The following is a 72,089-nucleotide window of genomic DNA, read 5'->3' on the forward strand; positions in this document are numbered from 1 at the left end:
AAAAATTTAAACAGATTTTGAAGGCAAAATGTTTGCAAACCACCAATTTAATAAATCTGACGTAAGCTCTTTCAGACAATAGAAGTGTAGGAAAAATTCCCAGTTTGTTCTATGAGGTCACATAACACTGATACCAAAACCTAATAAGTAATTACAAGAAATTTATAAACTAATATCCCTATGAACACATATGTAGTAACCTTTGTAAAATATCTACAAATTAAATACAGTAAAAATTTTAAAGGATAATACATCATGATCAAGTGGGTTTTACTCCAGGAATGCAAGGCTGGTATAGCAGTTGAAAATCAATGGGATTTGCCACATTCACTGAAAAACTATGGCTATAGGACATATGATCATCTCAATAAATATGGAAAAAGACATTTTATAAAATTCAACAACCCTTCCTAATGAAAGCTCTCAGAAAACTGGGAATTGAAAGGAACTTCATCAGATACCACCTCACACCAGTCAGGATGGCTAAAATTAACAAGTCAGGGAACAACAGATGTTGGCGAGGATGTGGAGAAAGGGGAACCCTCCTACACTGTTGGTGGGAATGCAAGCTGGTGCAGTCACTCTGGAAATCAGTATGGAGGTTCCTCAAAAAGTGGAAAATAGAGCTACCCTATGACCCAGCATTTGCACTACTGGGTATTTACCCCAAAGATACAAATGTAGTGATCTGAAGGGGCACATGCACCCCAATGTTTATAGCAACAATGTCCACAATAGCCAAACTATGGAAAGAGCCTAGATGTCCATCAACAGGTAAATGGATAAAGATGTGGTGCATATATATATATACACAATGGAATATTATGCAGCCATCAAAAAATGAAACCTTGCCATTTGCAATGAGATGGATGGAACTAGAGGGTATTATGCTAAACAAAATAAGTCAATCAGAGAAAGACAAGTATCTCATAATCTCACTGATATGAGGAATTTGAGAAACAAGACAGAGGATCCTAGGGGAAGGGAGGGAAAATGACACAAAACAAAACCAGAGAGGGAGACAAACCATAAGAGACTCTTAATCTCAGGAAACAAACTGAGGGTTGCTGAAGTGGAGGGGGTGGGAGGGATGGGGTGGCTGGGTGATGGACACTGGGGAGGGTATGTACTATGATGAGCACTGTGAATTGTGTAAGACTGATGAATCATAGATCTGTACCCCTGAAACAAATAATACATTATATGTTAATTTAAAAAAATTTTTAAAAAAAGAAAAAGAAAGGAACTTCATCAATCTGATAAAAAGCATCAACAAAAAATCCTACAATTAACATTACATGCAATGGTGAAAGAACTGAACTTTTTTACCTTAATATTCAGCATTGTACTGGAGATCTTAGTGTGCTTAATAAACTAAAAGTAACAAAAAAATAGTATTGTAGTACTTTGTTATTAGTTTATTAGTTGCCTATTGATGGCTTACCCCTGAGTTCCTCCCCAGAGTACTTCCCCACCTAAGGTTATGTTCCTGCCTACTTCCAATGACTGGATGGTGTGATAGGACAAGGCCTGTCCCCATGTTTCCTTTTGGAACAACTTTCTGCACACAGTTCTTCATCTCAGAGCAATTTCAAGGCCACTAGTTTAAGCAAATCCTAAAATGAAATTCTGAAGCTGGGCCACCCACTAGCAGACTGGTCATGAATATCCCATTACTAATCATAGATGAAGTATGGATGTACCTTGGCAAGCTGCAGCAGTGCAATTCTACTTCTACTGGTTGTGATTGTGATGTGATACTATTAGAAAGGAATGCACTGGGTAGGGAGCAGGGGTATAATATTTTAGGCATTTGAGAGGTTGGAGGGAAGTAGTAATTATAAGGACAATAGGTTTGATGGATGTTGCTGTGGGCTATTAATGCTTTGCAGAAAGACAATGAATGGTTGAGTGTGATTAATCACTAATTTAAAAAACAGAAGGCCTACTTGGAAGCATGTAAAGAGACTTTTATTTACTGCACCAGAGATCAGAAATGCTGAGGGACAGGTCAGGACTGAATTACAGAGAACATTGACTTCTCAACCTAGACAGGACTCTTTTGTTAACCTCATGGAATTATTGTCGAGCAATGGAACCTTGAGACTTGGAATACAACATTCAGGTCAATACACTCAAGCACCTTGGAATCCTAGGTTCTGCAAACCCTCTGGGCCTGCAAAAAGGGACCTTCCCCCTTATTAAAGGTTGGTGCTCTGTTTTTGGCTTCCAGGCAATACAAAAGCCTCTGTTTTGCAAGACAAGATGCATTGCCTCCTCTTTCCTCCAATTATTTCCCATCCTCCCCTCCTGGCTCAGAGACTAATAACTAGGGTTCTTGACAACATAATCCAGCTAAGAAAGTGATGAGTCCACTAAGGAAGGAGGGAGACAATATACTGAAGAGACTGCAACATTTAGCCCATATGTATCAGCACGAACAGGAAGAGTATGAATGGGACTGGATCCTGAATGTGCTGGATCAAGGGAGACAGAATATGAAGTTTGAGAAGGAAGAGTTTATTGACATGGGAGCACTTGCTCATGATATGATATTTGACATCTTGGCAAGATCCTGGAAGACAGTGCGATTATGAAGACAGTGCTCTTAGAAGCTTTTAAAAAGTGATGTAGTACATTAAATAATGTAGAAATTCCAGAACTACATTGGCAGATGATGGGGAAGTGATCAAAAGACTTAGAGAAGTAGGCATGCTAGAACGGAAACACTATTTCAGGCCATGAAGCTACCAGCTGGCTGCTAGATCAGAGGAAGACACTCCATTCACCAAAAGAGATACCAGAAACGTTAAGAAAGTCAGTGGGACCTATTCTCTGTTGGCCCAGCTAAACGAGAAAATGATGTTACAGAAATAGAATGCTTGATATCAGCAGGCAAGATAAGATGCAAAAATAATAAAGCCAAGGTAGTGGCATTTAAATTTCAGAAACAAAATAGGCATAATTATTGTAATGACAGAGGTATGGAGATATTTAACAGAATATGGCACCCCCAAAGGCTGAGATAGATAGCCAGACAATGAGGATATTGTTCAAACCTACACCTGTGCTATGCAGTACAAGAGCCACTAGTTATATGTGGCTATTTGAATTTAAATCAATTAAATTTAAATAAAATAAAAAATTCAGTTCCTCGGGTCACTAGCCACATTTCAAGTATCAATGACTGCATGTGGTTGGCAAGCTATATTGGACAGTGTAGATATAAAACATTTTTAACAGCTAAGATACCTGTTCCAGTTTTTTAACATTACAATTCCTTTTCTGATCTTAGCCAGCGTTAGACCCAGATTCTACTGAATAAAGGAGAGATTATATCTCTAGAAGGAAGGGCCCAGCAACATCAAAACAATGTATAGCATCGTGATTTCCCTAATCCTTCCCCAAAGGAATATTGCGGCCATTTCCTCAGGTAACTGAATTAGGGAAAGGGGGATAATCATACGTTCCTGACACTTTGAGGGTTATGAGACAAAGAGCCTAAGTTGACAGTGATAACCAGTACTCAAAGCATCATCATAGTCTTTCTGTTATAATGAGGGCACTGGGTGAGAAGTAGGAGTCATGATCCAAGCCTGGGTCACAGTGGATCTACTGGGTCCACAGGCCTCAGTCCCAACCTGTTTAATTGAAATAAAGCCATTTGGTAGTTGCCTGAACACCACGTTGATTCCTTGGTTTTGAGTATGAGCTACAGCAGTGCAGGAGGCCAAGAGGAAACCACTGAAGCTGCCACTTGACCAAAATAATAAATAAAAAAATATTGTATTGCAGGGGTAATGGCAGACATCAGCACCATATTAAAGACTTAAGGAATACAGGGGCATGCAGTAGTCCCATTATACTTCCATTTAGCTAAGCAATCTTGCCCCTACCCAAATCAGATGAATCCTGGAGGACAATAGTGGATTAAACAAACTTAGCCAACTAACGAATTGCAGTTGCTATACCAGATGAAGGTATTTTCTAGAAAAGGTTAATATGGACTCATGTACATTTCATGGAGCCATTGATTTGGCAAATACATATTTCTCCATTCCTATCAGAAGGAAGACCAGAAACAGTTGGCATTCATGTAGGGGGGACAATAGTATTCTTCATAGTCTTTCTCCAGGGCTATTTTAACTCTCCTGCCATCTGTCATATAGTACTAAAGGTTCTGGACCATCTGGACTTTCTGCAGAATATCACATTGATTTACTATGTGGGTGATATCACATTAATCAGACCAGATGAACAAGAAGAGGCCAGTATACTGGAGGTCATGGTAATTCCCATGTGCTGCAAAGGATTGATTGTAAACTTTATATGATTTCAAGTGACCACCACATCAATGACATTTTTAGGGCTCCTGTGGTCTGTGGTATACCATGGCATTCTTTCCAAAGTAGAGAACAAATTATTGCATCTTGTCTCTACCACCACTAAGAAGAAAGCATGGCACCTAGTAGTCATCTCAGATTTCTGGAGGCAGTATATTCTACACTTGAGAATGCTCTTCCAACTCATCTCCCAAGTGATTTGGAAGACTAATAGTTTTGAGTGGGGTTCACAGAAAAAAAAAGATTCCTGCAGTAGGTGCTGGCTGCAGCACAAGCAAATCATATAGTACTGGAGTTATCTGTGATGGGAATAACCATCATGAAGAGTTTATGGCAAGACCCCAAATGAGAATCACAATGTAGACACTTATGTGTCCAAAGTCATCCCATCTATAGTAGGTAATTTATACCCTAACAAAAATAGTTCCTCACGTGCTATTGATTGGGGTTTGCTAGAGATGGAACACTTGATCATGAAATATTAAGTGTCTACATAGTCAGAACTACCCACACTATGCTGGGTTCTGTCAGAACCTCCAAGTCATTAAATCAGGCAGGTCCAACAGTAATCCATGAGAGAGGCAAGTGGAACATTGGCACTGAGCACACAAGTAAGATCAGAGAGCACATATAAGCTGCACAAACGTTTGGGACAGATCATGATGTTGTATTTCATTTCTCCCTCTCTCACATCTGAATCTATTTTGGGGATTCCTTTTGACCAGCAGACAAATGAGGAAAAGTACCAAGCTTGGTTGGCAGGTAGATCGGCTTGCTATGCAGATGCAAACAAAGGTGAACAACAGCTGAATATAGCTCCATTCAAGATGAGGGGAGGACAGCAATGAGGGGAAATCTTCCCAGTAGGCAAAACTTGGGTAGTGAACCTGGCCAACTACTTTGTGAGGAAGGAGAAGGGACCCAAGGTAAGAATATATATAAACTGATGGGCAAACATGAATGGCTTGTTTGGTTTGTCAATTGCCAGAAAACGGAAAGATTGAAAACTGTCAGATAAGGAAGACTGGGAAAGAGGCTTGTGTATAGACTTGTGAAAATGGGCATAAAGTATAAAGATCTTTGTATCAAATGCATGAGCCCCCACTTACGAAGGCCAGTCTAGTCACTGCCACCATAGAATATCCAGTTTTCAGCAACAGAAACCAATACTGAACCCCTGATATAACACTATCTCTTGAGAAGACCAAACAGCCACTTGATAGCAAGTTGATATTCCTAGGTTTGCCCTTCCTGCATGCAGGCCCTCAGCCAGCACCAGTATCCAAAGGGTTACAACTGTTATTCCTCACTATATAAAGTCAGTGGATCCAAGCTCTACAAGAGGTAGACTATACAGTATGCTGAAATACGCACACCATGATAAGCCTCCTATATGGAAATCTCCATTTCAGAGTCTCTTTCCTAAGGAACATAATCTAAGAAAATGCCCCCAAATTAATTTAAGATGATAATAAATCTAAATATAAATGCTAAAACTATATCATTTCTTAAAAAAACATAAAACAAAGCATAAAATATATCTGTGACTGTTGGGTAGGCAAAGTAGGACAGAAGTACTAACCATAAGAAAATGTAAGCCAGGGGCACTGGGTGGCTCAGTCAATTAAGCCTCTGACTCTTGATTTCAGCTCAGGTCATGATCTCAGGGTTGTGAGATCAAGCCTCGAGTTGGGCTCTGCATTCAGCGTGGAGTCTGCTTAAGATTCTCTCTTTCGGGGCGCCTGGGTGACTCAGTTGGTTAAGCGACTGCCTTCGGCTCAGGTCATGATCCTGGAGTCCCTGGATCGAGTCCCACATCGGGCTCCCTGCTCGGCAGGGAGTCTGCTTCGCCCTCTGACCCTCCCCCCTCTCATGTGCTCTCTCCCTCTCATTCTCTCTCTCTCAAATAAATAAATAAAATCTTTAAAAAAAAAAAAAAAGATTCTCTCTTTCCCTCTCCCTCTTCCCCTTCCCCTGCTCTCTCTCTCTCTCTAAAATAAATAAAATCTTCTTTTTTTTTAAAGGAAAGGTAAGCCAAAGACTTGGAGAATATCTCTGCAATGCAGGTATCTAAAAAATGGCTTATATCCAGAATATATAAGTCTGAAATATATAACAAACTCTTAATAAGTCAATAATAAAAAGAAAAACACCCCATTAATTAAATAGGCAAAAATCTATAATATATACTTTCCCAAAGAATGTATACAAATGACATCTAAAAAGGTGCTCAACAACTCTAATATCAAGGAAATATAAATTAAAACCACACTGAGATGTCACTTTACATCAACTAGAATGGCTAAAATTTAAAAGTCTGAAAGCACCAAGTGTTGACAAAGATATGGAGCAACTAGAAATCTCGTACACTGCTGGTGAAACTATAAAATGGTGCAATCATGTGGCAAACTGTTTGACAGTTTTTAACAAACCTTTACGGATCCATGAATTCTACTCCTAGGTATTTAAGACAAGAAATGAAAATGTATGTCCCCCTCAAAAAAGGAGCTTTATTTAGAATAGCCCAAATCTGGACACATCCCATATATATATCAACATGAGAATGGATAAACCAATTGTGGTATATTCCTACAACAGAATACTAATCTGCAATAAAAATGCAAGGATAAACTTATGATGCATACTACATGGATAAATCTCAAATCATCATGGTAAATAAAAAAAGACAGACATAAAAGAAAATATATATTACTCTGCTTATATGAATTTCTAGAAAAGTAAAATATAATGTATAATAGCAAAAATAAAGACACTGATTATTTTTGGATGGTGAATATTGACATGATGGGAACGTAAGGGAATTTTTTATGGTTCTATATATTTATTGGGGTGATATTTACATGGATATAAACATTTGTCAAAACTTATTGAACCATACACTTAAAATATATGCATGTCATCTGTACATAAATCACACCTCAATTTTAAGAGATTTAAAAAACTAAAAAATGTAATCAATTATTTTTCATTGTTTTTTTAACCCATTTTATGTAGAATATTGCTCTAGATTTTGAGTATGACATTGATAAGAAAAAGAAAAAAATGGATTATGCCTTCAAGTAGTTTACAATTAAAAGTAATATGGGTAATTTGGTATGGAAGCTGGTCACAAAAAAATCTTGTAGAAATAAGTCCATCATTATGCTTTAATGTGGCACAACCCCCCTAAAAATATTCTTAACTCTACCTGAAAAAGTTAATCAATTCGTATATAACTTTAGACATCAGTTCACCAAATCTCTTTTATATGTACTTAGCTCAAACTAGTTTGGTATATAAGGAAATCTACAATAGTAGTCAATAACTTTATAAATTTTAATTTGTGGGTTGTAAAAATATCTTCGTGTTCTACAAATATTGGAGCAGCCTTTTTTTCACATTCTATTGACACACAGAAACTCTAATGACCCTGATCAGTGGTAGGTATAGCAGTATAGTTTTTAAATGATAGGGACTAATTCAAAAACTATTTCTGTATGTTTATGTATAATGGAACTGTTTCGGGAATGGGAGAACAAATTATCACAATTTTATATTTTTAAGATTATTATCAAAATTTATGTTTTTAAAATTAGGAGACATTCAACGTCTGATGTGGAAGATGTTTAGATAATCAGGGGTTGACTATAAGGGTTACCTCATAGGTGGAAGGCAAATGTTCTGATTGTTTACTTAGTCCATGTTGTTTTGATCCTTTACTTAGTCTGTATTGTTGCAACAATGTGCTTTGAAGTTTCTGCAACTCATTATTAAATGGTTTGTTAATGCTATCAGTTAATCTCATGCTTTGAAACCTTACTGCTACATTTAGAAAGAGCAGAAAGGTTATATTAAATGTGAGCGTCAGACCTGAACTGCAAAGCCATATATGTAAAGGGAAAGCATTGTGTTTAAGGATGAAGAGAGATCTAGGAAAGATCAAATAATAAAGGTATTTTCGTAATTGGGATGATTTTCCTATATGATGAGTAAAAACCCAGCAATACATGTAAATTGTTCAAAATAATATTTTTCTTCATGTACATACTTCTGTAGATACTAGCAAGTAGTGGTCAAGAAAAGTGGAAAGAGATGTATATTACTATCTTCTGTTATATTAGCATACTGGCTAGAGAAATGTAAGGGGAAGTATAGCAGAGATGATCTAATTGTGATTATCAAAAGAAAGTGGCTTTAGATGAGTTCCTTGTAAGTAGAAAATCATAAATAAAAACAACCATTTAAAGTATCTGGAAATGGATCCAAGAACATACAGCAGATGAAGAAACAAACATTGAGGAAATCTAAAATTCAGCATAAACAAGACCTGCACACTACCTCCTACTTCCTATCTCAGCAAGATGGAAATTCCTCTTCAGACCGGTACAGGGCTTTTTCTCCCACTAGCTACCATTTAGAGGATGATCTTCCATGAGGGCAGGACATTAACATTTCTTATTTTACCCCCAATTACCTGTTGCTAAGGCTAAATTCAGGGTGAATACGCAAAGATGGTACTTCCTTCTTCAGCCCAGTCCCCACTCATGGAATAGGGACTCTAGTTTGGGCATGGTACTGATGAGAATTCTGGGACCCCAGTTATCCTTGGCCCAGCTCATAAAGTGGTGATTTTGTGCTGGGAGAGGTAAGCTCAGAAGATACGAGTTTCCTGGATCCCCTACACTGAGTTCTCAGCTACTAAAGTAGGGGTGTGACTCACAGAGAAAACATGCTATTGTCCTCCCCGCCCAGTGCCATAGCTGAGGTACAGAAATTTTGCCTGGGGAGAGAAGAGGCCACACAAGAGATAGCTCCTAATTTCTTTCATAAGGAATTGACTTCCATTTGCGATAGAGTATGAAGAAGTTCAAGCTTAAGGACAATCTTGAAAACAGCGGAGGTTGTGGTGAAAGGGAATTAGGAGGAAATTGGTATATTTATTGGACATACATAGGTTAACTATATGCCAGCTAGTTTGCCTAACATAACTGGGGAAAGAGACAGCTGGAGGGAGTTGCCCGGAGTCTGAACAAATCTCAAACACTGACTCAGGAACAATCTCTTTAAAGAAGTTCAAATTTTATTGATTTAGTGTGTGGAACAAATTTTTCCCTAGGGAATTTTTACAAACAAGAGAAAAGTCAGTAAAATCTGGGTGTGGTGAGGGAAAAAGATAAGTCAAAGAGAATCCAGTCTGTGAAGACTGGGAAAGGTGGGTGTTTTGTCTAATGTGCAGACATTGACACAGAGAATCAAGGAAAATCAAGAAACAGGGAAATATGTTCCAAATAAAAGAACAGGATAAATCTCCAGAATCCAAGAATGGAAGAAAGTATTTGCCAATCATATATCCTGATAAGGCACTGTATCTTAGAATAGATAAAGAACTCTTACAACTCCAATAAGAAAACGACAACCCAATTAGAAAATGGGCAAAGAATCTGAGTAGGCATTTCTCTGAAGAAGATACAGAAGTGTCCAGAAGTCACTTGAAAAAACGTTCAAATGTTCAACATTATTAAGTACCAGAGAAATGCAAATCCAAACCACAATGATATACCACTTCCCACATACTAGGATGGCCAGAATCAAAAAGTCAGCTAATAACAAGTGTTGCATGAATATAGAAAATTCAGAACCCTCGCACACTGCTGATGGGATGTAAAATCGTGCATCCACTCTAGAAAACAGTCTGACAGTTCCCCCAGTGATTAAATATAGAGTTATAACATGACCCACCAATTCCAGTCTTTGGTACATACTAAACAGAAATGAAAACATATATCCACACAAACACTTGTACATGAACGTTTATAGGAGGATTATTTATAATAGCTAAAAGGTGGAAATATCCCAAATGTCCATCAACTGATGAATGGATAAACCAAAATGGCATATCTATACAGTGAAATATTATTTGATCATATAAAGGAATGAAGTACTGACACATGTCACAACATGGATGAAACTTCAAAACATTATACTACGTGAAAAAAGTCAGTTACAAAAGACTATATATTGTATCAGTCCGTTTATATGAAATGTGCAGAATAGGCAAATCTATAGAGACAGAAAGAAGATTCGTTGGTGCTTAGGGCTGGGGGTGGGGAGGATGGGAGGATAGGTGGGTGATAGCTAAAGGCTGAGGTGCTTCTTTTTGAGGTGATGGAAATTTTCTAAAATTGACCATGGTGCCAGTTGCGTATATCTATGAATATAGTAAAATCCACTGAGTTGTATGTTTTAAATGTGTGAGTTTGTGGTATGTGAATTATATCTCATAGCTGTTTTTTTTAAAGCAATGGATATTACCTCTTGCACTTATAACACAAGTCAAAAAAGTCCACTTGCTTTGAAATTCAGTATCAGATACTATAATCATTTTTTATCTCAAGACTGAAAATAATTGTTTTGATACTAAATAGGGGCAATCAGAGAATAAAAATCATCAGATAGCCTAACCAGACAGAATTGCAGTCTGTAGACTAAAAATTGCACCCACTTTATCTCCTTCCCTAAAAACTGCAAACCCTATGAATGAGAGGACATGCTGGAAATGGTTGTCACAGAATTATAAAATGTTAGGGCAGGAAGGAAACTTGGAGAGAATCTCTACAAGCAGGGATATTTCACATGAGGAATCTAAGACATAGGCCCCAAAATGCCTAACATCACATAGTCAACTAATGGAATCACTTCTGTGGAACTTTTCATTTTGATCCCCTGTCCCAGTCAAATAATTGCTGAGGCTGGGAAGTAAATGTACACCAGGGAAGCAGAGCCAGATGTAACCGAATTTTCATACATCCTCCAAAGAGTAGGATCTGGAGAATCCATGCTCCATCCAAAGAAAGCAGCACAACTTAGCCCCTACTGATGGTTTAAAGGTAGGATTGCAGGTTCATTGCTGCTTCGCCTTCAGAGTTGCAAGAGACGCTAGAAATCCAGATTCCTGTATGAAATCTCCTGATTTTTAAATTTGAATAAATTTAAAGATACGCATATGTGTTGGTTTTGCTCTAGCATCCGGCTATTTTTGACCTCTGGAAGTTTCTTTTCTTTAGATCCTGCCTTGGTTTTTTTCTCTGCCTTGAATTATCTCAACAAAGAAGATTCAATTTGGGTCTCGGAGTTGTCATGAGAGGGATAAGGGATAAGAAATACAAAGAACACGTTCTTATAGGACACACCCAAAGAGTGTTTATCTATGATTCATTATTAGTTAAAAGAGAAGACTCTATTACTTAGATATCTATTACTTAAGATCCCATAAAGGTCAATTTCTCCCCAGGGGTACATATTTATTAAATGAGTAGCCACCAAGGAGTTATATGAAAAGAAACGGATTCCTACTCAGCTTTGTTTTTCTCAACCACTTTAATTCCTCGGAGTCAATATGTTGACTTACTTCTAGAAAAGTCTCTTGTAGACATCAGAAATTGTTTTAAAACTTTAAATAAGATGTAGAAAGATGATTTATTACAATTTAAAAATTCTTGTAAAGGATATGGATATCCGCAGCCATACAAGCCAATCCAGCTTTGTCTGCTATCAGATTCGGATCAATAAAATTGCTAATATTTCAGAAACCATTTCAAAGAGATTTCATGAAATTAGAGAAATGATTCTCTAATATGTGAATGAATTCATTATTAAGAAAACTTCTAGCACCTAAAATAAGCAAAGGAGATATAGGAAGAAGAAATAGAGGACTTTTATTCTATACAAATCGAGTCGTTTTCAGACTTGGAGTGTGTGTGAAACTCCTCTGCATTTATCCTAGAATACCAAACTTTATATGACAGGGTAGTTGGGAAGCTGGGAAGTGCTAAATCCTGAAGCAGAAACAAATGAATGTGTCATAATCCTTTATTTCATGGAATCTATTGTATTAGAGTGTGCTCTCCACCAAGTAAAGGTTGATTTTATAAACTCATTTTTTTAAGGCCAAAATCCCCTTTGGAATAAGAAAATATTCCTTGGTTGGCAAAAGAAATGCTTCTAGCTTATGGTAAATTCCGCTATTGCACGTTGCTTTACAAAGTCAGCCAATTTCTGGCCTCTAAAGGATTTCTTCAGTAACTTCCTGAGTCCATTCCTTGAATACGCAGATTTGCCTGACCAGTCAAAAATGTCATCAATCAGGATCACACAGCAATAATAGTGTAGAGGTCGTTCCCTGAACAACAGTGAATGATTGTCCCAACACACAGCATTCAGGATTATTAGATGAGAAGTAAAGAGTTCTGGAAAGATGGATTGTGCCTACAGCTGTAGGCAGGTGACTTGTGCTTGCTAATGGTGGAAAGCATGTTGTGGGGAAATGGTTAAAATAATATGAATATGAAGTTCACATTGCTTTTATTCAACAGGTACAAGTGAATATAGAGATAACCAACACATGGTCGTCACCTTTTATTTTTTATTTTTTTTAAAGAATTTATTTATTTATTTGAGAGAAAGAGAGAGAGAGAGATTGAGAGAACAAGTGGGAGGAGGAGCAGAGGGAGAAGCAGACTCCGGGCAGAGCAGGGAGCCCAATGCGGGACTCGATCCCAGGACCCTGTGATCATGACCTGAGCCGAAGGAAGATGCTTAACCAACTAAGCCACCCAGGCGCCCCGTTGTCGCCTTTTAAAAGGCTCAACTTTTTGCATATCATAAAGCCACAACTCATATAAGGTAATAAAGTATTTTCTCTAAAATATCTTTGACTTTGGAGTCAATTTGAAGTTTTTCTCTATAACATATAAAAATTATATCAACATGTTTATATGTCACTTATGAAGTTCCTTTGAAGAAATTAGGTCTGTAATGTTCCAGTTATAACAGTGTTCTTCCCTGTCCCTAAATAAGATCTTGTCCATGTGGCAAACTTCTTTTTTTTTTTTTAACGATTTTATTTATTTATTTGTCAGAGAGAGAGAGAGAACAAGCAGAGGGAGGGCAGGCAGAGGGAGAAGCAGAGTCCCCACTGAGCAAGGAGCCCGATTTGGGACTCGATCCCAGGAGCTTGGGATCATGACCTGAGCTGAAGGCAGACGCTTAACCGACTGAGCCACCCAGGCAACCCCATGTGGCAAACTTCTAATCAACCTTCAGGACTCAGGTTATTTGTCACTTCCCCTGATTTTGCTTCTCTTCCTCTACCCAGGAGGATGTATTGCTCCTCCAGCTTCATGCCTGTAATAATAGTATTAACAATAATAGCTCCCAGTTATCAAGCACTTTCTACGTGCCAAGGACTGTTCTAAGAGGTAAGTAATTAATTCTTACAAAACTGTATTAGACAGGTGTTGTTCTTCTGCCTGTCGTACATATGAGGAACATGCGGCATGGAGAGGCTAAATGTGTTGCCCAGGCTCACACAGTGAGTGAGTGGTAGAGCTGCAATATGGATGCAGGAGGTTGCCCCCCACCACTGTGCAATGCCCCCTCACATTAGCACTCATCTACACCCATCACAAAGTATTAAGTTAGTGTTCAGGAGTCTATTTCATTGCCAACCGTGTTCTCTGTAAGAGTGGGACTGTGCCTCATTGATATTTGGGTGCCCAGGGCTCTGAAAATCCAAAGGAAGATAGCTATTCAGGCCAGAGCATAGATTTGCCATTTGCTGTCCTTGGCAATGTTTTAGCTCTTGCATTCTTTCCAGAGTGGTACTTTATTAATCCAAAGTACTCTTTTTTAACAGCCAGCATTCAAGATGCATCTTGAACAAAACAGTGCTTGATTGAGAATTTATTGCCGTTCTTCCAAATTGTCCCATTGCTAAAGAAAGGCCATGCAGTTTTCTCACTCTTAGAGCCATGAGCCACCATGTAGAAGATCGTCTACCCTGGGGTTGTCACCCTGGAGGTGCCATGATTGGGCAGTCTAGATTACAGACCCAGGTAGGTCCAGTTTTCCAACCATCACACCAAGGCACCAGACAAGTGAGTGAAGGATTCTTGGGCCTTCCAGACCAGTTCATTCACCACTTAAACACCACTGAGTGACTTGATTTAACACCCTGCTGTAGCCATCTTGGAATTCTTAATTTTTGAACAAGGGGCCCTTCATTTTCATTTTGCACTGGACCCAACAAATTATTTAGATTACTCTCATTACATCATTGGATTATACTTTGTTATATATTTTTTGAAATTAGTTTCTCCAATCTCTTGTTCATTACTCTTATCTCCTCACCTTGGTTGTTGACAGTGTCTTAAAGACGGACTCAGTGAGTTCCTCTACTCCCACCACTCCTCACTAGTCTTAGGTATAGGTACCTAGACAGTATGTTTTGAGAGACTGGGCATAGGGGAGTAGATGACATTTTTAGCGTATATAGCCCTCAGTGGAACATGCAAAGGTTAGTAGAGGAGCCATTAAGTCTGTTTACCTGCTTTTCTCCATGGTGCACTTTCTGCTCCGGTGTCCTGGTGGCCCTTTGGTGTCAGATGAAGCAGAGGACAGATGTAATCAAAAGCCTCAACATGACGGTTTACAAAGAGGGTTTTTACCTTCTCTCTACTCCCTTTTTCCTATAGCCCCAATTGATGAGTTTTATTACTGTGTAGGGTTCAAATCAAGCAAGTTAATTTTGCTCTCTGGAAAGCGACCAGGTAGAGTGGACTTACAAAGCGAATTAGCTAGAAATACCGATCAAAAAGGCAATGAGGCAAGTCTGTTGCTTTAATGAACTTACCTTCTAACAACAAAATTAAAAAATATATATTTCTTATAAAATGGAATATCACTAATGCAAATAGAGCTCTTATCATAAATGTTAACAGAAAATGAGAGCAAAGCTGAAATGCCAGAGTTCAAGGAAGAGAGGGGAAAAGAAGCGAAGGTGTATTGTTAATGTAAGTGCAAGAGCAGTCAAGGTTTCCCTGTCACTTTAAGTCAGTTTACCTAAAATGCTGTTATAAATGTTAACAATCTCAATTTTTAAAGATTTTATTTATTTATTTATTTATTTATTTATTTATTTATTTATTTGAGAGAGAGAGCAAGCACGAGCAGCTGCGAGAGGCAGAGGGAGAAGCAGACTCCCCACTGAGCAGGGAGCCTGACCCCAGCCCGATCCCAGGACCCTGAGATCATGACCTGAGCCGAAGGCAGACACGTAACTGACTGAGCCACCCAGGAGCTTTTTTAACCACTTGGCAACATAAAAAAAACAATAACAAGTGAGCTTCTTGCTTTAGAGTTCAGTTTCTGGAACAGTGTGAAATATTTTTGGTAGGTGAGGTTAAGGAAGGTCTTATCTAGGTCTTATCTCCTGATGTACTACATTTGTGAATGAAGTAAGGGCTTGCATAACTTTCAGAGAACTAAGACATATCACTAGAGTACTTAATGTCTAAGACATCTGATTCTAGCACAAAAGGATTCATTCTGCACTTCTTTTATTTCTTCACCAAATATTCAAGAGCCTGCTCTGTACCTGGAAAGAGTCTAGGCCCTAAGAAAAATACTGGAACGGAAATATGGTTCTATGCCTTTCGTGCATTTCAGGTGATGAAAATAATTTTCTCTTTGTACTTTTCCCATTCGTGGACACCTTGCGGAGGACAGCTAAACCCAGCCAGTTACTGATGAAAATTCAGTAACATCTGTTGTTCATGTTTTTACTTATTCACAAGTCACTGTTTACCAAATTTATTCAATGACCATCCTATGCCCGACCTGACAAAAACACTCTTTGTCCTAGTTAAAGGAGTGATCGGCTCTAGCATTTTTAAAACAATACGCCGTTTTACTCCAGAGAGATTACAGGTTAGGTTTTAATGCCAAAGGAAGCACTCTGTGAATATCTGAACAGTACCACCTGTGGGAACTTGCAATGCTTTTGCTTGAGACTCTTCAGAATTCAAGATTTAAACTTTCCTCTCATCACATGAGAGCTGTAGTGAGCACTGCCAAGAACATAATGACAAGATCCTCTGCCCCTGCAACCCAGACATTTCTGAGTCCAGCTTCAAGGAGGGACAGCTTTCCACACCAGCAGCTGAGGCACGTTGTGTCAACAGATGGAATGTGCCTGATTTCACTTTGCAGTGTCCACTGGAACCCAAACCACGGCAGGATGACTGCTTAACATGCGCAGTTACTCGGGAGTAATGGCAGCACCCTTGCAGGGTGCTTGGATGGGAAACAGCTGTCAGATTTGAAGCCACGGTTACATGTGGTCATTCTAGATGGGTTCACTGACTGCTCTCATTCAGTTCCTGTTGGTTAACTAGAAGGAGGAATGAAATATCTTTTTCTTTGAAAAACAATTACATATATAAAAAATACTTTCTGGGCAGGACAAGTTCAAGGAAAAAGAGTAATGGTCACTCCCCGTTATTTGGGACAATCCAGTGGTTTGGCCCTAGAAAAGTGGAATTCACCATAGATCTACAGTGATCATGGTGTGGGGATTGTCTTTGGAATTCTGACTGTTCTGGCATGGGAAGGGCCATAGACAGAGTTTATTTCTTTATTCAGTCTGTCTATCCTGCTCCCACCAGCTGGTTCAGTAGACACAAATAGAAGTAATTTTAAGGGAAATGGCTTATACTCTTTAAATTCATAATTGACAATTCCATAGGGAAATAGGGAGGAGATCATGGAAAATAATGGGGCCAATCACAATGATAAAAAATGGGAAGGGTAAAAAGTCACTTAATTTATCTTAAATAAATGAGAAAATAGGAGGAAAAGCAGATGTCATTAACTGTATTTTCAGGTCCCTTATGGTTATAATAAATAAGACGGAAGTGAAACTCAAAACATAATACTGTATTTTTATCTATCTATCTATCTATCTATCTATCATCTATCTATTTTGGTCCTGTTCTATGATTCACCTTGTCAGATCCCAAGGACTCCTTTGCCTTTGGTTAGACAAGAACAAGTTTTCATTCATTCTCTCATGTTTTTGAGCATTTTTAAATGATAGCTGAGTTATGAGTCATTGCCAAGCTCTTCGGCATCATTATACCAAAAGCACATTACATGTTTTCTACCTGTCGATGTAAATTATTGCCTGCATGTAGAACTCCAGGAATGATTTGGCTTCCTGCCCACACAAATGACTTCTCATCGTTCAGGTTTCAATTTAATGCCAGTATGTACTGTAAGATGTATGTTCAATCCTACAAATGAGTTGCATGTGCATTTCAATTTCAGAAAACCTGGACTGAATGTTAAAAGAAAGTATTTGGGATCTATTGTATTAGAGGTCCTTCTGAGCTAAGTGCATTCTAAATACAATGCAAGATCAAAAATAGTGCTAGACTTTGGGTACTATACTAAATTTTAAAAGAGCAAAAATAAGACAAATGACGCCTTCACTTTCTGAACTTGCTTTTCCAGAAAACCAAGATACACTGTGAGTCTTCCTTTCTCAGTTACCTTTGCTTTTTTTCTTTCAATTTGCCTTCTCTCATCTTCTGACCACTAGCCTAGTAATTCAAATCAACTTGAAAAGAAAAATATCTTAAATAGAAAGCTAGGGATTCAGAAAGCTTATGTTATATAGGCAGAATCTACTCCAAGCACAAAGTCAGAAATATAATTTCAGACCTCTTTGCTTTCTTTTGGTGATTTTCTTTATGGGTGAAGATCTATATGAAGTATATTAGCATGCGCTCCAAATTAAACAAATTAAAAAAATTGTCAAATAAGATGCTTTTTAAAAGTGTGGCAAGGGGGCGCCTGGGTGGTGCATTTGGTTAAGCTTCTAATTCTTGATTTTGGCTCAGGTCATGATCTCAGGGTTGTGAGTTCAAGCCCTGCATCAAGCTCCACGCTGGGCATGGAGGCTGCTTAAGATTCTCTTTCTCCCTCTGCCTCTGCCCCCCCTTCAAAAAGAGAAAGAAGAAAGAAAGAAAGAAAGAAAGAAAGAAAGAAAGAAAGAAAGAAAGAAAGAAAGAAAGAGAGAGAGAGAGAGAGAAAGAAAGAAAGAAAGAAAGAAAGAAAGAAAGAAAGAAAGAGGAAGAAAAGGAAGGAAGGAAGGAGGGAAGGAAGGAAGAAAAAAAAGAAAAAGAAAGAAAGAAGAATAAAAGTGGCAAGAAGCATTTATTTCTGTACATGCATGCTAGTAAAAAGGCCAAAGGACATGATTAAAAAAAAACAAAACAAAACATGATTACCTACTAATAGAGCACCAAAATATAGGATACATTGGACAAAAGGGTGTTCTGAAGTGACTGAAAACAAGGAATGCTTCATGTTGTTTTACATTAGCAAAGAGAAATACAGCATTTTTATGACCAATACTGACCAAAAGACACCAGTAATGAGAATGAAGGCATTCTCCTTCACTAGAATTGTGCACCTTCTGTAAAAGCCATCAGCTACTTCTGTCATGTAATCACACGGGTAATAAATATTACATATTATACCAAATATATTTTAATGGCTTCTCTTTTCACTCAGCTGTAGAACAAAACCAACAAAGTAAGACAGTGTTTGTAAGTCACCATTTTTTTAATGTATGAAAACTAAGTTGAGAAAAAAAAATATTGGTGTTGCATAATGTAATCCTTCCTTATTTTCCATAATTTTTCCTTTTAATAGACTAGTTTAAAGTTTGAATCATCACTGAATACTAATATTTTCTATTCACCATAATTCTTTTTGGTTACTGAGACTCCGTTGTTCACATTATACCAAAGTCTTACTGGTAAAGAAAGAGACACAGGGGATGTGACATTGCGAGTTGTAGCTGTTAGTTGTCAGAATCTGAGTGCACTCTCCTGACCCTTAGAATTTAGGTAATGTTTATTCTTTTTTTTTTTTTTAAAGATTTTATTTATTTATTTGACAGAGAGAGAGACACAGCGAGAGAGGGAACACAAGCAGGGGGAATGGGAGAGGGAGAAGCAGGCTTCCCGCGGAGCAGGGAGCCCGATGCAGGGCTCGATCCCTGGACCCTGGGATCATGACCTGAGCCGAAGACAGACGCTTAACGACTGAGCCACCCAGGCGCCCCTAGGTAATGTTTATTCTTACCCTTCATTATATATTGCCATTTGTTTTTGTTATTTTATGTTTGTATTATGGCCCAAACTAGACGGTAAGTTTCTTGAAGATAAGGACCCTTTTCTGAATCACTTTTATAGTATGACTTCAGACTAGTTTGGCTTTAACTTTACGTGTTCATACAGAGTCTTGCGTCAGGTACTGCGTGTCAGGTATCAATGACCCTTCTCTTTGCTATCAATCATATGTCCACAGAATTGTAGAACTCAAACTTACATCCCATATAATCAACATTTTTACTTCACAGACAAGAAAACCAAGACTTAGAGCCATTAAATATTTGGCCCAAAGTCAAACGGAGGATTCATAGCTTTCAAACATAGGAAAAGGGTTCATCTTATATTTGAGTAAACTCTGGCCCAGACACCTGCTATTTCTTGGCAGTCTGCCTTAAGAAGGATCATAACTGATGAATGGACATTTATGGTTTATTCAAATTAAGATAAATCTCACTCATCAGTTGGCATAAGGTAAATTAATTCCTAAGCATAAATTTTAGAAACCAAATGCTTTGGTGCAAGTAGGAAAGCAAGATCAGTAGCCTAGGTGAAGATGCCAAGTTTTCTAACAAAGTCTCTCTTTAAGGGCTTAGCAAACTACCTAAGGATCATTTAATTACTTTATTCACTCATGCATGGACATATGTGAACACAGCAATACATCTGGCAGCCTCCTTTCTAAAGAATTTAAAAAGAGTCATCAAATTCTCTAAAACATGGCTGTCAGATTTTCCAGGTTAGAGGAATTTGACTGAAATGGTATGTTTCAGAAATAATTACTTTTCCTTGGTATTGGATAAAAATGTTTGCTGAGTTAACTGATGTATGATTTAGTAAAAGGACTTTGGGTAAAAGCCTCTTGAACTTGAATGAATGGATGAATGAATGAATGAATAAATGAATGAATGAATGAATGAATGTGTTAGAACAAGATTAAAGGCAAAAGGAGGAGAATTATAATGGAGAGCAGGAATCCTGCTTTCTTTTTCTAGATGGTACAGGTTGCCCTGGGCCAAAGCCAAGAATTTTCTTAACATTCCACTGGATAGGGGAATTTGACTTGGAATTCCTTTCTTAATAGGTTTTCCAAGAGAAGTCAAAGGCATAAGAAGTTAGGAGCAGAAATTAAGCTGTAAATTAATAGCACCTTCATGAAATAACACTATCTATATGTCTGCAACATGTATAGGAAATATTTATGCTCCACCTTTTTTTTTTTTTTTTGAAAATTTAAAGCTGTATCTTGATGTGAATTGAGATCAAATTCTCAAATCAGTTTCTTTGGACATTTTATTTTCAAAATTGTAACTTGATATCAGCATCAACAAATAACCTCTCAACACTGCAGCCATCAGATAATTTGTTCTGATTTCCTTTCTGCAGAAAAAGAGAGCACTTGAGAATGGATTAAGCATTTCGTCAAACTTGTCAGGATAATAGAGAGCTGCATTTTTCTTTCCTAGTAAGGTGAGAAAATCTTTTCCTCTCAACCATATTCCTTTTTATTGAGATATGGTTTACATGTAATAAAAAATAGATTTTAAGTGCATAATCATTACACCTGTATAATCCATAATCCAGAAATTTCCCTCATACTCCTTTCCAGTTCAATCCCTTTTCCAAGAGGCAACCATCATTCTAATCATAAATTTGTTTCATTTATTTGGAACTTTATACCAATGGGATCATACAATATAGACTCTTTTTCTGTCTGGTTTCTTCCCAGTGTAATGTTTTCGTGATTCATGCATGTCATTGCCGGCATCAGAAATTTATTTTTGTTGTTGTTACTGAGTGGTATTCCATTAAGTAAATTTGCCACAATTTGCTTATCCATTCTCATTTTTTTTTTTTAAGATTTTTTATTTATTTATTTGACAGAGAGAGACACAGCGAGAGAGGGAACACAAGCAGGGGGAGTGGGGGGAGGGAGAAGCAGACTTCCCGCTGAGCAGGGAGCCCGATGCGGGTTTTGATCCCAGGACCCCGGGATCATGACCTGAGCTGAAGGCAGACGCTTAACGACTGAGCCACCCAGGCACCCCTATCCATTCTCATTTTGATGGTCAATGGACTGTTTCCAGTTTGGGGAAATTATTTCTAAAAATCTACTATGAACATTGTTGTACAGAACTTTTTGCAAAAAAATGTTTTTATTTCTTTTAGGGTCATGATTACCTTTAAAACAGACTGCCAAACTGCTTCCCACCAACAACATATGAGGGTTTCAGTGGCTCTTCTTCCTCACCAACATATGACGTTGTCAGCTTTCTTTATTTTTGCCATTCTATTAGGTGTGAAGTGGTATCTTGTGATTTTATTTGCATTTCTCTGTTGTGCCATTTTATGTACTTGTTGGCCATTTGTATTCTTTTGCTGATTTGTGACTTCGCATGAGGTCTATTTTGGTGATAATTCCATAAATGATTGGGAAGAATCTACATTTTACAATGATTAGGTATAGTATTCTCTATAAATGTCAGTGAGGACATGTTGGTTGATAGTTGTTCTATCAAATCTACATTCTTACAGATTTTTTTTTGTCAACTTACATGTTCAATTACTTATGAGGTGATGTCAAATCTCTGATTATGATTGTAGATATGTCTATATTTTCCACTACTTCTGTTAGCATTTGCATCATATATTTGGGAGTTCTATTATTAAATACATATACCTTTAGGATTGTTATGTCTTTTTTTGGAATTGGCCATTTCATCATTATGAAATCTCTCTCTTTATCTCTGCTAATACTCCTTATATTGAAGGTGACTTTTTTCTATCAGCTTGCTTTCTTTCCCCGTCAGCTTGCTTGCTTGCTTGCTTGCTTGCTTGCTTTCTTTCTTTCCCCTTTCAGCTTTCTTATGCTTAGTATCTGTATGGAATATCTCTTTACTTCTTTAGTTTTTTCAATATACTTTCATTCTTAAAGCAGTTTTATGTTCACAGCAAAACTGAGTAGAAGGTACAGAGGTTTCCATATATCCCTGACCCCACAGGCACAGTCTTTCTCACTATTACCCTCCTGCGCCAGAGGATACATTTGTTACAATTGATGAACCTACATTAGTCCATCAGTATCACCCAAAGTCCATGGTTTACATTAGAGTTTGCTCTTGGTGTTGAGAATTCTATGGGTTTGGACAGATGTGTAATGACACATTATTTAGAATAGTTTCACGGCCCTAAAATGTATTATTTAGAATAGAGCATTATTTAGAATAGTTTCACCGCCCTAAAAATCCTCAGTGTTCACCTGTTCATCACAATCTTGCCCCCTAAACTCTGGCAACTGTATTGACATGCAGTTTTGGCTGGTATCCCACTATTTTGGTCCAGGAAGCAATGTAGGGAACACACATTTTGACTGCATGCAGATTACTTTGAGAATCGTTCGTTTGCTCCAGCATTGCAACAAGTCAACAATGCATCTTTTGAGGAGAAAAAGTTCCTCTTTACCATCTCTGGGCAGGACAGGTCAGACCTAACATTACCAAGGGAACCACCTGAGGGCTTTCCTCTACTCTCTAATGGCTGCTTGCTTCACAGAATTTTGTCTGTAATTAAATGTATTCTGTCTAATTTAAGAACAGAATCTGATAAAGATTATGGTTCTAGTATAAAAGACAGAATTCTTTGTAGTTGCAAACACTTCAGAGCTGTATCATCTTTTACTCTCATTTTGTTTAGGTTTTCCAACTTGACCCTGGGCATTTGCTTAATCTCTTTATGTCTTAATATTTTAATTTTCTAAAGGGGCAACCAATTGCAAAAGCTTTTGGAAAAGGGTATATATTGTTTTCAATTATCTTTTCTAGAATATTTAAAAGTTAGCTGAACTATAATGAGTTGGATTGGCTTAATATCAGTGCCATAAAATTTAGTTAACCTCACAATCACTAAATTTGATTTGTAAAAAGGGCATAATTCTACATAAAATGGTGCTTCATACTTCATTAGATTTGACTGATCTCAATCATGGTTATATATATGCTACAGATTAGCTGAAACAGGATTTCAACTTTTAGGTGGTTCCAGCTTTATATTCCTTAGATTCTAGAATATCTTCATAATTACTTTTCTCCTGATAGATTGAAAATCATTGCACATTGAACAGATTAAATATTACTGTGCTTTTGAAGAGATTAGGTTCTCTCTAGGAGAGGAAAAATGGAGCCACTGAAATATGAAAGCTTATCACCCTGCCTGAAATGTGATCCCATCTCTGTGCATAGAAGAGTGTGATACACAGAACAGTTTAGTGATTGTGTTCCCAGTGACATTTTCTTGCATTTTGTCATGTTGGAAAATAGAATTTACATTATTTTTGAATACACATATAGTTTTGGTAAGTCTGATGTGGAGCGACCCTTGGAATTTACTTTCACATCAGGTTTTGCTAGCTCAGAACTCAAGACCTGAGAAAGAAGCAACTGGTCAATGATGTGCCACAAACTTGAGGGAACCAAAGAGTTCTTTTAATTTTTTTAAAGAGTTATTTGTTTATTTTATTTTATTTTTTATTTTTTTAAAGATTTTATTTATTTATTTGACAGAGAGAGACACAGCGAGAGAGGGAACACAAGCAGGGGGAGTGGGGGGGGGGGGGGAGAAGCAGGCTTCCCGCCAAGCAGGGAGCCCAATGTGGGGCTCGATCCCAGGAGCCTGGGATCATGACAGAGCCGAAGGCAGATGCTCAATGACTGAGCCACCCAGGCGCCCCAAGAGTTATTTGTTTATTTTAGAGAGAAACAGAGGCACAGAGAGAGTGCACGAGCAGAAGGGGCAGAGGGAGAGGGAAAGAGATTATCAAGCAGACTCCACACTGAGCACAGAGCCCAACATGGGGCTCAATCTCATGACCCTGAGATCACGACCAAAACCAAGAGTAGGATGCTTAACCAACTGTACCACCCAGGCACCGCTAAAGAGTTCTTTTTTTACAGCTACTACAATAGCTATGACTGGGTCACCATTTGCCTTTAGTGGCTTCACTGACCAGGATCTTAATAAAACTCTTTATATTCCTTTAGTAGGCTGTCCTGTCCTCTCTTTCAGAGTGTTGAGTATCCCGTTCATCTGTCGATGGACATCTTGGCTCTTTCCATAGTTTAGCTATTGTGGACATTGCTGCTATAAACATGGGGGTGCACATACCCCTTCGGAGAGATGAATGGATAAAGAAGATGTGGTATATATATACAATGGAATATTATGCAGCCATCAGAAAATGAAATCTTGCCATTTGCAATGACGTGGATGGAACTGGAGGGTATTATGCTGAGCGAAATAAGTCAATGAGAGAAAGACAAGTATCATATGATCTCACTGATATGAGGAATTCTTAATCTTAGGAAACAAACTGAGGGTTGCTGGAGTGGTGGGGGGTAGGAGGGATGGGGTGGCTGGGTGATGGACATTGGGGAGGGTATGTGCTATGGTGAGAGCTGTGAATTGTGTAAGACTGTTGAATCACAGACCTGTACCCCTGAAACAAACAATACGTTATATGTTAAAAAAAAGAAGATAGTAGGAAGGGAAAAATGAAGGGGCGGAAATCGGAGGGGGAGACAAACCATGAGAGAATATGGACTCTGAGAAACAAACTGAGGGTTCTAGAGGGGAGGGGGGTGGAAGGATGGGTTAGCCTGGTGATGGGTATTAAAGAGGGCATGTACTGAATGGAGCACTGGGTGTTACACGCAAACAATGAATCATGGAACACTACATCAAAAACTAATGATGTAATGTATGGCGATTAACATAACATAATAAACTTAAAAAAAAAAAAAAAAAAAGAGTGATGAGTATCCCAAAACGCGTATTTGTAAGATTGATATATTTTCTCGTGTCAGTCCTTCTCAAACCCAGACTTTTAACACTCTTCACAAAACCCAATAGAATAGCATTCTTAGGCTGAAGGGTTTTTAGGAAAAAAAGGGAAACTGTCAAATTAAGAACCTAATAATCACACCATTGTTTTATTCCTACATTCTCCTTTGAAGACTTTATTCTTTCTATTCCTGCCCCCTTTCTTCCAATATAGGGACATAAACAAGCAAACCCACAGAATTGGTAGGAGTTTCAGAAACAAATAAATAGTCTAAAGCATAGAATAGTACAACAAAGGCAGTTAATGGTTCACCAATACAAAATTTCCTCTTTTTCCATGGTAGCAGAATCTCTGATTTTTACCTGGGAACATGGCTACTCAGAACAAATATTTTCCCAGCCTTGCTTTCATCTAAATGTGGCTGTGTGACTACCTTCTGGTCAGTGAGAGGTATGTGGAAGTGTCATGTGGCAGCATCTGAGAACTTTCCTTAAAAGAAGCTAATGTGCACTTTTTGCTCTTTCTTCTCTATCTCTTACTGTCTTCTGGATGGAATGCAGATGTAATGGTTGGACCTGATATATCCGGAAAAAAAAAAAAAAACCTTTGTAATGGTACCTGTTTCCCTGAGGATCTCTCTTTTGAACTGTCTTCTTCTGGAATTCTACATAAAGAAAAATCAACTTTTACATCGTTTTAACTACTGTTTCTTGGGTGCTTGTTACTTGCAGCCAAGCCTAACTCTAACTAGCATATTTAGTATTACTCATATTTATTGGAAATATTTCTCCCAAAGGTATTTATTATAACAATTATGTCTTTCAATTATTGTAATTTGCAAGTAAAAAGGTCAACAAATATTTGAAATGTCAATCTTTTTTATCTTCACGCACCAAAAAGAAAATTTGTGCATGCTGTACTCCGAATGTATTTGTATATGAATTTTCATCTTTAAAATAATTTTGAGGAGCACCTGGGTGGCTCAGTAGCTTAAGCAACTGCCTTCGGCTCAGGTCATGATCCTGGAGTCCCGGGATCGAGTCCCACATCTGGCTCCCTGCTCAGCGGGGAGTCTGCTTCTCCCTCTGACACTCACCCCTCTCACGCTCTCTCTTTCCCATTTTCTCTCTCAGATAAATAAATAGAATCTTTAAAAAAATAAAGTAAAATAAAATAATTTTGACACATAACTAATTCTTCCATTTTCTGAAATGTCACTATTGATTTCAGGATGACCCCACTGATATCAATGATCATTATGGCTCTAATAATACCTCACCCCAATTTTGTAGTCCAGTTTTGTGCCTGTATTATTTTTTGAAACATTCTAAAAACAATGGTGTGGTTTCCAATTCTATGTGTAAGGAGCTTAAAAGTCATCACTGCATCATAACAACAAGTAAAAAGCTGAACAGACTGAAAAGTCAACAACTCTTCTTAAATCTGTAAGAGATGTGAAGACACAGGACAAACTGCTGCTCCTGATATTGAAGAGAAAGACAAGTAAATACAGGGAGTCACAGCTTAACAGGACAGAGGCACACCAGAGATCATTGTATCAGTGCCAGGGTAGAAAAACCTGAACTGTAATTGATACATTGCTGAAGACTCGATGTGGACAACTCTAAGAGTTAAAAACTCCAGGGGGCCTTGGTCATAGGGAGAGCCACACAATATTATGTGATTTACCCCAAGGAGTTTGAATGGGTTCCCACAGTAAATATCAGAGAAAAATCCCCTTGAGCTTCTGGCAGAGGAAGAGGAAAAGGGACCATTTTGAAATATGCCACAGTATTCTGTTTTTGTTAAAAAGTCTGTCTTCATGAGAAACTAGCTAACCAGAGCCTAACCTGCTGGGTATTATCAGAGTCGAGTAGAACTGGGGGAAGGGAAATACCTAACTTCAGCCCACTATAGACCCTCTAGCCATTCCTTTACAACTGAGATGGGAGGGGAAAAAAACTGAAATATATGTGAAGTTCATAGTCTAGAGACATAGGTCACTAAAAGACTGAGAGCTAATCATAGGACTATAGAACACTTCTCTCTCCCCACATTTCAACACCACATTACAAAGGTCTATTACAGAAACTCTTTTGACATCATGGCTGTCAAGAAAAAAATTACAGGGCAAATCAAAGTCAAAGAACACAATTTGAAGAGACAGAGCAAGCATCAGAACCATCTTTATTGGATGGCTGGGATGCTGGAATCATCAGACTAGGAATTGAAAACAACTGAAATTAATATGCTAAAGACTCTAATGGATAAAGTAGAAGGCATGCCAGAACAAATGAGCAAGATAAGGAGAAAAATGAAAATCATAAGAAGGCACCAGAAAGAAATGCTAAAGATAAAAGACACTGCAACAGAAATGTAGAATGATGTTGATGGGCTTATCAGTAGATGGGACATGGCTGAGGGAAGAATCTCTGAGTTTGAGGATATCCCAACAGAAACCTCCAAAACTGAAAAACAAGGAGAACAAAGACTAAAAAAAGAAAAATAGAACAGAACACCCAAGGCCTGTGGTACAACTACAAAAGGTGTAACATATGCATAATGGAAATACTAGAAAGAGAAGAAAGAGAGAAAGGAACAAAGGAAATATTTGAAAGATAATGACTGAGAATTCTCCCAAATTAATGTTAGACAACAAACCATGGATCCAAGTAGACCAGAGAACACCAGGCAGGATAAATGACGAAAAACTACATATAGCCAAGTCATTTTCAAACTACAGAAAATCAAAGATAAAGAAAAAATCCTGAAAGAAGCTAGAGGAAAAAACACTTTACCCACAACAGAACAAAGATAAAAATTGCATTCAACTTCTTCTCAAAACCAAGCAAAAGAGTGGGGTGGAATATTCAACATGTGGAGAGAAAAAAAATCACCAACTTAGAATTTTGCATCCAGTGAACTTATCTTTCAAAAGTGAAGGAGAGATACTTTCTTAGACAAACAAAATTTGAGGGAATTTGTTGCCAGTAGACTTGCCTTACAAGATATAGTAAAAGATGTTCTTTAGAGAGAAGGGAAATAATATAGGTCAGAAACTTGGTTATGTATAAAGAAAGGAAGAGCAGCAAAGAAGGAATAAATGAAGGTAAAATAAAAACTTGTTTTTCTTATTCTTAATTGATCTAACAGATAATAGTTTGTTCAAACTAATAAAAGCAGCAACGTATTCAATTATGTATGCTTAGGAATATGCCATATGTCTGTGTATATATGTAAGCAGAGAAATATGTAGATATAATCTAATAAAATACATACAAGATCTATATGGGAAAACTATAAAACTGATGAATAAAATCAATATACTAAATAAATGGAGAGATATTTCATGTCCATGGATAGGTAGACCCAGTATCATCAAGATGTCTGTTCTTCCCAGTTTTATCTATAGATTTAATGCTGTCCCAATCAAAATCTCAGCAAGTAATTTTATGGATATGAACAAACTCATCCTAAAGTTAATATGGAGAGGCAAAAGACCATTTCAGTTTCCATGAGTTTGACTTGACTTTTTTTATTTTTCAGACTCCACAAATAAGTGATACTATGCAGTCAGTATTTGTCTTTTTCTGCCTGGCTTATTTTACTTAGCGTAATGCCCTCCAGGTTCATCTATGTTGTTATAAAGAGCAGAACTCCCTTATTTTTTTAAGACTGAATAATATCCTAAGTTTTCTTTATCCACTCATCCATCAGTAGACACTTAAGTTGTTTTCATACTTTAGCTATTGTGAATAATGCTGCAATGAACATGGGAGTATAGATATCCTTTCAAGATAATGATTTTGTTTCCCTTGGCTTTATACCCAGATGTGGGATTGCTGGGTCATATGGTAGTTCTATTTTTAATTTCCTGAAAACACATCATATTGTTTTCCATAATGACTGCACCACTTTACATTCCCACCAACAGTGTACAAGGGTTCCTCTTTCTCCACATCCTCAGTAGCATTTGTTATCTCTTGACTTTGGTAATAGATATCCTACCAGGTGTGAATTGATGTCTCATTGTGATTTTGATTTGCATTTCCCTGATGATTAGTGATATTGGCTCTTTTTTTTTGTGCATCCCTTGACCATTTGAATGTATTCTTTGGAAAAATGTCTACTGTTTAATTGAATGGTTTGTTTTACTATTGAGTTGTGTGAGTTAGTTACATATTTTGTATTAATCCCATACCAAATATATGATATAAAGATATTTTCTTCCTTCTATAACTTGTTTTTTAATTTTGTTGGTTTTATTTGCTGTGCAGAAACTTTTTACTTTGATGTCGTCTCACTTGTTTATTTTTGCATTTATTGACTTTGCTTTTGGTGTCAAATCCAAAAAATCATAGCCAGAACCAATGTCAAGGATCTTATCCCCTTGTTCTCTCCTGGGAGTTTAAAGGTTTCAGGTCTAATGTTCAAGTCTTTATTTTAAGTTGATTTTTGTGTATAGTGTAAGGTAAGGGTTCAGTTTCATTTGGCTTTTCCCAAAATTATTTATTGAAATTATTACCCTTTCTTCATTGTATATTCTTGCTTTCTTTCTCAAAAATTAATTGACCATATATGCATGGGTTTATTTCTGAGCTTTCCATTCTGTTCCATTGATCCATGTGTCTGGTTTTATACCAATACCATACTGTTTTGATTACTGTAGCTTTGTAACATAGTTTTAAATCAGGAAGTGTGATGCCTCCAGCTTTGTTCTTCTTTGTCAAGATTGCCTTGGCTATTCAGTATCTTTTGTGATTTTTAGAATTGTTTATTCAATTTCTGTGACAAATGCCATTTGAATTTCCATAGGGATTTCATTGAATCTGTAGATTGCTTTGGGTGGTATGGAAATTTGAACAATATTAATTTTTCTAATCCATAAGCACAAAATATCTTTTCATTTATTTGTGTCTTCTTCATGTCCTTTTATCAATATTTTATAGTTTTCAGTGAAAAGATCTTTCAACTCCTTGGTTAAATTTATCCTGAAGCATTTCATTAAATTTTTTGATGCTATTGTAAATGTAATTGTTTTTCCACTTTCTCTTTCTAGTAGTCTGTTGTTAGCATATAGAAACACAACTGATTTTATATACTGATTTTGTATCCTGCAACTTTACTCATTTATTAGTTCTAACAGTTTTTCAGTGGAGCTTTTAGAGTTTTTCTATATATATAGTATCATGTCATCTACAAATAGTGACAGTTTTCCTTTTTTTCTGATTTGGATGCCTTTTATTTCTTTTTCTTGCTTAGTTGTTCTGGCTAAGACTTTCTGTACTATGTTGAATAAAAGTAATGAGAGTAGGTAATCATGTCTCATTCTCGATCTTAGAGGAAAAGTTCTCAGTTTTTCATCATTGAGTATGATGCTATCTCTGGAACTATCATATATGGCCTTTATTATGTTGAGGTACTTCCTTCTACATCCATTTGCTTAGAGTTTTTACCATGAAAGGATGTTGAGTTTTGCCCAGTGCTTTTTCTGCATCTATTGAGATGATCATATGATTTTTATCTTTCATTCTATTCATGCAGTATATTACATTGATTTGCAGATGTTGAACCATTAAACAATAGAATATTATTCAGCACTAAAAAGACATAAGTTACCAATCCATAAAAGGCATGGAGAAACTTTAAATGCATATTACTATGTGAAAGAAGTCAATCTGAGAAGGCTATGTACTGTGTGATTCCAACTATATGACATCCTGGAAAGGGCAAAATTGTAGAGACAGTAAAAAGATCAGAGGTTGCCTGGGGTTGGAGAAAGTGGGGAGGAATGATTAGGCAGAACACAGAAGATTTTTAAGGGAGTGAAAATACTCTGTATGATACTATAATGATGGACACATGAATTGTAAATTTGTCTAAACACACAGAACATACAATACTAAGAATGAGCCCTATGGTAAACTATGAAATGTGGGTTATTGTGATATGTCAATGTAGGTTCATCAGTTATAACAGAATACCTGTTGGTGAGGGAGGTTGATAAAAAGGAAGGCAATGTATGTGTTGAGGCAGAGGGTACATGGGAAATATATATACCTTCAGTTCAATTTTGTGGCAAATCTAACACTTCTCCAAAAAAAATAAGTTTTTAAAAAATGATGGTAAGAATGAATGTAGTTTAGAGTGAGTAGAAGGTTGTAGAACAAGCCATTCTGTTTATGTGTCTCTGCCTGATGTAACATTTTTACCCAGATGGTATCTGGTTAAAGGTTATGGATAAAGATAAATGTAGAGCTTAAAACATCAATTAGTAGGTATTAGTGATGTAGGGAAGAATTATAGTCAAGGTCAACAAGCTGTCAGAAGGCAAAAAATCAAGGTGAAGTTTGGAAGGGATGTATAGGCTGGCAGCAGACCTGCCCCCTTTTCTCCTTTTTCAAAACAGGACCCTGGTTATGGTCCCCAACCCCTATGGACATCTTAGCATAATAAAAGTGGTTTTCTTTAAAGTCCAAATTCTTAATCTGTCATGACTAATCCTTTATGATATGATTACTGCCTGTTTTCCCACCATTTTCCCCTCTGAGCAACCACATGCAGGCTATGTACCCTCTAAATACACCAAGCTCTTTCCCATCTTGAGTCCTTGTATATATTGTTCCTTCAGCCTTGGATGCTCCTCTCCTCCTTTTCTTCTGAGTAGACACTCTCAAATCACAGCTCAAACAACATCTTGTGGATGAATGCTTCCTAGAGTTTCCCTTCCCATGCCCTCCCCAGGCAAAGGAAAAAAACTACCTTCTCTGTATGCCCAGAGCACTTAGTATATATCTCTATTATAACATCACATTTTATTGTGATTAAGTATGGGTTTAGCTTTCTCTCCCACTATACTGTGAATTCTTTGGAAGCAGAACTTGTCTTATTCTAATACCCACTATGTTTTCAAGTATTATCTCTGTGGGCCCCATTGCTACAGGACATGAAACATGACCCACTGGCAGAAACTTACCACAGCAACCACATCATTTAATATTGCATTCCTTAAACAATCTGATTCTGAGCAGAAAATATTTGAAGAGTAGGCCAGAGGATCTGGAAATGCTCTCTCAGAAGTATGTTGGCTCTTCCTAGGGTACAACATCACAAATCAGAGGGTCCTGCTAGGGTTGGATATGACCAGATTTTTACCTCATATATTTTGTTTCAGAGGCAAAGTGTATAGGGGGGAAATGTTTGTGAATAGATGTATTTCAGTATTCATAGCATCTCCTAGATGTAACTACCTGGGTATCCCCAAGTTCTTCACCTTCAGTGGTCATTTTTTCTTTAATACTCAAATAAAGTGACTCAAGATCCCCTCTTTCTCCCCCATATCTTTAAGGATATTTGGGTGTCTGATGTTTTTCCTGATTAATTATGATTCTAAGTTCTCATATGGAATTTGGATCTCTGATCTAAAACTCATCTTCTGTATCCCTTGTTCTCCCTCCTTTAACCCCACAACCGCTTCTTTTGTTGGTATGACCCAGAGTTTTTCATTTCTCTAGTGAACCACTAGTATAGACTTGTGTGTAAACTGGTTTTTACTAAGTTTAAGGGAAATAGTATAGCATATTCCAAGCAATAATTTAAAAATTAACATTAGACATCACTGTCATAAAATGTCAGCATCCTTTCCTGCCAAAGGAATTCTTACTAGCTAGAATTTCCTAGTCCAAAGCTTGTCTTCTTTTCTGGTTTCCATTTCTCCCACCAAGATATTCCAGCTGCCAGCTCACAGTTTTCCAATATATTTTGAACAGAGGAATTTGACTGTCTCTACACTCATTCAACCTCCAATATGTTTTCAGTCTACTTTTGCATCTCCAGAAACTATTAGGAAACTCTAATAAACAAAGAATGATCATCTGTAGCCTTCAGCAGCCCCAAAGAACAGAAGAAATATTGAAATTTCAGTTTCTATTATAGTATAATTAAATTTGAATGCACGACTCCTTCCCTACAAGTATGAAAAAGAGAAAAAGATTTTTCTCCTCTTATACAAAGTAAGTCCCCAGAGGTCATGATTCACACACACATACAGACACACAGACACACAGACACACACACACACACACACACACACACACACTTTACTGAACTATTTGGTCAAGTTCTTGCATACGTGGTTTCTGAATGTTTGATAAAGTGATTCAAAATCCACTTTCTAGCCATATTTAACAAAGAGATTGTCTCAGACTGGATGGAGGGTTTTCTCAGCCAGGAGGCTGAGAATTTCCATTGGTTTTTTTAGGAAAGGTGTATACACCAAGCCATTCATGAAGATATAAAAAAGCCATCTCTTTGTGGGGGCTTTTCAACAGCCTTGAGAATATTGTATGCACTCTCAAAGGTTCAGACCCAGAACACACTAAATTTGAGCACAAAGGCGATATTGTGCCCTGCTCTTTTCTGCTAAAATGGTAGACTTGTCTGAGCACCAAGGTACTACAAGACAAGCCTGCTCCATTTGGCTGCTTCTGTTGGAGAAACATGATGAGTATTATCTGACTCCTTGTTCCCATTGTCATTGTCTACACAGTACAAGGAAAATGCAATCAAAGAGAAAAATGATGTTTTTGTGAACCTCAACATCTTAATAACACAGCTGATTTGACTGGTGTACTGGCAAGAACGTAGCTAGGCTAACACAGAACACTAATGAAGACATGCCTGAGGCCTCTCTCCCTTGATGAGTCTGTGTCTAACACATAAACATCAGCTATTTATCTAACACATGGGAGCCAGTGTTATAAAGAAGAGCAAGTAAGTGCATATGTACTAATACAAACCTCGTTATTATCAAATAGAAAAACAAGCCAATGAGCAAATAACAGGGTAAGGAATGACATACTCTCACAGGCTGTTGCAGAAGTATCATCTACAAATTGATAAGTTACACTGAAGCAGGAAGTGAGGAAAAAGTGGAGGAAAGGAACATATATTAACCCAGCCATTGTTCTCATTCATGCAGCACTATGGAACTTAAAACATAATCACTATAATGTAAATCATTTCGTTTAACCCATGCTATCTTCAATTCACATTTGAGGAAACTAAGATTCAGAGAAGTTAGGTAACGTGACCAAGAGCACATAGCTGCCAAGGGATGGAGTATGGACTCAGACAGGTGTTATGACCCCTGTCTAGATTTTCTCCCATTGGCCTAAGTTGCCTCTGAAACCAGGGTCACCCTGCACATAATACAGAAAATAACACTGTTGTCATCTCATCCAAAGCCAGCAGTTTCCAGAAACCTCTGTGCTAAACTGTATGTTCAGCTTTTGGGCAAACTTCCCATCATTTTTTATATTTTTGTAGATGCTTACAAATCATTATAGGTATTGGAAGATTTTGAATAAAGATTATGGTTTCAAGGAAGGTAAATATTCATTGACTTAGAGCTGAGTTAGAATCACCCTAGGTAAAGTCATACTTCAAATATAAGGTCATGCTAGAAAACAGTCATCTCCTTGGTTGTGAGGCTTCTGAAGGAAATGAAAGACACACTAGCGACAGGAGGTGCAGCCCTTATCAGAGTATAAGGCTTGTGAATAAACAGGAAAGAAATTGTCCTTTTTTGCACATGAATCTAGGAACACTTGAAGCTCTTCTATATGTGGATAAAGTGGGAGGAGAAAAAAAATTCAGCTGTCTTCCTCAATCTCATCTTTTAGATGCAATTTTTGCAAAAGCAGTCATTTCATAGATTATGTTCCTTGAACTTTGCATATATTCGGGATGAGGATATTTTATTGCATAATTCTAATTATTTAAATATAGTTCTATGGGGGAAAAAATAGTTCTCTGAAACTCAGAATCAATATGGCAAGAAAGGGCGCCAGGGTGGCTCAGTCGTTAAATGTCTGCCTTCGGCTCAGGTCATGATCCCAGGGTCCTGGGATCGAGCCACAGATCAGGCTCCCTGCTCAGCGGGAAGCCTGCCTCTCCCTCTCCCACTCCCCCTGCTTGTGTTCCCTCTCTCACTGTGTCTCTCTCTGTGTCAAATAAATAAATAACATCTTTTAAAACAACAACAACAATATGGCAAGAAAATTTTCTCCGTTATTCTCTTCTGAGCACAGTTATTTTAAAATAAGTTAGAGGTACCTGGGTGCCAAAAGTTGGCTAAACATCTGACTCTTGATCTCAACTCAGGTCTTGATTATAGGCTCATGAGTTCAAGCCCTGCACTGAGCTCCATACTGGGCATAGAGCTTACTTTTAAAAAAATTAATAGGTAACTATTAACGGATGCAAATTTTAAGATCATTTAAGAGGTCAGGGTGAATGTAGACTGTGGCAAAAGAATCTAACTGTATTACAGGGGCACCTGGGTGGCACAGTCGGGGTTAGGCATTCAACTCTTGTTTCCACTCAGGTCATGGGATCAAGCCCTGTGTTAGGTTCCATGCTCAGTGCAGAGTCTGCTTGAAATTCTCTTTCTCTCTCCTTCAGCCCCCCCCCCTTGTGTTCTCTCTCTCTCTCAAATTAATTAATTAATTAATTAAGTTAAATGTGGCAGGGTGGGGCTTTTTATCTATTCTCTTTTAGCTTTGAGAGTAATAGCCCACAGCAATGATGCAGTAGGGATGGGTGGGCTTGGGGGAAGAGACACAGCAAGAGAGAGGGAGTGAGAGAGAGGGAGAAGAAGTGAGGAGAGGAGAGATTAGGGCAAAGGGGGACTTGCTGACTTGACCACAGGTGCAGATTAAAACTGAATACCCCCTGAAAGGAAGAAGCACATGGGGTTTCTGGTATTTGTGTGATGAAAAGACTACTTGAGGCTAATAGGAAGAACTGTTCTTAACCACTGTATGGACTCAGAATATATTCATTGCCAGCCCCGATGAAGGCATTCTCTCTGGTGATGGACTGAGCTGATGCATTTTCCAAGTCTTTGTTCAGTGTGACAGCAGAATTATGAATATGATGTTTGCACTGTTTTTAATTTATTAAACATTTATCATCAAAGAGGTATTTAAATCCAATAGGTTGATCATCATAGTGAAATAGTAAGTGCTTGGACTCTGGAGGTAAAGTACCTGCCCATATGGTAATGTATCTATTTCTCTCCCTTCCCTAGAAGTTAAACCAATGTTGGATGGCCTCAAAAAATTCACTAAATATGTGCTTAGATCACGCAATAGCAGGAGCAAAACTCTTGGCCAGACTCAGGTATTTGATATATTTTTAAAAGCATAAAGGCCAATAGACACATGAAAAGATGCTTAACATCACTAATTACTAGAGAAATGAATATCAAACCACAATGAGATACTACAGATCCCATGAACATAAAAAGATAATGAAAAATACTATGAACAATTCTATATTCTCAAATTTGATAACTTAAATGAAATGGACAAATTCTTTGAAAGACACAATCTGCCAAAACTCACACAAGAAGAAATAAACAATCTGAATAGGCCTGTCTTTATTAAAGAAATTGAATCAATAATTGACAGCCTTTTAACAGAAATCCTCAGGCACAGATGGGTTCATTGGTGAATACCACCAAACATTTAATGAATAAATTATACCAGTTCTTTACAATCTCTTTCAGAGGATAAAAGCAAAAGGAAGACTTCCTAAATCATTCTATAAGGCTGGAATTACCTTAATACCAAACCCAGACAAAGCCATCACAAGAAAACTACAAACCTACATCTGTCATGAACATACATGCAAAAATCCTCAAAAATGTTAGCAAACCAAAATCAGAATCCTATACCACAACCAGGTAGGATTTATTCTAGGTATGCAAGGCTAATTAAACATTCAAAAAGCAGCTAACAATCAACCCATCATACCAACAGACTAAAGAAGAAAAATCTTATGATCATATCAATAGGTACAGAAAAACATTTGACAAAATCCAACACCCATTCATTTTAAAAAGTCTCAGTAAACTATATAAAATGGAACTTCATCAACTTGATAAAGAATACATATGAAAAACCTACAGTTAACATAATTCTTGATGGCAGGAAACTTGAGCTTTCCCACTAAGATCAGGTATGAGGTAAGGATGTCCTCTCTCACCACTTCTTTTCAACATTAAACTGGAAGTTCTTGCTAATGCAATAAAACAAAAAAGTAAATAAAAGGCATACAGAATTGGAAAGAAGAAATAAAACTGTCTCTGTTCACATATAACATGATTATGTAGAAAATCTGAAAAAGTCAACAAAAAAATCTTCTGGAACTAATAAGTGATTATAGCAAGGTTGCAGATTACAAAGCTAATATAAAAAAGTCAATAACTTTCTTATAATCGGTAATGAACAAGTGGAATTTGAAATTAAAAACACAATACCATTTACATTAGTACTCCAAAATGAAATACTTACATATAAATCTAACAAAAAATGTACAAGATCTGTGTGAGGGAAATTATAAAACTCTGATGAATGAAATAAAAAAATAACTAAATAGATGGAGAGATATTTCACAGAGGACTTTTAGGGCAGTGAAATGATTCTATATGGTACCATAATGGTGAATACATGAGATCATACACTTGTCAAAACCCAAATAATATACAATTCCAAGAGTGAAACCTTGGAAGGTAAACTATGGACTTTGGGTGATACTGATGTGCTGGTGTAGGTTCATCAATTATAATAAATGTACCCTCTAGTGAGGGATGTTAATAGTGGGGGACACTATGCATGTGTGGGAGCAGGAGATGTATGGGAACTTTCTGTGCTTTTTGCTCATTTTTGCTTTGAATTTAAAACTGCTCTAAAAAAAATGGTCTATAAAAACCCACACTCAATGAGATACCACTTCACATCCATTGGGATGGCTATTATAAAAAGATAGAAAATAGCAAGTATCTCTTAATAACAATTTAGAGAAACTTGAACACACATTACTTATGGGAATGTAAAATGGTGCAGCCACTATGGAAAATGGTACGGTGGTTCCTCAAAAAATTGAACATAGAATTACCATAGTATCCAGCAATTCTACCTCTGGGTATGTACCCAAAAGTATTGAAAGCAGGTACTTGAATAGATATTTATACACCGATGTTCATAGCAGCATTATTCATAATACCTAGAGCTGAAAACAACCCAAATGTCTACCAAGGGATGAACGGACAAAGAAAATGTGATATATATACTACTATTATGCCTTAAAAGGGAGGGAAATTCTTCCTTTCACATTCAACGACATGGATGAGCCTTGAAGATACTACGCTAAGTGAAATAAGCCAGCCAACAGAAGGACATATGATTCCACTTATATGAAGATATGAACTACCTAGAGTAGTGAAGTGATACAGACAGAAAGTGAAATGGTGATTGCCAAAGGCCGTGGGAAAGGGAAAACAGGGAGTTTGTGTTTAATGGCGACAAAGTGTTGTTGGAGGAGATGAAAAAGTTCTCGAGATGGATGATGTTGATGGTTGGACAACAATGAGTATACTTAATGTCACAGAACTGTGCACTTAAAAATTGTCAAAAGGATTAATTTTTGTGATGTATATTTTACCACAATAAAAAGCATTAAAGTAGTTATCATGATAAAGAAATCAGAAATTTGTTGGACTTCCTGGCACTTATTTTATATTGTGGTATTGCTTTTATTTTGATTTATATATGGATGGGTGGGGCACCAAATATTTTCTGGACTTAGGGTTTTAAAGATTTTAGTTTGGACCAGAATAAATCACAGATTTCTGCTGTACACAAAAATGCAAACAGGTTATCCAGAATTATTAGCCCTGGGTTGTGTGGGAACTTCTGTCTCTCACTTACTCACAGTAAGTGAAGGTAGCGTCTACATATCCATGGAGATTTTTTCCAACATTTGTGGTTTAAGAACAGTGTCACACTTGCATCAGGACACACACTGTACTGCTTTCTCAGCTCACAAAGATATCATGAGAGAGAATGCTTGGTGTCAGAGCATATGGTGAACATACCTGGTGGAGAGAAGTTCAGGAAAACAGACTGAAGCTATGCCCAACAAAGTATTTCATACAGAAATGCAAATATTCAATTGACTTTATAATTCACTTGTGAATCCAACTAATATTTATTGAGCTTCAAGTAACCAGGAATAAAACAGTGAAAAAGATGCAGTCCCAATTCAAGTCCACAGTCCAGGAGGGAAGAGTTTCCTTTGGGAAGTATCTGTATCTCCATGCAAAAGCAGGAGCCCCCTCTCCTAATTCCAGCATGACTATTAAGTGATTATTACCTCCCTTCCAATCCATGTGGATCTTCATGGATTTTCATTTGTAACTGCTGTCATTTAAAAGAAATTTATTAGTTTTTTAAAAAATTTTTTTAAAGATTTTGTTTATTTATTTGAGAGAGAGAGAGAGAGAGAGCACTAGTGGGGGGGGGAGGGGCAGAGAGAGCGGGAGAAACGGATTCCCCGCTGAGCGAGGAGCCCAATGCAGGGCTCTATCTTAGGACCCTGAGATCATGACAAGAGCCAAAGGCAAATGCTTAACTGACTGAGCCACCCAGGTGCTCCAGAAACTTATTAGTTTTAACCAAAAGTGTACTTGGGATAATAAGAACACTGTCCCTTTCCATTGTAGTTTAGTGTCCACTTGTTTGCCATGAAGGGAGCCCCAGTCTGTCCAGGTTGAATCTCTGACCACTGGGGTAAGGCTGGAAGAGAGAAACAGGCTCAGAAAACCTTTTCACCCTCTCCCCTACCTCTTCACCTGAATCACAAATACTTATTCACCTCCAGGTCTCAGATTAGCTGTCACTTTCTCCAAAAAACCCACTGTGATCTAGAACTGTCAAATGCAAGAAATAAATGTCGGTGAGGATGTGGAGAAAAAGGAACTTTCATGCACTACTGGTGGGAATATAAATTGGTGCAGCCATTGTGGAAAACAGTATAAAGGTTCTTCAAAAAATTAAAAATAGAACTACCATACAATCCAGTAATCCCACTACTGGATATTTACCCAAAGAATACAAAAACACTCATTCAAAGGGATAAATGCACCTCTATGTATATAGCAGCATTATTTACAATAGCCGAGATATGAAAGCAACCCAAGTATCCATCAATTGATAAATGGTTGAAGAAGATGTATATATAAACAATGGAATATTGTTTAGCCATAAAAAAGAATGAGATCTTGCCATTTGAAACAACATGGATGGACCTAAAGTGTATTATGCTAAGTGAAATAAGTCAGAAAAAGACAAATACCATATGATTTCACTTATATGTAGAATCTAAAGAACAAAACAAATGAACAAACAAACAAACCAAAGACAGACTCTTAAATACAGAGAACAAAATGGTGGTTGCCAGAAGGAGGTGGGTGAGGAGATGAGAAATAGATAAAGGGTATTAAGAGGTACAAATTTCCATTATAAAATAAATAAGTCACAACGATGAAAAGTAAACATGGAGGGCACGTGGGTGGCTCAGTCTGTTAGGCAACTAACTCTTGATTTCAGCTCAGGTCATGATGATCTCTGGGTTGTGAGATCAAGCCCCATGATTCTCTCTCTGCCCATCCCCTGCCTCTGTCTCACTCTCTCCCTCTTTAAAAAAAAAAAGTACAGCATGAGGCATATAGTCAATAATATTGTAATAATGTTGAATGGTGACAGATAGTGACTACACTTATCATGGTAAGCACTGAGTAATGTACAGAATTATTGAATCAATATGTTGCACACCTGAAACTATTACAACATTCTATGTTAATTATACTTCAATAAAAAGAAAGAGAGGAAGGAAGGAAGAAAGGAAGGAAGGAAGAAGGAAGGAAGGAAGGGAAGAAGGAAAGAAAGAGCGAGCTGTGTCGAATGCCCCTTCCAGGAGCTCTCACAGCACCTTGCACTTCACCTAATGCACATAAACTTCCATGGTGATGAGACTCACTGGGGCATTTATTAAGCACTCAGGCTCTTAAAAATCTCCTCTAGAGATTCAGATTCAGTGAGTTTATAATGGGACTTAGGAATTTATGTCTAACATGATTTTTATTATCAGGGAAAAATTGCAGTACATTATAATTTCTTTTCTCTGTGTGTGTGTGTGTGTGTGTATGTGTGTGTCTGTGTCTGTCTGTGTCTGTGTCTGTGTCTGTCTGTCTATCTCCGAGGGCAGGGACTGTTCTTGTTTTTTTATCACGCTTCTCCTACATGTGGTACATTGTAGGCATTAATATGTATTTCTTGAATGAATTAAAATCGGCCCTGCTACACAACCATCGGCTGAGATAAGCATGTGATCCTATCGCCAACACAAGAGGTTGTGAAGTCACCCACTGAAACATTAGTTGGATACCATTACAGCACAGTCTGATAGGGATATGCCTAATGCCGATGGTAACTAATGGTCTGAAATTGGAAGGCCAGTGTACCAGAAACCCTTGGTTCTATAAAAGGTGCATTTGAATCAAGAAGAGAAGAATTACAGGCTGGGAGCTTATTAGAATTGGTCTCTTCTTCCCTGGAGCTTTGCAACAGCCTTCTAACTGGATGATCTCCATTACCTTCATTGCTGCCAAGGTATTTGCACAACAACAAATCACATCATGCAACCTCTACATTTAAAATAAATGACTAATTTATCCTTCAGTATGTCACTTATTCTCTCTGAACTCTATATTTTTTTACCCATAAAATGGTTATTTAAAACCCACCTCACAGAATAGTTGGGAAGATTAAGAAATGGTGTATGTAGCAGTAAGTGGTCAGCAATGCTCAAATGGGAACATTTTCATTTGGGCTCAGTGTCATCTTAGACTGTCTCTGTCTTTGCTGTGGGCAATGATGACTTCCTGATGGTGTTTGGCATCCTTCCTTCCTTGTATCTTTGTCCCTCTTCTCTCACTCTCCTTGGTTTTATTAAAGGAAGGTGAAGGGTCAGATCTAAGTTTGAGTATGAAGGTAAGGTTCTAGGGCTCAGAATGAGGACAACAACCCACCTAGGGTATGGGCAGTTGGATCATGAGATGTAAACTGGTTCGGAAACAATACAAACTCATGACACACCTGTTGACAATCTTCACCAGCCATGGTACACGGTTTGGGAAAGTGGCATAGTGCATCAGGCAAGGTTTTCAGTTGTAAACAGCAGAACTCACTGTAGCTAGTTTAAGCAGAAATGGAATTTATTAAAACTCACTGAAACTCCAGGAGGGCAACACTCAGGCTTAAAGAATACAATTAGGAATGATGGTCAAGCTATGCTAAAGGATTACTCTAGCAAAGATCCCACTCTTTCTGCCACTGGAAGATCATATTGTTTATACCCTGGATACTGGACACTGGATGACAGAAGCTCTTCCCTTGAAGATGCCTCCTTGACCACTTTATCAAAATGGATTCTGGTTAGTACCTGAAGACTCACACTGTTCATCAAATTAAAGTCTTAGTGCATGCATCTAATTGGCAGTAACTTCACCCTGGCTGAAAGGGAGACTGAAAAAGTAAAACCTGTCTCCTAACTTGGGGAAATGAGAAACATAATACAGAAAATTCCAAAGCATGTAAGGACTCTGGATGGACATAAACATGATAGAATTCTCCTCTATAGACAGTGTTGGAATTACAGACAAGTTCAAAATCCAGCTTGGTTACTTATGCACTATGTAAGCTAAAGAAAGTTACTTTCTCTGAGCCTTTATTTTTCATCTGGAAAATGATACTGACATCTACTATATCAGAAGGCATTGTCTACTTTGCTCTGAACCTACATATGTATTCTCAGCTCATCTTCAAATAAAACCTTTTATAAAATATAGTTCCTGTTTATTTGCTGAAAGGACCCCAGAAATAAGCACACTCCAGTGTCCAGGCTTCAGTTTCTAAATATCATTTCCCTCAGAAAGTATCCAAGACCTTGGAGAAAGAGGTCAGAGGCAAGATATAAATGATCCTGGGATATCTTTTGCTAGAAAATAAAGAGGTGCTAACACATTAGTGGGAACATGATAATAGGACACTTGAAGAAACTTCCACTGACCAAATTTTGATCACTGGGGAGTCATAGGTTATTATTTTCATCAGAAAGAATAATGAATATAAATAATAACTTATGACTCCTTAGTGTCAGAGAAAGAGAGAGAAAGAAAGAAAGAAAGAAAGAAAGAAAGAAAGAAAGAAAGAAAGAAAGAAAGAAAGAAAGAAAAAGAAAGAAAGAAGAAAGAAAGAAGGCAGGGAGGGAGGAAGGAAGGAAGGAAGGAAGGAAGGAAGGAAGAAAAAATTTTTAATTCTTTTGATAATTTTGGATAGAGTCTTACATCAACTTATTACTCTGAAAAGTAGAAACTAACTAAAAGGAATAAACATTTACCATGTCTTTTTTTAAAAAGGATTAACAGTCATTCGCCCACAGTTGATGAGGAAAAGCTCTTATTTACAGAAGAATCTCAGCACACATAGTAGAAGGAATGAAAAAACTGGAAATATCACCAGTTTGCAATGCAATGATATAATGGATTCAAGTAAGGGACATCAATAGATGTTAAAACCATTAGGAGTCAGGTTGTTAAGAAACAAGATATGTGCTTAGTTCCAAGCATTAGCCCACACATTCCTTGCTAGTAACATAGGAAAATACTGTATCTTTACAATGGGGAGAGCGGGAAGTCACCTAACCAAGTCATCAAACCTTGCAACATTCACAGGGAAACAGCCTCACATTACGAGACTTCTGATGATGCAATACGAAGAACAAAGCATGAACTATAAAACATTTTTACCAAAAAAAATAAATTATCTGAATCTACTTAAGCCTTCCCACCCAAATTTCTTTATAAAAAATATAGTGGAGAAAGACAAATTAAATGACACAAAGAGAAAATAATCAGGCAATTCCAGAATGTGAGACATTTTATAAAAAGTCATGAAAAGAAATGTGTGGGTAATGTTCCAGATGAAAGGGATTAGAGGGATTATAAACATAAAACAAAATACAATGAGCCACATTGATTGGATCCTGATTTGGAAAACAAATCTATAAAAGCCATTTTGGAGACACGTGAAAAAATTAGACAATGAACCACCTATAAAATATAAAATATATTAAGGAATTATTTCTAATTATTTTTATAATAGTATTATAGATATGAAGAAAATGTCATTATCCATAGGAAATACATCCTGAAATATTGAAAGATGAAGTGTTCTAAGGTAAAAAAAAAAAAAAATACCTTTAAAAGATATACAAATAGAGCGCTGGGCCGGGGCCCCGGGAATGTCCGGGGCCCAGCTAGCTGAGATGCGTGCTCCGCTTCTCCCAGCTCGGCCGGTGTCTGCACGGCCTGAGGCTCGCCGCGTTCCGAAATGGCCAAGCAGTCGGACCAGACTGTCAAGTACTACACCCTGGAAGAGATCCAGAAGCACAACCACAGCAAGAGCACCAGGTTGATTCTGCACCACAAGGTGTACGATTTGACCAAGTTCTTGGAGGAGCATCCTGGTGGGGAAGAAGTGTTAAAGGGAACAAACTGGAGGGGATGCTACTGAAAGTTTTGAGGATGTGGGACACTCTACAGATGCTAGAGAATTGTCCAAAACGTACATAATTGGGGAACTTCATCCGCATGACAGAGCAAAGTTAACCAAGCCTTTGGAAACTCATTACTACTGTTGATTCTAATTCCATTTGGTGGGCCAACTGGGTGATCCCAGCCATCTCAGCAGTGCTGGTGCTCTGATGTATCACCTCTATATAGCAGAAGATTAAACACATGCTCAGAAGTGGAGGGAAGAAAAGACTGCTTTGGACCAGGGAGAAAGAAGCCAGTGTTAACTGCTTCAACTGACAGAAACCTTCACCAGAAAAATAATTTTAATACACCTTTTTCCCTTTTCTCCTACTTTGAACCAAACCAAAAAGAACTCTTCTGTTCTTTCTACTCCCGAACACTTTGAATTGTGCCTTTTGTTCATCAACTTTTTTTGATGTTCCGTCACTACATAATTTACTTATTGTAGGCATGATCTTTTAAAAAATATATCTGGCTTTTATTTTATTTTATTTTATTTTTTTTTAAAGTCATTTCATTTTATTTTTAAGATTTTATTTATTTATTTGACAGAGAGAGAGAGAGACACAGCGAGAGAGGGAACACAAGCAGGGGGAGTGGGAGAGGCAGAAGCAGGCTTCCCGCTGAGCAGAGAGCCCGATGCGGGGCTCGATCCCAGGACCCTGGGATCATGACCTGAGCCGAAGGCAGACGCTTAACGACTGAGCCACCCAGGCACCCCTATCTGGCTTTTAAAATAAAAAAAAAGATACAAATATAAAAGCAAATATAAAAAATGTTTTTTATTTCAATTTTTTTTTTTAAAGTTCTGATAGAGTTAACATACAGAGGTATGTTAGTTTCAGGTATACAACACAGTGATTCAACAATCCTATACATTGCTCAGTGCTCATTGTGATAAGTGTATATCTTTAATCCCCTTCACCCCTTTCACCCCACTCCCACCTCCCCCCTGGTAACCGTCAGTTTGTTCCCTATAGTTAAGAGTCTGTTTTCTGGTTTGTCTCTTTCTTCCCCAGTTTGTTTGTTTTGTTTCTTAAATCCCACATATAAGTGAAATCATATGGTATTTGTCCTTCTCTGGCTAATTTCACAGAGCAGTAAACTGTCTAGATTCATCCATGTTGTTACAAATGGCAAGGTGTCATTTTTTTATGGCCGAGTAATAGTCCATTGTATTCAGATACCACATCTTCTTTATCCATTCATCTATCAAGGGACACTTGGGCTGCTTCCATAACGTGACTATTGTAAATACTGCTGCAATAAACACAGGGGGTGCATATATCTTCTTGAATTAGTGTTTTTGCATTCTTTGGGTAAATACCCAGTAGTGGAGTTGCTGGATCATATGGTAATTCTATTTTTAATTTTTTGAGGAACCTCCATGCCATTCTCCACAGGGGCTACACCCGTTTGCGTTCCCACCAACAGTTCACGAGGGTTCCTTTTCCTCCACATCCTCGCCAACACTTCTCTCTTATGTTTTTTTGATTTTAGCCATTCTGACAGGTCTGGGGTGATATCTCATTGTGGTTTTGGTTTGCATTTCCCTGATGAAGAATGATGTTGAGCATCTTTTCATGTGTCCGTTGGCCATCTGTAGGTCTTCCTTGGAGAAATGTCTGTTCATGTCTTTGGCCCATTTTTAATTGGATTATTTGGGGGTGGTGGTGTTGAATTGTGTAAGTTCCTTATACATTTTGGACACTACCCCTTTTATGGATATATGTTCTCCCATTCAGTAGGTTGTCTCTTAGTTTTGTTGATTGTTTCCTTTGCTGTGCAGAAGCTTTAATTTTGATGTAGCCCCAATAGTTTATTTTTGCTCTTGTGTCCCTTGCCTCAGGAGACGTATCTAGAAAAATGTTGCTATGGCCGATGTCAGAGAAATTACTGCCTGTGCTCTCTTCCCGAATTTTTGTGGTTTCAGGTCTGACATTTAGGTCTTTGATCCCTTTGAGAGTAAAGATTTTTAATCCATTGAGATTATTTTTGGGTATGGTGTAAGAAAGGGGCCAGTTTGAATGAAACTTCTTGCATGTAGCTGCCCAGCTTTCCCAGTGCCATTTGTTGTAGAGACTGTCTTTTTCCCACTGCATATTCTTGCCTCCTTTGTTGAAAATTAATTGACCATATAACTGTGGGTTTATTTCTGGGCTCTCTATTCTGTTGATCTATGTGTCTGTGTTTGTGCCGCTACCATACTGTTTTGATTACTACAGCTTTGTAGTCTATCTTGATATCTGGGATTGTGATTCCTTCAGTTTTGTTCTTCTTTTTCAAGATTCCTTTGGCTATTCTGGGTCTTTTGTGGTTCCATACACATTTTAGGATTATTTGTTCTAGTCCTGTGAAAAATGCCCTTGGTCATTTGGGTAGGGTTTGCATTAAATCTGTAGACTGCTTTGGGTAGTACAGTATGGACATTTAAACAATATTTGTTCTTCTAATCCATGAACAGGACATCTCTTCCCATTTGTTTGTGTCATCTTCACTTTATTTCATCAAGGTTTTATAGCTTTCAGAGTGCAGGTTTTTCACCTCATAGGCATTTTACTATTTTACTGTAAATGGGATTGTTTTCTTAATTTCTCTTTCCGCTACTTTCTTATTAGAGTATAGAAATGCAATGGATTTCAAAAAAAAAAAAAAAAGAAAAGAAATGCAATGGATTTCTCTATATTGATTTTGTATCTTGTGACCTTCCCGAATTCATTTGTCAGTTCTAGTAGATTTTTGGTGGAGTCTTTAGGGTTGTCTCTATATAGTATCATGTCATCAGCAAATAGAGACAGTTTTACTTCTTGCTTACCAATTTGGATGCCCTTTTTTCTTTGTCTTGTCTGATTGCTGTGGTGAGGACTTCCAGCACTATACTGAATAAAAGCGGTGGGAGAGGACATCCTTGTCTTGTTCCTGATCTTAGGGGGAAAGCGCTCAGTTTTCCCCATTACGTATGATGTTTGCTGTGAGTTTTTCATATATGGCTAATAAGTTGAGGTAGGTTCCCTCTATACCTACTTTGTTGAGGGTTTTTATCATGAATGGATGTGGTACTTTGTCAAGAATGCTTTTTCCGCATCTATTGAAATGATCATGTGGTTTTTATCCTTTCTTGTGTTGATGTGATGTATCACGTTGATTGATTTGCGAATATTGAACCACCCTTGCATCCCGGGAATGAATCCCATTTGATCGTGGTGAAGGATTTTTTTATTGTATTGTTGGATTCGGTTTGCTATATTTTGTTGAGGATTTTTTGCATCTGTGTTCATCAGAGATATTGGCCTGTAGTTCTCCTTTCCTGTGGTGTCCTTATCTGGTTTTGGTGTCAGTGTAATGCTGCCCTCAGAGAATGAATTTGGAAGTTTTCCTTCCTCTTGTATTTTTTGGAACAGCTTGAGAAGAATAGGTATTAACTCTTCTTTAAATGTTTGGTAGAATTCACCCAGAATGGGTGGAGAGTGTTGTGTTGTGCTGGGTCCCACAGGTGTCCATCTGTCTAGTCTGGGAGGCTAGGGAGGGAAATGGCGCCTGCCAGCTCTTTTGTTCTTGGAGAGGTCTCCCAAAGATCCCTGCCCCTCCCACACAGGGTCTGAGATTACTAAATAAATCTTCCCATACAGCCCAGGCGATTTTCAAATTTCCAAACTGCTGTCTGTATGCTGTATCTTAGTGAAGCTGCTTGTTGTGCTGTGTCTTTAAGGGCGGGGACTCAGTTTCCTCCCACCCTCCCAGCTCTCCCAGAGACAAGCCTGCTGACTTGTTCCAGGTGTCAAGCCCCACTGACTGTAAGGACTCATGAAGTTAGGCCCTGTGGTTTTCAAAGCCAAATGTTATGGAGATTCATTTTCCCAGGGTGAGTCCCCCATGCCTGGGGTGCCTGGTGTTGGTGTCTGCTCCTCTTTCCTCTCCACATCTGCAGCCTCCTTCCCTCCTGTGGACAGTCCCACAGGTCTGTTTGGCTCCAGACTGTGTCTCCCCCCTTCCTCTGCCCTCCTCTTCGAGGTGGTGTTTTCTCTACCTTCAGCTGTTGAGAGTCTGTTCTGCCAGTCTTTGGGTCATTTTCTGGGTTTTTTTACACTGATGTGGGTGTTTTCTAGTTGTATCTTTGGGACAAGGTGAGCTTAGGATCCTCCTGCTCTGTCATTTCCTCCTCCTATTTGGCCATCTTCAACAAAAGGTGATCATTGAATCCATTGGTGGGTATGGAGTGTTCATTGTGCCATTATTCTAACTGCAAGTTTGATATTTTTCATATTAAAATATCAGTGACAAAAGGACACTGAGTTCTAATCTTGGATCCAGTATGGCCTCTTCCCTCCTGTTTCTCAATTTCCTCATTTGTAAAGGGAGAAAACTGAACTTGAGTGCATCTGAGGTTCCTTCTAATGTTCGCACTCCGTAAGTTGGGAGAAGTTGGTTTCCTTTATGAGAAATATAATTAACAATAATCATTTACTACCTCAAAATCTCTCACTCCAGGAAATGAAGGCATGATTCATCAATCTGGTTGACTAGGTGGAGTCTACTTTCTCCTTCACAACTCCTCAGGTGTCTTACCCAAAATGGAAGTTGGGAAGACTTTCAAGACTGTATTATGGTCATAGTCAACTCTACTTCCTAATGTAGCTATTTCTCAAGGAACTTAAGAAGTTATTTCAAAACCCAGCCCATTCTGTTTGTTTATATCATTCCTCAGTGTTTTTAAAAATAGTTTTTGATCAGAAAAGTTGCAAAGATAGCCACCCAAAAAATTCCCATTTACTTTACACCTAACTTGTCTTATTGTTAGTATTTTTGTTACAATAAATAAACCAATAGTGATACATTATTATTAACTATAGTTCATAGTTTATTCAGATTTCCTTAGCATTTACCTAATATATTTTTCTGTTCCAGGATCCCATCCAGGATACCACATTACACTGAGTCATCGTGATTCCTTAGGCTCCTTTTTACTGTGACAGTTTATCAGGTTTTCTTTGTTTTGATGCCTTTGACAATTTTGAGGAGTACTCGTCAGGGATTTTTGTAGATATATCTTATTTGGGGACTATCTAGTGTTTTTCTCATGATTAGACTGGGGTATGGGTTTGTGGGAGGAAAAGCACAAAGGGGCGGTGCCATTCTCATCACAGCATATCAAGGATAAATATTATCAACATGACATATAGTTACTTTTCCCCTAAGTATATTTCACATTAGTTACATTTACCTTCCCATTGCCAAAGACATAAAGGGATTGTTCTTTAATCTTCATAGGGAGAACCTGCTGGGATTCCTGGAGGTAAAACCCATGAAAGTGTGCCTCCCTCCAACCCTAAGACTGGGCTTCCAGGAGTTTTTAAGTCTGGCTGGTCCACACCATTAAATGTTTCTATCAATTTATGATAGCAGCGGCTTCAGCTTCAGGTAAGCAGAATGTGACTCTGTTTCAGGATGCACCTGTCTCCAAATTGCAGGGCGGCTTTTTGCCCTACAACCTTAGTTCTCTGACGGCTTTCAGAGAAGTCATTCATTTTTCAGTTTATTCAGTTTTTTCTTATTGTAAGGCTAAGAGTGATGTCTTCCAAACTCTTTACATGTCAAAGCTGAACAGTTCACTCTGTTTTAATGCAAGTTTATTCAGCACTGCTCCTAAAGGAAATAAAATTAGTGGTGTAAAACCCTTGCTTTAATAGGCAAGTGATCTTTGAATTGAGTTTTCTGTTAAGCTGGTTTCACTGTATGAAATTTAGAGTGCCTTGGAAACCAACTTTCAACAAAATGTATTTCTCTTGACTAATTTGGCCCCATTCTGTTTAGAGGCACATGGCTAAAGGATAAAAGCATCAGATTTTGAGCCCAAAGATACAGATTTGGGGGTTTTGAGTAAAAACTTACTAGACCATCTCTGTCTCTGAGACTCAGTTTCCTTATTTGTTAAATTTCTTGGCTAAAGGGATTTGATCTTTTTATCTTTAGTGTCTAGCATAAAACCTGGCCCAGAGTAGGTTTCACTGAAAATTGAATTGAAAGGACTGCCCAATCAATCTCATAGTATTGTTATGAGGATTAAACAAAATAATGTACAGGAAAGCTCTTTGCCAACTTCAAAGGGCCTTACAAATGTTGCTCCCTTATTTATTTATCAGTCATCAATCTTGAATGCATGTCTACATGTAAGCATTTTTTTTGATGCTGTACAGATAAGGAAGAAGGCACTATAAAGAGTTAATTTTTACTCAAATTGTGGGTTGATTTCTCTTATAGTAAAAACAATATACATTCCTCAACTTGTTCAATTTAAAATCCTGGGAAGTGTTTTGATATTTGACAGCTCTGCTGTCAAGTAATTCTGTTCTACAATTAATCATGCCATAGCCCTTTCTTCCACTACTGCCACAATATAATGGCATCATTGTATATACATACATAGTACACTTGTATACTGCTTAAAAGGAGGTAGAGCAAATGAACTTGAAAAATTTACTACTCTGTACATCACAGTTATATTGCCAAGATTTATTATTAAACCCATTCTATTTTAATGCCATTACTGCTCCAATCTGAGCTTAGATAAAAACATTCAGACATTGCAGTTTTCTATTTCCTTGCTTGGGAAATTGAGATTCTGCCTTCTTTGAGATGTTTTGAGTGTCAGCTAGGTGCACTATACAAATGGCTGGGATCTTTAGTGATTGAATGTCAGCTCCTGGGTTTTGATTGTGGTTTTGTCTGGATCAGTGCTAGACGCAACTACAGCATCTACTCCATCTCCTCCCCCACTGTCAGTGACTTCCTGAGGCAAATGAGTTTGCCACAAATCAAGATGCTTGAAACAAATATCTCTATGAACCTGTTCCATCTCTCCTTGGCAACTTGCCACTTTTCTTCACTCTTAACATCGAAACCCCCATATTTATCAAATGTCTTGGCTTCCTTAGTAGATTAACTGTTTCATGGGAATCCTAACCCTCTACCACAATCATATGTTTCTTATAGAGAAACATCTTACATTTCAAACAATCTCAGGCAGTTTTGAACAAATACATTACCACTGTTTTTCATTAAAATCATTTCCTGTTTACATGTCTAATTTGTCAAGAAATCAGATCACAAATTACATAAAAGACAATCTAGACAGTACAGATATGGGGGTCAAAAATTCATGTAAAAATAGATTTAATCTTTTGCCCTCAGAGGTAATTGTAACTTCTTACACTGATGACGTCTTGTGACTTTCAGACTTTCATCTTTTTGGACGTTCATGTGGAATTGTCATGACCAATACTTTCATGCAACTGCATAACCAGCCCATGACAAGAATGCTGTGAGTTGGTATTGAATTGCTCAAGAAACATGTGATACAAACACAATCACAACTCCATATTGAGGATTCAAAAATTCCATTTACTGGAAAATGCACTTTATATACCTGGTGTTAAATACCATAATAAGGTACTGGCTGTCACTTAGAGAAGCAAGAGAATGTAATTATTGAGTAAACAAAGTCCAGACCATATTGACTACATGTGTAGGGAAGGAGGATGTAGCAGTGCCCAAGATAGCAGATGCACTAGGTCAGGATTTTCAGCCTTCTAAATTTGTTTTATTTTTTTCCCCACTGATTCATAGTCTGATCTTAAATCTGTTCTGAGGAGTTATTTTTAAAATAAAACAGATTATTTCTTAATCTAGAAATGCTAGAAATATGACATAATTTCACACTTTGAGATTGCCAATTCTGTATTTATCAAGAGAAGGTGAACTCAGTTTTGTGTACCAAACTGGCTTGGTCAAGGAGGCTGCACAGCATGGTGCCTTGCAAAATAATAATAATTTGGAGTAAGGTACTCTTACCATGGTCCCTGGTCCTGATGTCTAGTCTCTTCACCTCTGTGTGGACCACTACTCCTAAACTGGTGCTCTTAAGGCCAGTCCTTCTTTGGTTCCACTACTAGAGGGGGAAAGAAAGAAAGAAAGAAGAAAGAAAAAAGAAAAAAAAGAAATTGCTCTTATTTTCACTTTTGTTTTTTAGTAGCAAAGATTAGTTTTCATCCTTGCACCCTCTCATTCAGTCCCTCTTGTCACCAACAGCACTTAGTTAGGTGATAACTGTATTCTGTAGTCACAAAAGTGAACACATCAAAAAGGATCTCTCAAGAATCTAGTTAACATACATAGCAACAACAACACTGATGCCTGTCTACCTAAGGCAACCAGCAATGTACTAAAATGCAGAACCAAATTAGCAATGGAGTCAAAGTCTTGGTATATACCTTCCTAGTTAACTGTTGCATCAGAGATGTGATAAAATGTGGCTTTGGAAATTTAAATCAATGCTCAAAAAATGATGCACCCAAAGTATGTAATATTTAACTTATACTAGGCACATAACTTCTCTGACTCTGAACTTTCTCATCTGTAAAATGAGTGCCTTAGATCTACCTTCTAATAATAATGGCTACCACTGTTTAAACTCTGTCTTGTGCTGGACACAGTAAGGCAGTTTACATTCATTATTTCCATAAGCTATAATTCTGTAAGCTGACATTTTCTCCATTTTACATGTCAAAAAACTGAGGCAGAAATTAAGTAACTTGCCCCAAGTATAAAGCTAAAACTACTAGGATTTGAACTGAGATCTGTTTGATACCAAACCATCTTGCAATCCTATAGGGTTATTAAAATTTGAGGATCGGGATGGCATTGAAAGTATAGATTGCTCTTGGCAGCATAGACATTTTAACAATGTTTATTCTTCCAATCAATGAGCATGTAATGTTTTTCCATCTTTTTGTGTCTTCTTCAATACCAATGGCATTTTTCAAAGAGCTAGAACAAACAATCCTAAAATGTGTATGGAACCAGAAAAGACCCTGAATTACCAAAGAAATGTTGAAAAAGAAAAACAAAGCTGGGGGCATCACGTTGCCTGATTTCAAGCTATATTACAAAACTGTGATCACCAAGACAGCATGGTACTGGCACAAAAACAGACACATAGATCATTGGAAGAGAATAGAGAGTCCAGATATGGAGCCTCAACTCTATGGTCAACTAATCTTCGACAAAGCAGGAAAAAATATCTAATGGAAAAAAGATAATCTCTTCAATAAATGGTGCTAGGAAAATTGGACAGCTATATACAGAGGAATGAAACTCAACCATTCTCTTACACCATATACAAAGATAAACTCTAAATGGATGAAAAGACCTCAATGTTAGAGGAATCCTTCAAAATCCTACAGGAGAACATAAGCAGTAATCTCTTCTACATCCGCCACACCACTTCTTTCAAGACACGTCTCCAAAGGCAAGGGAAACAAAAGCAAAAATGAACTTTTGGGACTTCATCAAGATAAAAAGCTTCTGCACAGCAAAGGAAACAATCAGCAAAATCAAGAGGCAACCCACGGAATGGGAGAAGATATTTGCAAATGACATTACAGATAAAGGGCTGGTATCCAAGATCTATAAAGAACTTCTCAAACTCAACACCCAAAAAACAAATAATCAAGTCAAAAAATGGGCAGAAGACATGAACAGACACGTCTCCAAAGAAGACATGCAAATGGTTAACAGACACATGAAAAAATGTTCAACATCATTAGCCATCAGGGAAATTCAAATCAAAACCACATTGAGATACAACCTTACACCAGTTAGAATGGCAAAATTAAGAAGGCAGGAAAAAAAAATGTTGGAGAGGATGTGGAGAAACGGGAACCCTCTTACACTGTTGGTGGGAATGCAAGTTGGTACAGCCACTTTGGAAAATAGTATGGAGGTCCCTCAAAAAGTTAAAAATAGAGGTACCGTATGACCCAGCAATTGCACTACTGGGTATTTGCCCCAAATTTACAGATGTAGTGAAAAGAAGGGGCACATGCACGCCAATGTTCATAGCTGCAATGTCCACAATAGCCAAACTGTGGAAGGAGCCGAGATGTCCTTCAACAGATGAATGGATAAAGAAGATGTGGTTCATATATACAATGGAATATTACTCAGCCATCAGAAAGGATGAATACCCACCATTTGCACTGACATGGATGGAACTGGAGGGGATTATGCTATGTGAAATAAGTCAGTAAGAGAAAGACAATTATATGGTTTCACTTATATGTAGAACATAGAGAAAAGCATGTAAGACATTAGGAAAAGGAAGGGAAAAATAAAGGGGGGGGGAATCAGAGGGGGAGATGAACCATGAGAGACTATGGACTCTGGGAAACAAACCAAGGGTATCAGAGGGGAGGGGGTGGGATGGGTTAGCCCAGTGATGGGTATTAAGGAGGGCAGGTATTGCAAGGAGCACTGGGTGTTATATACAAACAATGAATCATGGAACACTACATCAAAAACTAATGAAGTACTGTATGGTGCCTAATATAACATAATAAAAATAAAAATAAAATAGTCCGTTTAGAAAAAAAATAAAAAATAAACAAAATAAAATTTGAGGACATATTGAATGAAAATTAATATGCCTTATATAAATGTCAGAAATACTCTCTAAGGCAATATTTCTGAAAGTTTAGTTATTTGCCTTCTACCTTCATGACTTTTACTATGTCTACTAGTAAGTCTACTGCTACATATGTTATATATTTAATATTTTTTAAGTTGACTCTTTTTTATTTGAAAAAAATTTTTATATTGAAAGGAACTATTATGACTCAGAAAGGAAAACCATCATTAATGCCACGAATAAAAAAAATTATAAAAACAAATACAGTAAGGGGCGCCTGGGTGGCTCAGTCATTAAGCATCTGCCTGCGGCTCAGGTCACGATCCCAGATCCTGGGATGGAGCCCCACATCGGGCTCCCTGCTCGGCGGAAAGCCTGCTTCTCCCTCTCCCACTCCCCCTGCTTGTGTTCCCTCTCTCACTGTCTCTCTGTCAAATAAATAAATAAATAAAATCTTTAAAAAAAAAACAAATACAGTAAGACTAAAAAAATATTATTAAAATTTAACTCAGTTCCAGGCAAACCTCTCAGGTCCCCTCCCTCCCCAGGAGCTTTGTACTATCGCTTCACTAACGCTCAACAAACCTTGCTTTGCAGCCCACAAAAAATAAATAAATACATAAAAGCATGAATAAATAAGTAAATAAAAATAAAATAAAATTTAACTCAATTCCATTAAACATCCATATTGTTACAAATGTCACACATATACTTAGAATAATGGCACAATGAACACTCCATACCCACCAATGGATTCAATGATCACCTTTTGTTGAAGATGGCCAAATAGGAGGAGGAAATGACAGAGCAGGAGGATCTTAAGCTCACCTTGTCCCAAAGATACAACTAGAAAACACCCACATCAGTGTAAAAAAACCCAGAAAATGACCCAAAGACTGGCAGAACAGACTCTCAACAGCTGAAGGTAGAGAAAACACCACCTCGAAGAGGAGGGCAGAGGAAGGGGGGAGACACAGTCTGGAGCCAAACAGACCTGTGGGACTGTCCACAGGAGGGAAGGAGGCTGCAGATGTGGAGAGGAAAGAGGAGCAGACACCAACACCAGGCACCCCAGGCATGGGGGACTCACCCTGGGAAAATGAATCTCCATAACATTTGGCTTTGAAAACCACAGGGCCTAACTTCATGAGTCCTTACAGTCAGTGGGGCTTGACACCTGGAACAAGTCAGCAGGCTTGTCTCTGGGAGAGCTGGGAGGGTGGGAGGAAACTGAGTCCCCGCCCTTAAAGACACAGCACAACAAGCAGCTTCACTAAGATACAGCATACAGACAGCAGTTTGGAAATTTGAAAATCGCCTGGGCTGTATGGGAAGATTTATTTAGTAATCTCAGACCCTGTGTGGGAGGGGCAGGGATCTTTGGGAGACCTCTCCAAGAACAAAAGAGCTGGCAGGCGCCATTTCCCTCCCTAGCCTCCCAGACTAGACAGATGGACACCTGTGGGACCCAGCACAACACAACACTCTCCACCCATTCTGGGTGAATTCTACCAAACATTTAAAGAAGAGTTAATACCTATTCTTCTCAAGCTGTTCCAAAAAATACAAGAGGAAGGAAAACTTCCAAATTCATTCTCTGAGGGCAGCATTACACTGACACCAAAACCAGATAAGGACACCACAGGAAAGGAGAACTACAGGCCAATATCTCTGATGAACACAGATGCAAAAAATCCTCAACAAAATATAGCAAACCGAATCCAACAATACAATAAAAAAATCCTTCACCACGATCAAATGGGATTCATTCCCGGGATGCAAGGGTGGTTCAATATTCGCAAATCAATCAACGTGATACATCACATCAACACAAGAAAGGATAAAAACCACATGATCATTTCAATAGATGCGGAAAAAGCATTCTTGACAAAGTACCACATCCATTCATGATAAAAACCCTCAACAAAGTAGGTATAGAGGGAACCTACCTCAACTTATTAGCCATATATGAAAAACTCACAGCAAACATCATACGTAATGGGGAAAACTGAGCGCTTTCCCCCTAAGATCAGGAACAAGACAAGGATGTCCTCTCCCACCGCTTTTATTCAGTATAGTGCTGGAAGTCCTCACCACAGCAATCAGACAAGACAAAGAAAAAAGGGCATCCAAATTGGTAAGCAAGAAGTAAAACTGTCTCTATTTGCTGATGACATGATACTATATAGAGACAACCCTAAAGACTCCACCAAAAATCTACTAGAACTGACAAATGAATTCGGGAAGGTCACAAGATACAAAATCAATATAGAGAAATCCATTGCATTTCTTTTCTTTTTTTTTTTTTTTTGAAATCCATTGCATTTCTATACTCTAATAAGAAAGTAGCGGAAAGAGAAATTAAGAAAACAATCCCATTTACAGTAAAATAGTAAAATGCCTATGAGGTGAAAAACCTGCACTCTGAAAGCTATAAAACCTTGATGAAATAAAGTGAAGATGACACAAACAAATGGGAAGAGATGTCCTGTTCATGGATTAGAAGAACAAATATTGTTTAAATGTCCATACTGTACTACCCAAAGCAGTCTACAGATTTAATGCAAACCCTACCCAAATGACCAAGGGCATTTTTCACAGGACTAGAACAAATAATCCTAAAATGTGTATGGAACCACAAAAGACCCAGAATAGCCAAAGGAATCTTGAAAAAGAAGAACAAAACTGAAGGAATCACAATCCCAGATATCAAGATAGACTACAAAGCTGTAGTAATCAAAACAGTATGGTAGCGGCACAAACACAGACACATAGATCAACAGAATAGAGAGCCCAGAAATAAACCCACAGTTATATGGTCAATTAATTTTCAACAAAGGAGGCAAGAATATGCAGTGGGAAAAAGACAGTCTCTACAACAAATGGCACTGGGAAAGCTGGGCAGCTACATGCAAGAAGTTTCATTCAAACTGGCCCCTTTCTTACACCATACCCAAAAATAATCTCAATGGATTAAAAATCTTTACTCTCAAAGGGATCAAAGACCTAAATGTCAGACCTGAAACCACAAAAATTCGGGAAGAGAGCACAGGCAGTAATTTCTCTGACATCGGCCATAGCAACATTTTTCTAGATACGTCTCCTGAGGCAAGGGACACAAGAGCAAAAATAAACTATTGGGGCTACATCAAAATTAAAGCTTCTGCACAGCAAAGGAAACAATCAACAAAACTAAGAGACAACCTACTGAATGGGAGAACATATATCCATAAAAGGGGTAGTGTCCAAAATGTATAAGGAACTTACACAATTCAACACCACCACCCCCAAATAATCCAATTAAAAATGGGCCAAAGACATGAACAGACATTTCTCCAAGGAAGACCTACAGATGGCCAACGGACACATGAAAAGATGCTCAACATCATTCTTCATCAGGGAAATGCAAACCAAAACCACAATGAGATATCACCCCAGACCTGTCAGAATGGCTAAAATCAAAAAAACATAAGAGAGAAGTGTTGGCGAGGATGTGGAGGAAAAGGAACCCTCGTGAACTGTTGGTGGGAACGCAAACGGGTGTAGCCCCTGTGGAGAATGGCATGGAGGTTCCTCAAAAAATTAAAAATAGAATTACCATATGATCCAGCAACTCCACTACTGGGTATTTACCCAAAGAATGCAAAAACACTAATTCAAGAAGATATATGCACCCCCTGTGTTTATTGCAGCAGTATTTACAATAGTCACGTTATGGAAGCAGCCCAAGTGTCCCTTGATAGATGAATGGATAAAGAAGATGTGGTATCTGAATACAATGGACTATTACTCGGCCATAAAAAAATGACACCTTGCCATTTGTAACAACATGGATGAATCTAGACAGTTTACTGCTCTGTGAAATTAGCCAGAGAAGGACAAATACCATATGATTTCACTTATATGTGGGATTTAAGAAACAAAACAAACAAACTGGGGAAGAAAGAGACAAACCAGAAAACAGACTCTTAACTATAGGGAACAAACTGACGGTTACCAGGGGGGAGGTGGGAGTGGGGTGAAAGGGGTGAAGGGGATTAAAGATATACACTTATCACAATGAGCACTGAGCAATGTATAGGATTGTTGAATCACTGTATTGTACACCTGGAACTAACATACCCTTGTATGTTAACTCTACTGGAATTAAACACACACACACACACACACACACACAACTTAAAGCCATTTTGTGTTCCTCCTTCATATTTTAAAAAATGCCAAATAAATAGCACTGATTGTAATGAGATCTCATGTCCCCTGTGGTATCCTCCAGTGTGGATAGTGCCAAATGGCAGATTTTGCCCGCTATGGTTGTTTTGCTAAAATAGTTATCTCTTTAACTATCCCAGAGATTTCTGTGTGAGTGATCTGATAATTCTTAATTAATCCCTTCTGCTTAAACCAGATATAGTGGGTTCTTTTATTTGTAAGTAAGAATCTTGCAGATATAAATGAGTAGCATATCCCATGTATTTGTAGAAAGCTTTATCTTTTTCATACTCTAGAATGACAAAAAAAATATTAATCCTTGAGAAAAAATATTACTGGATAATTTTCTCAATCGGATGGAAGGGGGATGATCCATGAAATCATTTAATAATTTTTCTTTTTTTTTAAAGATTTTATTTATTTATTTGAGAGAGAAAGAGAGAGCATGAGTCGGGGGCTGGGGAGAGGGAGAGGCAGAGGGAGAAGCAGACTCCTTGCTGAGCAGGCAGCCCGACCCCGGCCTCCATCCCAGGACCCTGAGATCATGACCTGAGCCAAAGCAGACATTTAACTGACTGAGCCACCCAGGTGCCCCAATAATTTTTTCACAATACCATTTATGAACCGCTAGCAGACCTTTAACCATCTGTGTAGTAGCAAGAAAGTGGAATAGAAAATGAGTGGGGAGGAAACTATGTTTAAAAAAAAATTCCTTTATGTGGTCCTAATCAAAATCTTGAGTAGTGGAGGGAGAAAGGTAAATTTCTATGTATAAAATTATTTGTCTATTAGGTTTTCCTTGGTAAATTTACAAGGAAAAGGTAAGATTACAACTACACCATCTGTATGTAAGACTATAGGAGAAGGGGCACAAATGTGAAAAGAAAGTAGCTAAACTCACACAATTTAATGTACCTAGATTGACTTTTACAGTAATATATTTGAGATAAGTTCAAATATGCTAGACTAAGAGATCTTGTACTTCTACTTCTCCCCCCAACAAATCAATATTCTACTAGTTGGGAATACTGAAGTATTAATCTAATGCCCTATCTACTACAAATGGATTCAAAGATTCCTTCTTCCAATTGACCTTTCTTACTAGGACACTGTTATTTCTCTGTTAGTAAATGTTTGAGTTATAAAGCTCTTTCTACTTTTTAAAGTATTTTCTATTCCTTGGCTCACTTGATTTTCACAGCCATGCTGGGAGATCCAGTAAGTATGTTACTTCCCCATTTTATAGATGAGCAACTTGGATGGTTGACCCAGTTTCACAGAGCAAATTGGTGATTGGACCAAGTCTAAATCCAGCTCTAACTGTTGGTCCATTCTCTTTCTACCACACCACATTGAGTGGTCTGGAATACAAAGTTTTTGTTTTCTATTACTTATGCTGTTTTTTTCCTCTCCAGGTTTTTTAAGACTGTTTGTCCCAAGACTAAAGAAGTAGTGATCACAGTCCTGAGGCCAGTATAAACATTGTATATGTCTTCCTGATAACTCTAATCTGTGGAGCAGAAAAAAATGTTACCACTCAGTGCTTTGACCAATGACCAAACTTTTATTTCTATGAATTTGAATGGCTTAGGATTCTTAGCATGCTAAAAGAGCCAACTTGATATTTCAATTGACAGTTATTCCTCTCTAGAAAATCCAGTCATTAGTAAAGAGTAGGTCGGAGTTGTGAAAGAGTTTATATTGCTTCCAAAGGTGAATTTATAACCTAGAAGTAATTTAGGCAGCAAGAGAAAATGTCTCACTTCAAAGATGGGAACGCTGAGTCATGGATACAAATGTGACTGATAACTCGTGTGTGACTCAAAATCAGCAACCATAGATTCCAAAGGCTAAAAAGAACCTCAAGAAGCCATTTGATCCATCCCCCTCCAGCTTTTGCATACTTGAAGTTTTCTCTTCAGTTTAAAAATGTGGCACCTGAGGCTCAGAGATATAAGTGATCTGGTAGCAGAAAAGCTGGTGTCAGAGAAAGATACCTAGAACCTAGGTCTCCACTTGTCCAATTATAATGAATTTCTTTGCTCTGCACTCCACCTCTTGGCCAGCCTAATTTGTTTCAAGAATGAGGGAATGAACAACACATCAAATGAGTTAAATCATTAAAGTAAGAGAAGGCCTTGAGGACCCATTATATTTAGCTATGAGGAGTTTCTTAGTGATCTTAGTAAACACAATTGTAGTGACATGGTGGGGAACAGAAGCCAGAATATACCATTAAAGACAACTCTCTAAAGACTTTGGCTCTGAAGATAAAGGAAGAGAAACTTCAGCAGTTGGAGGAGGATGTGGGGTCCAGAGAGGTTTCTATGAGGGTTTTTGTTAAGGGGGTGAAAGATGGACACTTTCCCTTAAGATGGAAGAATATAGGGTATTTTAAAAGGATACTTGGAAGAATCCAGTAAAGAGAAAAAATTAAAGATAAAAAATACAAGTGAGAAACAGGGTAAATTAAGAGTTCCTGAGAAAGTGGCCATATGTAAGGTCCAGAGAACACAAGGAAGTTCAAAAGGAAGGATGTTTCCTGCATTGTAATGGAAGGGAAGAAAGGGGGTGCAAAAACTTCACAGGTGTTGCTGTAAATATGGAAGGTAGAAAATTCAACAACTTGGTGTCTAAAGGCTTCTACGTTATGATCCAGGAAGCGAAGTCACAGGCTGGGAGTAAGGAGGCACATGTGATTGGGGAGCGGTCAAAGGTTTGAGGAGAGTAGAGAAGCTTTGAGGTGGTTGCTGAAGAGAATGGTGAGAAGTGTTGGCAAGCAGTGTCAGGAGCGTAATTTAAGTGAACACACAGTGACACCTGTGCCCTGAGCTGCCTGGGCATATGTAGGAAGAGGGTGTATGGTGGAATTCACGAAATGGCTTTTTTTTAAGGGTGAGCGTGAGGGAAGGACAAAGTATGGGAAATTGTAGTACATAAAAAAGAGTGTTTGAAATGGGACATGGAATCTGAGCAGTAGAGAGGGAAGTGAAGACAAGAGGAGTTTGATAGATTAAGAGACAGTCTAGTTATCAACATTTGGGAAGTCCTGATGAGGTGAAAGAACCTTGCAGAGGGAGCACATTCCTAAACAAGTTGGAAGTTTAGGAAGTTGTTGTCAGAAAGGGGAATGTTCAAATCAGTAATTTCAGAGGTGGAACAGTAGTGATGACAAGGGTCAAAGTGTGACTTAGGAAGAAGTGGCCAGAGTAAAGTGGAGGAGACAGGCATTGGAGATGAGGAGGAACAAGGAGGTTGAGGGGGTTGCCTATATGAAGGGACTCTCTGAGGAGAGGAAGACTGACTTATGGGTGTTCAATGGATAAGGATATAAAGGATAAAGAAATGGAGAGTGTGGTAAAGAGTGTTATGGTCCACTGATCTGAGTCTCATGGGAACAGGTGTTTGTTTGTGGTACATCCATACAATAGAATACTCTCAGCAGTGAAAACAAACAAACAAAAAAACACCTATGGAATCACACAACATGGATAAATCACAAAATAATTATGCTGAGCAAAAGAATCCAGACTCTAAATAAATAATTAATAAAAGAGTACATACAGTATAACTCCTTTTATATGAAAGCAAGTCATTGTTTCCCTTGGACGGGGGTGGAAGGTCAGGATGTGGATGGAGAGATTACAAAGGTCCACATAGAAACTTCTGAGAGCAAAGGATTCATTATTTTTATTTTGGTGATGGTTTCACAGGTGTATTAATATATCAAAATTCATCACCTGGAAATAACCTCAGTAGCACACCATGCGATTGATGGCAGCCACTTACTGCCCCTTTCTCCTCTAATTTTCCATGGCTCTCACTCTCACGGCCTCCCTCTCTCTCTCACCTTCTTCTCTAAGTTTCTGGAATGTTCTTGTTTGGCTTTATTCTCTCAAACTGGCTGTCCCCAAAAGGCCAGAACAATGGCCCCAGTCAGCTCTAGCTTACCTTCTTAAAGCTTCACAGCCAAAGAAAAAAGGAAGCTTTTCCCATAACTCCAGCTCAAAAAAAAAAAAAAAACCCTCCAAAACCAGCTTGGATCCCAGGCTTATTCTAATGAGTGAGCAGGTTCACTGTGATTGGGAGAGTAGTATTTGAAAATTCTATACTGTATACCCAAGGAGGTGGGAGTAAGGAGAGAGTGAATATAAAATGAATTTTTCTACTTCATGATATTGCCTTGCACCAGTCTGGATCTCAAACTCTGGCAAGATATAAAAACTGTTGTTGCTTGTTTTCTTTTGTTTTGTTTTGTTTTTCTTGTCTGTGGCAACCAGACATGGCTTCCTTTCCCAGAACAACCTTATGAAGTAGGCAAGCCTGCCAATAGAGCCCTTGAAATCACCTCCCTGCCCATATAGAACTCTTTTCTCATTCTTTTTCTCACCCAAAAGGCTAGAAAATTATGATAATGTTCATTTTTCCCAGCTTACTACAAAATAGTGGTTGTGATGTTTCAGCTTCAAAATAGATTTCTCGTACTCTCTTCATTAGATGAAGCCAAGGATGTTTGCATACAAAATGACTCAGAAAGGAAGTGAGTCTTGGCAGAAGGCTGATTGCTTTTTTTGTCTTAGGAACAGGTTCCCTGCCCCACCAAAAAGAAGGTTAGTTCAATCTACTTGGGTGGGTGAAGAACTAGTCAACAAATAGTTGAATGTATCATCTGTATTGCCCAATAACAGTGAAAATGATGCAACCTCATATTCTGTTACTAACAACTATTGAGTTAGGAATGGGGAACTATTTAGGATCATGCAAAAGTATAAAGACTTTTCATTTTACAAAAGCCAAAACTTTTACATTTCAAGTTCTCTTTGGTTTGGACAAAAGTCAAATTGAAAGTTGTCGCTTTTTAAAAATGTTTATTGTGTTCCCCATTACCATCAGAAGCACAAAAATTCCAACTATAATCTTTTCATATTTTATTTTAAAATATGCTTATTTATCTCCAAAAACAGTCATGAAAATGAAAGCCAGTTCTGCCCTTGTCGAACCCCTCACTTCCAAAAAACATTCTTTGTAAATTATTTTTCAGTATTTTGAATTCACTTCAAAGAGTCTGGCTAATATTTGAAAGGTTTTTTCCAAAGTCTTAGACATTACCACATGCACAATTTTGACCTTTCCATAAGCATTACCACTGCAGGCCAACTGGGAATTCTACTGGAAGAATTCAAGTTTCTCTTGTACTGGGCTGTATCTACCGACATTTCTCAAAGCATCACACACACACACACACACACACACACACTCCTGGCATAACTGTATAGTTTCTAAACCACACAGCATTGAAAAATGCATTGCACAATTTGGTTTTCAAATCTGTAAGGTTATCTAAACCACTGTACCCAAAGGAGGGAATGCATGTAGTTCACGAACGAGACAAAAAGATCTCCAGGACAGTCATACATCTTTTCCAAATTCATAGACAATGGAGCCAGTATAAGCCTGAGTTGTTTATTTGCTTTTACTGTGGTCATCATTATTGTTATCAGAAGAAATTATAGTTCTAAAAGTTCTAGATGTTTGTATTTTTACTGAAGTCATATGTCAGGTGGCACTAAAAGACTGATAAGGAAGACAATGCCCCCCTCCTGCCCCCACACTTCCTAACTTCCCAGCTCATCTACCAGAGGCAGCCCCTTTTCATTCTCTTGGCTATTCCATCAGAGTTACCATTTTATTTTCAAATCATTGCATACTCAATTTGCTGATTTTAGACATTAACTTCCTCCTATTATAAATAGGATATAGCTCCCCTAACCTGTTTTCTAAGTAGAATTATAGGGCTATTTTCAGTTTACATTTTATGACTATACAAATATTATTTCTTAATTTTTTTCTAAAAGCACCAGAGTGTCTTCCAACCACTTATCTTGTTTTTGCTTTTGTTTTCTTTTGTTTTTCCAAATGACCTCTCTTATCAGATGGTCCTTTTCCTGGTGGCCTTCTCCTGGTACCCTCTGTCCTCTGGCTGCATTCTGAACCGATTGCTCTGTAGGCCTGTTGTTCATCCTGAGACATCTCTTTCCTGTGCTCTTGGGTTTGATACACGGCTATCTGGATCCCATGTCTACCTCTTACTTAGTTTAGTGCTTCTCTTAATTGGAACCTATCCAGCTTCTCAAGAAAGCGATATGGGAAGTAAATTTTCTGAGTCCCAACATGTTAAGAAATGTCCTTTTCTGCCCTCACACTTGATTAATAATTTGGCTGGATGTTATATTCCAAGTGAAAGATCATGTGCTCTCAGATTTTTGAAGTCATCGCTCCATTATTGGATAACATCTGGTGGTGTTTATGAGGAGTCTAATCCAGTTATTCCACGAAGATGTATTGACCGCCTGCAGTATAACAGGCACTGCTTAAAATACAGCAATAGAAAAAGTAGCAGATCTCCCACCTTCATGGAGCTTACATTTCAATGTTGAAAACAGGCAGAAAAAAAAAGCAAATAAATGAGATCATTACAATTACGAAAAGTCCATGAAAATAAAACAGTGTAAAGGGGTGGGCATGCAGATGCTGCTTTACGACAGTGGTCAGAGGTTGTCCGAGGGAGGTGTCATTTACACCCAAACATGGACAATGCCTGAAGGGTCCAGGGGTGGTCCTGGGGGTGGGGGGAAGCAGCACAGGGCAGGGGGAGGCAGTGCTGGAATCCAGTTGGCTTGTCTGAAGTGGCTGTGTGACTGGAGCCTGGTGGAGCAGTGAGGAGAGGGGATTTTCAGGTAGTCCTGCTCCTGGTCCTACTTCATGAAGATTTTTGCAGAACATGGATGTTTTTCTTCATGAAAACAGAAAGCCACCAGAAAGTTTTAATTTTTTTTTACGATTTTATTTATTTATTTGACAGAGAGAGAGCGCATGCGCTCTTGGGCATGTGAGTGCGAGAGCGGGGAGGGGAGGGACAGAGGGAGAAACAGGCTCCCCACTGAGCAGAGAGCCTGATGCAGGACTCCATCCCAGGACCCTGGGTAATGAAACAATGTGACAGGTTTTTGAAAGATCATTGTGCGGTGTGGAAAACTGTGAGACTGGAAGCAAAGGGACCAGTTATGGTTGCTCTGGTGTCTGTGAGCCTGGGGTGTGGTGGTAGCAGGGGAGGTGGGAGCAGTGAGCAGATCTGGGATATATTTGAGAAGCAAATCCAACAAGAACTCCTCAAATTAGCATGAGGGATATGTCAGAAAGAGAAGGGTTTCAAGGGGGGCCTTTAACTATAAGTGTGATCTTTTGTTTCTTTAAAAATATATATCCAAAGAGAATAAGGGGAAATGAATGTTAATATATTTCATAAGTCTGGGTTGCATGGGTTCGTAGTATTCTCTGTGGTTCTCTGGACATTTTTCACTTTTTTTTTTCATTTTAATAATGGTATTAAAGAGCTAGCTAGAGCTCCACATTTGTGAATAAGGCCTGAGGACTTGGAGCTTCCCAGTTGGGTGACTGGACAGACCCCCGTGCAGGCAGTCTGTAGACTTAGGCTGATCCTCTGTCCAGCCTGGCATCTCCTTGTGAGTCCCAAGTCTGTCCTTTTCAGGATGTCTTGAGTAGGGACAGATACAGGTTTTGTGGAACCTGAAGCTTTTACAATATGGGACTGTCATAAATGAAAAGCATACCAAATCATAAATCTAAATTTAGCACAAAAGTGACTATTTATGAGAAAAAGGGGTTACAACAAATAGCTTTAAAAAGCTTTAAATAGCTTTAACTTTAGTTAAATAGCTTTAACTTTAAATAGCTTTAACTTTAAAAAGCTGACAAATTCCACAAATGTCACAAAATCCAGGAAAATAACAGTTTTTATTAATTCACTGTATGATACTTTTTCTTCTACATTTTTTTTTTTGCTATAGACTCTTGGCCTATTTACATAACAATAATATAAGATCATTTCTGTACAGAAACTAAGAAAATAATTCCTCCAGCTCAATTGATTTAAAAAAATGTTGGTAATTTGAAGATGTTTCTTTGAGTTTCACAATTCATTGGTAATGTCATATAAATTAAGATTGCTGCCAAATTTGGGGAGCCCTCTATTACATTTCCTCCGTTACAAGCTGAGAGATTTCAGGGCATTTCATATGCATTGTGTAATGACTAGTCTTAAAAGATATTTAAATTGATGACATTCATTAACCAACTTGTCATCATGTCTTCATCATGGTGGTATATTATGAGTTTCATGTTATCTTTACAATGTCAATATTGCATGTAAAACAGCCAGAAATTGATTTTTTTTCCAGTGTGTTCACATGATTCTCACTTCTTCATTAATTGGATTATCAAATTATCCAAAACCCATTATTTCTATTTAAAAGTTTTCTCTCTTAAGGAATCATTGACTTAGTATAACCTGAAATTGCTTCTTTCGAGTTTCTTCTTTATCTCAGAATAATTTCTACAAATTTCAGTTATTGTGATCATTTTAGTTTCATATTCCTTTAAATGTTTATCTAAATAAATACTTATATTACATATTCTGTCTTATTCTTTAATATATATAAGAGTTTTTACACTGCTGTTTTAGGCCATTTTGCCTTGAAGGCAATCTGATCCATTGGGATACCTAAATCATGTGATTTCACACATACACACTCATTGTGTGTATGAGTCTGTGTTCCTAAACGTGGAAATTCTAGCTTATTCTATTTTGTACAATTGCCATAAAAATATTGTATGGTGTAATAATTGTACACATCACATTATCAAGTATGTTTCCAACAAGAGAGAATCTCCATCTTAACCAGACACTTATGGGAATGAAATCCTTTGTTTACTCTTCATAAATCTGATGATTGGAAGAATTTTCCATGGACTAGCTTGTTTATTCTCCATTATTTACTTATTCCCTAAGCTGGGCACCATAAGACACATTCATGCCATTGTTTAACTTTTGTCCCTGCATCTTTGGGCCACAATGAAGATTTATTGATAGAATGAGTGATAGTTGATACAATGGTAGTCCCTTCTACATTGGGATGGCTAAGAACACTTTATACACAGAAGTGTCTGCAAACCACAGAAACATATCTCAGTAAATTCAAATTAAATGCATCCCCAGCTCACCTTTCCCATAGACATATTCCAAAATGCCCATAGCCACTCCAAAGCTGTCTGAAATGAGAGGGAATATGATGGAAAGGAACTTGAATTGGAAAGAGATAGCAGTATTAAATAATTAGAATTAAAATATTTCCTTTTGCAAAGTTTCAAAAACTATTTATGACCGTGTGAACACATTGTTGGTTCTGTCCCGGGCTCTCTCTCTTAGAAGGGTTCTATTCAGATGAGGGACTTTGAAGTTAAAACTTTATTACCTTCCCTGAAAATCTGCCTTTGCTCTGGAAAATGAAGCTCTAGTCTCTTCCTGCATGGAGAGAGTAAGCATGTATAGCAGGTGAGCATCAGTCTGGTGCTCTGTGTAGAAGGGCTGCTGTTGGGAGTGACAGTCCTCTTATAGTCTTTAACTCAGCTCCCATTTGCTCCATCTGGGAGCTCACCTCTGCCTCTCAACCCTCCAAATGCTCAGCTTCCCACTGGTTCTGCCATGACAATGCATTCTCTTCGTCGAGCCTTTCTCTCTGTAAGCACTATAAATCATGGCCACTCTGCCTGCTCGTCAGCTGCCACAGCTCCATCTGCTCTCTGACTGCTCTAAATCTCACATGCACCCTGGATGCTTCAGCAGGTGATACGTTGCTCTAATAGGACTTCTGGTTCTAGGCTGAGCAAGCAGAGTTGTTTATAGCATAGTCTTTGGAGTCAGCATTTTTGCTCTACTATGAATAGACATAATGAATTAGGTGACTGTATGTGAACTAGAGAAAAAAGATAGTGATGTGGATGTAGTCTCCCAAATACTGAGCCCCTTCCCATTGCAAAGTAAATTAAAAACAAAAACTTGTATTTACTAATGTTATGTCTTCCTTTCTCTTATTTTTATGGATTCATGCTCTTCTTTTTCTTTTTTAAGTCATTTTAGAGAGGCGCTGGAAGAAAAGGAAAGTATCTTTACCTGGACTCTTAAAAATTTTTCTCCTGTGAGTCCAGATAGTTTTCTAAATTTCCAAAGCCATGTTTTCTTCTTCATTCTGGCCACAAAAGAATCTGTGCTAAGTGCTATTTAGACTCAGTGTTTCCCAATAGAAATTTCTGCTTGAAAATCTAAGAAGTCCTTATGGGATGTAGGCTGGTTCTCAGCTCTTCCAAGAGGCTCTCATTCAGTAATCAGATATATCCTTCCATGGCCAGGTCTATGTTACTCCTCTGCTCACTTTCCTTGGTGGTTTGTCCTCTTACTGTATCTGCTTTACAATAAATTGCCTACAGTTCATACAGACTGGTCTTGAGCTTAAAATGGAAACAGAGACCTCTACATCTTAGGATTGGGAGCCTGACCCTTACAGAAAACCAGAAGATCAATGTCTACTAAACAATTAGTCATTAGTTAGATTTTTAGCTTTTGGTAGGCACAACACTGAGAAGAAAGGGGAAGGTCATTTAAAAGCTCAGAAGCTATTCTGGATGGTCTCTGAAAGGTTCTTTAGATTTTTCACTGAAAATTGAAAAGAAGTGATATTTATTCTTTATGTTTACTGTAACACTGGTTTTATTTCTTGGCCACTGTGAAAAGTGTCATAAACATACTTCTAATAATCTGTGAGGGCTTATCCAATTGTTTACTTATTTAGAATTTGTTTTCAAGTTATTACTAGTCTACAAGGTAGACCAAATAGCAGGAAGTTCTATCTCATTAACCCAAATATCATTGCCTTGGATCAAATGCATGTATAAAATGTATAATATTCACCCTAATGTGTACATTTGGTTTTTCAGGAACTTTAAAAAAACTAATAATAAGAATTCCAACTCTCTATGAATTCCTCCTTGTTCAGAAACGGTGGTATAAAATTTACTTTGGTGTAAAATCTGAGCATGGCCTTACCATCTCTGATGAATTTTAACAACACCCATTTTTTATAGAATTGTTACTTGAATAAAAGTAACACAAATAATGTTCATAATTATAAAACTACCTTGATTGATTCATTAAAAAAAAATATATTTCATGCCAGACATTGGGTTGTAATTTTCATAAGATCAGGGACTTCATCTGTTTTGTCCACCATTGTATTTCCAGCATGGTGAAGAGTACCAAGCCCAGACAAGGCCCTCGATACATAAAAGGTGTTGTTGAATAGGTAATTGAATACATAATAACTAATTGGGGGGACATAAGCAAATATAGTAACCTATAAGAGAAACCAAATAGAGGTCTATCTACTATATTAATTCATTATTGCTGGTATAACAAATTACCACAAATTCAGTGGCTTAAAACAATACAAATTTGTTGCCTTAACAGTTCTGGAGCTCAGAAGTCCTAAAATCTGGGTGTTGGCAGGGATTCTTTCGGGAGGCTCTAGGCGAGAATGTTCCCTTGCCTTTTTCAGCCTCTAGAGGCCACCCACATTCTTTGCTTGTGGCCCCTTCCTTCACCTTCAAAGCCAGCAGAGTAACATCTTCAAATCTCTTCTCCCTCCCCCTCTTCCACTTTTTTCCTCTGACTGCACTGTTCCCCCTCCTTCTCCCACTTTGACACTCCTGCTTCCTTATTATAATGACCTCTTATGTTTACACTGAGCATACCAGATAATTCAGGATAGTCTTCCTATCTCAAAAATTTTGACTTAATTACATCTGCCAAGTCCCATTTCACCATGTAAGGTAACATATTTCAAAGGTCCCAGGATTAGGGTGTGGGCACTGGATGGGGGGGGCACTTCATTCTGCTTACCATACCTAGGATATAATGTGCCACAGGAGAAGGGAGCTTCATTTCAATCTGGGGAGACAGGAAAAGGTTTATAGAGAAGGTTCTTATTGACCAAACTCTAGGAACATGAGCATATAAAAAAGAAAGACTTTTATTGGCACAGGAAACGTGTATAAATAAGACAGGAAACAGCAGATCTTATCTGATGACTTCAAGAGGCTTGTTAAGATTTGAATGTGGAACAAGAAAGATAAAGTTGGGGAGCATGTGCTGAACAATAAAAATTCTGAAAAAGCCTGTGGTGACCATTTCATGGAGAGTCTTGTAGGATTTGCTAAGGAGTTTGGACTTTATATTATAGGCAAGTTTGACCAATGAAGAATTTTAAGCAACCTAAAATATTTCAATGTTTTCTCTTTGTACTTGGGATAAAGTTTAATATCCTTAACATGGTGCCATATTGGTCCCCTTTGGAGGTCTGTTAAAGCCTATAAACCTCTTCTCAGAATAATATATTTTTTTAGATTTAATTTTTTTTTTTTTTTTGAGAGAGAGAGAGAGTGAGCAACAGAGAGAGAGAGCACAACCGGGGAGAGGGGCAGAGGAAGAGGGAGAGGCAGACTCCCTGCTGAGCACAGAGACAGGGCTCTATCCCAAGACCCCAGGATCATGACCTGAGCTGAAGGCAGACACTTAACCGACTGAGCCACCCAGATGCCCCTCAGAATAATATTTTTAAATGCATAAAGTACATAGGTTACAAGGAAAACAAGTTTTGTTGAAATAAAAAGTTCTACCCATCAGCCCCTTGGGCTTCCATTACAATACAGTATCATTCAGTAATTTTCCTCTATACTCTATACATATTCTATAGTTATTTATGTGATTATTTACATAATGCCTCTCTCACTGACCAGTCAATAA

At 37.9% G+C, this 72,089-nt stretch overlaps 1 long non-coding RNA gene and 1 pseudogene across 1 annotated transcript; both read left to right on the forward strand.

Annotated features, from left to right (window-relative positions):
- Positions 1 to 18,210: 18,210 nt before the first annotated feature.
- On the forward strand, positions 18,211 to 20,834 carry LOC144381501 (uncharacterized). Its single transcript, XR_013446758.1, has 3 exons — positions 18,211 to 18,701; positions 19,150 to 19,317; positions 20,747 to 20,834. It is a non-coding gene; the product is annotated as an uncharacterized LOC144381501 (long non-coding RNA).
- Positions 20,835 to 44,342: 23,508 nt separating this feature from the next.
- LOC118551174 (cytochrome b5 pseudogene) lies at positions 44,343 to 45,181 on the forward strand (annotated as a pseudogene).
- The last annotated feature ends 26,908 nt before the right edge of the window (positions 45,182 to 72,089 follow it).

Source organism: Halichoerus grypus, chromosome 4, assembly GCF_964656455.1.
Source record: "Halichoerus grypus chromosome 4, mHalGry1.hap1.1, whole genome shotgun sequence".
Lineage (NCBI taxonomy): Eukaryota > Metazoa > Chordata > Mammalia > Carnivora > Phocidae > Halichoerus > Halichoerus grypus.